This window comes from Puma concolor, chromosome C1, assembly GCF_028749965.1.
Source record: "Puma concolor isolate L17-30 chromosome C1, mPumCon1.1.hap2, whole genome shotgun sequence".
In the NCBI taxonomy this organism is placed as follows: domain Eukaryota; kingdom Metazoa; phylum Chordata; class Mammalia; order Carnivora; family Felidae; genus Puma; species Puma concolor.
In genome coordinates this window covers 214633781-214694838 of record NC_141674.1, presented here as the reverse complement: position 1 = coordinate 214694838, position 61058 = coordinate 214633781, and the positions used below count along the sequence as shown (strand labels likewise).

The window sequence follows — 61058 nt, the reverse complement described above, 5'->3', positions numbered from 1 at the left end:
GAGTTCTGGGATTTCACTTGCAAATTTACAAGGGGGAGTAGGGAGGGTTGGGGAAGGCTTCCTGGAAGAGGAAGTCCAGTCCCAAAAGATGAGATGGGATTGGTCAGGTGAAGAGGAGGATGGGAAAAATGGCTTTCATTTGAGGCAACTGCATTCAAGGCAACTGTAATGTGCACAAAAACTTAGGAGGCCAGAGCACGCTTGGCTCCGGGGAATTAAAAGTTGCTTCTGGAGAACGGAAGAGGGCGAAGAGACTGAGAACTCAGAATTTTCTAGGCACCAGCTCATTAAGCACAGAATATTTGGTTGTGTAAATTCCCTCCTCTGCCCCATGGGGCCACGTCAGTGAAGAAGCTGGCATCTACAATCACAATAATAACCCACCTCAGGACATTCCCCACGTCTTTCAGGATACTGTTTGCAGAGTTTCAAATTTAGCTGGCTAGCTCACAGATTCGAGAGAAAAGGGTTGCAGGCATGTGGGGGGAGGTTGGGGCAGCCTCTAAGGCTGAGCTGCACGGCCTTCACCCAGGCAGGCCAGGCTAGCTGGTAGGTCTGTGACATTTGTGCCATCAGAGGTCCCAGGTCTCCTTGCTGGAAAAGGCTCCCCTGCAAGCCTGGCATCTCCCAGTTTCTGGTTAACACACCAGTGCCCAGGGAAGCAGAACACAGTCTCTGTCTTCATTAACTCTTTAGCAAGAAGGGAAGGCTGGAGGGCTTGGGGGGCAGCAGATGCTGGAAAAGTGAGGGTGGCGAGGGATCTGGGAACGCAAAGGACAATCCTGCCACCTCTCAGCTTTGCCGGATCCAGCTACACTTAATGTCTGTACTTTAATCCTGAGATACAGAAAAGCTCTTGTTGGTGGAGTAGATTCTGACACTGCCCCCAGCGTCCTCACCCAGGCTGGGAAAAGCCCCTCACTCCCCTCCTCCCACTTCAGGAGAACGTAGAGAGAAACACAGCAGTGGGTGCGCACAGAGTGGGTAGCCAAGGAGGATTAGAAAATTCTGGGCCCCCAGTCCCTCACACCCTGTCCCCCTACCTCCAAGTCTTGGCGTCTATTCCTTTCCTTATTCCTATGATAAGCCCTTGGCGCTTCTGCACTGAGCCTCCCCGTCCCCGTCACATCTCCAGCTGCACAGCGTCCTAGAAGCTCCGCGCACAGCCAAGCCCTTAGTCCCGGGTCTGTTCCCCTCCCCACCTTTAAACTTGGGCATCCTGAGGCTTTCTCACCTCCTCCCCCTCCCCCCAGGTCCCAGCCCAATCCAGTCTTCTCTCCACCAACTTCCCCTGCCTTGAGCTTGCCCGCTCGGCTTTTCCAAGCCCTCCTGCATCTCTAAGGCTCTCTGGATCCTTCCGGAACAGACTGGACCCCGTGCCCAGGGCCCACTGCGCTAGCTGGAAGACCTAGTGCTAGGCACCTCCCCTCTCTCCCGGCCTCAGTTTACTGTGGTGCACCAGGAGGGAAGCCGGCCTAAAGAGTTCCAACTTGGGGGTCTTCCCCCGCCCCGACGCCCCCCGCCCGCCCGCTCCTGGGCCTCGTAGTCTCACCTGCTCGCGCGGGCCCCGCAGCTTGCAGCGCTCTGCAGGCGGCCGCCTGGACGGCCAAGCTGGAGGCCGGGTGGCCGGGGCGGTAGGCGGCCGCCTGCACCGGGCCCCCCGCCTGGCGGCCGAACACCGCGCGCAGGAGCGCCTCCAGGAGCCGCAGCCCCGGCGCCACCGCGTCCTCGGGCCCGGCCTCGGCCACCAGCACCCCGACCAGCGCCGCGCCGGCCCGCCGCCGGCCGCGCACGTCCCGCAGCATCTCCCGCAGGCGGCGCCGCGGCTCGCGGGCGGTCAGCGAGGACGCGCGGCACAGCACGAAGACTAGCGGCGAGCGGATGGCGCGCGCCCCCGCCGTCCCGGGCGGCCTCTGCGCCCCCGGCGCCCCGGCCCCCGGCGCCCCGGGCCCCGCGCCGCCGGGCTTGCCCGCGCCTGGCTCCGGCGGGAAGACGGCCCGGGCGAAGTCCCGCAGCAGTGCGCGGCTCTGCTCGCGCTCCCACAGCTCGCCCACCAGCAGCACCTGCCCGCGGCCGCCCGCCGCCTCCACCAGCGCCTGGAAGGGCGGCTCGGCCGGGCGCGGGAGCCGCGCCTCCAGCTCCTCCAGCTCGCGCTCCATGCTCGCCGCCGCGCGTCCTCTGCGGCCGCCGGGGCCGGGGCCAGGGCGCGCCAGAAGCGCCCCTCTCGAGGCGCCGGCGCCCGGGCCCAGTAGGACACGCCCCCGAGGGCCAAGCTCCGCCCGACCCCCGGCCCGCGGGCCGCGTTTTCCGTGCCGCAGCCGGCTGCTGGGGGGGGGGGGGGGGGGGGGGGGGGGAGGGGTGGCGCGGCTGGGGCTCTCCCCCCAGGGCTCTAAGGGCGGCTCCTCCCGCAGTGTCTGTGGCAACGCGGGGACACCGAGCCGGCCGGCCGTGTATCCAGGCACCGATTCATCCATCCATTCAACAAACACAAATTGAGCACATACTAGGAACAGGGCAGCCGAAGGAGAAGGAAGACGAAAATTATGTGAACAAATACACCTTCACAAGTTAGATCGGTTTGAGACCTGGAACAGATACTTCTTTTTTTCCCCCCTAATGTGTATTTTTATTTATTTTGACAGAGAGAGACAGAAAGAGAGAGAGAAAGAGGGAGAGAGAGAGAACGAGCAGGGGAGGGGTAGAGACAGAGGGAGAGAGAGAGAATCCCAAGAAGGTTCCACACTGTCAGTGTGGAGCTTGATTCCAGGCTCCGTCCCCTGGCCATGAGATCATCACCCGAGCCTGACAATTAACCTTCCTCTAACTGTGCCGCTTTAGAGTTGATGGAGGGGTGGGGTGGGGGGGGCACCAGAGACAGAAAGCAGACAATGGGGTAGAGAGGTGAGAAAAGAATGGAAAGGGGGATTTCTTCTCTTCTGTCACTTAACTCACCTTTTGGGTCTTAGCATTTAACAGAAGCTAATTGAGGGGTCATTATTGCAGCAAATACTTATCGTCCACAGGGCAGTGCCCCAGGTGCTGGGGGGGAAGGAGGTGAAAACTAAGAAGGCCGACAGCTTTACTCCCTGTGGAGCAGAAAGCTTAAGAAGGCAGATAGGGGCACCGGTGGTGCTGTGATCTGGGCAGGGGTAGTGGTGGTTTAGGGGGTGACAAGGGGATGTCAGTAGGCCAAGTTAGAAGCAGGGGTGCATTTACTTTCATTCTAAGGGTCTAGGTCAGCTTTGTCCAATGGAACATTCTTTGATGATGACAATATTTTATATGATCCGTACTGTCCAATGCAATAGTCACAAGCCACATGTGGCTGTTATTAGCAACTGAGGAGCTGAATTTTACATTTTATCTCATTTTAATGAAATGTAAATAGCTGCACGAGGTTAATGGCTGTGGCAGTGGACAGTGCTTTACTTCCGCTGACTCCCTTTCGGTCAATAGCATATTCATGCTCAGCTCTCTCCTTCACCATATAACCCCCAATGTGCTCTTCAGTTACCCTATTTCCTGCCCCCCCCATAATTATGCTGAAATATCTCCTCCTGGAGAAATTGTATGTCCATTCAATAAATCACACCTTTTTTGAGCACCTACTGTGTGCAAGCAGTGGGAATTTGAAGATGTGCAAGCAGCCCTGCCCTAAGTCGAAATTACTCAGCAGTTGTTTTAGCCAGTGCTTGGAGTAAGGAGCCCATATCTTTGTCGTGAGCCTAGTTCATAGAAAGCTCTTCTCATTGTGTACGGTCTTTGTTCAGGGCACAGATCCAGGGGCTTGGGTGGGAAAAGCCCAAGATTTGGAAGCCCTGGGCCAGAATCAGGGTTAGGTTCCAGCACCAGCTCAGTGATTCAGTCCCTCAACTTGTATGTACTGAGCATCTCTGCCGTGTATTGTGCCCGGTGTTGGGGAGACAGCTTACCCTACTGGATAGGCTGTTCTAGTGGGGACTTGTAGAGAGAGAGAGAGAGAGAGAGAAAACAATACACACATAAATAATAGCTTCAGATGGTGATCGGTGCTATGAGAAAAGTAATGCAGAGCTGACAAAAGGGTCACGTACTTGAGATGCTGGCCTCTTCCTGTGAATACAATCTTGAAGATGCCACAGAAACAAGAGGGGGGTTGATGAGGATTAAGAAAGCAACGCACAAACCATGAGAACTTCTCCCCCCCTCCCCCGCAATCCTACCTCCTTGGAGGCACCAGGTGGTTGGGTCATGGAGGGTGGGAAGGAAACAGCAATCCCTTGCAGGTAAGGGCTGGGGGCCCTAGAAGGGCGTAGGATGAGCGAATGTCTCACAACATGTACTTTTCTCTGCACGCATCGGCTTGGATGGATCATTGCCCAGCCCCAGCTCCACAGTTATCGCCATCACTGCCATGGCGCTCTGAGGCAGAAAATGGTTGTGCTAGCCAGGAATGGTAACATCAGGCTGGAGTTGGAAGCATAGCACAACCGGACCTGGCAGCCCCTCGAAGTCCAGGCCCTTCTTCCCCCTGCCTGGGTCAGGGCATTCCACTCACATGACCTAGCTCATGAAAAGAGGAGCGGCCAAGGGAGAGTGCCTAGAAGTCCCTTGAGCAAGGTGCCTGGTAAGGGTCAGAGGGGGGTCTGAGGGACCTGGAGGTAGCCAAGTCTACACTGTAATGCCAGAGGCAATTCCCTTGTCCTCACCACCACCCTCCCTTCTTTGAGCTCCCCAGGAGGGATACAAGGTAGGATTTAGGCTTTAGCCTCTTCCAGGGTAGCTGATATCCAGGTGAGTATCAATCACTGGGAAAACTAATCAGATTTAATTAAGACATGAATTATGATTCATTTCAGCTACTAATAACACAGACTCCAAATAACAGCTACTGATAATATAGACTCCAAACACAGTGAAAGTTTATTTTTCCCTTTTGTAGAAGTGTGGGGGTGGACCGCTCATGGCCGACATAGTAGCTTTGTATCACTAGTTCTTGAGGACTCAGGTTTCAATCCAGATCACTATTCCCCCATCTCATCTTCATAATCCAAGCTGGCAGCGTCCACGCCAGCCATCACATCTGTATTCCAGGCACCTGGATAGCAGAGGGCTGAGGAAGGAACAAACATCAGATTGACTTCAGATTTCTTCACAGCACCACTGCATTTAAGATGATAGTTGAATAATACTTTTAAAGTATCAAAGAGAAAGAACTTCGAACCTAGATTTTTGATTTCTAGCTAAATTATCAGGTATTTAAAGGGTCGGAAGTTTTCTCGCAAATAGCCACCCTTTGAAAACACTGTTAGAGGAAGCACTCCAACAAGAAAAGAAATAAATACAGGGGTGCTCAACAATACTGAGTAAGAGCGATTAAATCATTTGCTAAATCACTCTTGTCTAAGTAAATGGTACAATGCAGGGCCAGCAAAGCACAGCCTGGGTGCATAGAAGTGCAGAGGCGACAGCCTGTGGGAGTCCTACCTAGCGAATAGACAGGTAATGGACCCCAGCGAGGTCACTTCTTTGAGGAAGAGAGGAAGACACAGCAGCTGACTAGAGCATTGCTCTTATTTTTGGACTGTCTTGCCAGGCTTGTCTAAAACCAACACGCTCTGCCGCGAGCTATTTATTCTATTTATTCTTCGGCTTTAAACTTCCAGGTAACAATTCCAAGCCTTCCAGAGGTGGGATGGAGAATGAATCAGAGAAGGGGTGGGTGTTAAACAAAGGTCAGAGTCCAGGGCCAGTGAAGTTTATCTTTACCTGCGCTATTTACATGGCGAAGGTTCAGGGATTAAATTAACAGGAAACTACAAAGACCTTAAAAAAAAAAGAGGCAGGAAGCCAAGATTATTTTTCCCTCCTCTGTGTCCGTGCCCTCAACAATATCATGAAACAAATAGGCTTTTTCTGATTTCTCTGGTTTTCAATGAAGATGTAGAGTGAAACTGGGATTTCTGGAACAATTTGCTTCCTCATGGTCCCTCAAGCAGAACTTGGTAGGAAGAGTGACAGAAAAGTGTTGATTTGGAGAAAAAGGAGTGATTTTGGTCTGGTTTCCGGTACCTCCTTTCTCCTCTAGTCTCCCGATCTTTCAGGCTATCCTTCCTTCTTCATTCCCTCAACCCTTCCCTCCTTCCCCTCCCCATCCTTCTCTCCCCACTCTCCCCTACCCCTCAACCCTTCTCTCGTTTTGCCTCCCCATCCCGCTCCCCATCCTCCTCCCCCTTCCCCTCCCCCTCCTTCCCTTCTCCTTCTACCCACTCCTCCTTCCCCTCCTCTCCTCTCTTCCCCTGTCCCTAAGTCTTTTTTCCTTCCCCACTGGTCTTCCTTTACATCTTTCCTTCCTTTCTCTTCACCCACGAAACAGTTGTTTTCGGAGCTCCAAGGAAAGTGGGACCTGGGGAGAGTGTATGGCCTCCTGGGGATCCCAGTAGAGGGAGAAAGATCTTCAATGTGAGGAAGACCGTGAAGGGGAAAGAAGTTGGAGGAGACCCCGGGACTCAGAGAGCACCAAGGCTGGAGCCAGAAAGGTTTCAAGACTGCGTCTGATGGGGGCGCTGTGGGCCCGACAGTGGAGCAGCCCCTGTGCTGGGTCCCCGCTGCCGCATGACCACGAGGGCACCCCTGTGCTAGGACTTCATTTCCTTGTTGTCGAGGTGCAACGTTTGTTTTCCTTTCTTCCTTTCTGGGTTCTTTGGCTGGTCTAATGACGAAATTTACATAAGGCAGGTTAACGGGAGAAAAAGAAATTTAATTACATCCTTATGGGAGGCAATTGAGGCTCACTTGTTGTCCTGAGCTGAGGAAAGGGATAGGGGCCTGGGGGCTCCAAAGGGCAGGAGGGCAACTCACAGGACGATGAGAAGGCAAAAGTCTGGTAATCAGATGTTGGCCCTACCATGCAGGTGAGTCTCTCAGATAAAAAAAAATTAAAAAAAATATATATATATGTGTATATATATATCTATATCTATATCTATATATATATATCTATATATCTGGTAATGATTCTCTTTCTGGGCCAAGTCCCCAATCTAAATTCTTTTAGGCAGTTAAAGGAGAGGTAAAAATCTTTTCCTGAACATTTTGGGTCTTGATTGCCTTCAGCTCAAATAGTCCACATGCCAAAGTGGCATTTTTGGGTGAGGTATTCTGTTCCCTTTCATCGTCTACCTGACCAGGGCTGGTTCCTGCCAGGGCACTGGGGATGTAGATCTCTGTGACGGCTCATGCTCCTATGAGGGTCAAGCGTCTCAGTTTTACTTGAACTTTAGGTAAGTGAGGGTCTAGTGAAGGTCTGTTAAGAAGGCCGGGCAGAAAGACCCTAGCTCTAATCCTTACTGCACCCTTGCCAGGCCCAGGACGGGTCAGCGGTGTCAGCAGGAGGGGGGGCAGGCCCCCTGGGCACGTCTACACAGGCTGAGGGCGTGGGGGGCAGGAAGGCGATCCCCCATCCGCAGAAATGCGTACTCAGCTGGTGCCTGAGCATTCTACCCGCCCCCACCCATCCCCCTCCGAGGCATGCACTAGGAGACCTGGGAGTCACAGCTGAAGGAGCATCCATGCAAGAGCGGGGACACCCGCCAGCTCTGCCTGGCAGCCGGGAGCAGGTGACAAGCTTGCCTGAGCATCGCCAGCATGTCTGCAGCTTCAGCCTGGCAGAATGTTGGCAAAATGCAGCTTCAGCATGCAATCCCAGGGAGGCTGTCTGCACCTGCTGCCCTGGCCTTGGCCTCAAGGTGACTTCACGAGGATCCGCCTATGTCTGAGCCTCTGGCACAGCGCGGAGGGGAGCAGCAGCTGACCTGTCCTGCAGTGGCGTGGGGTGACCTCGAAGCCACTCAACTTGGTCCTCCTTTAAAATCCCCCTGGCCAGGTCAAGTTAGAGTTTGAGCAGGAGTCTCCCAAGAGCCAACCTCGCAGGAGAATGGTACTGGCCGGTAGTGGCCAGGAAGTGGCTGCGGTCTCCAAGAGCCGAATGGGGCCTTTATCTCCTCCAGGATATGAATGTACCAACCTCACTCCAGCTGGCACTTAGTTGTCAGGCCTCTGGAGGTTAGAGTGGAACTAGGGGGGGTTATCACAGGACACATTCCTCTTCCTCCGCCAGGGTTCAACACGCGCACCCGTTTATAGACAATCAAGTACAATGTCAGCTGTGTCCATGGGGTGGACCTGAGGGATAGCGCTCCCCATGCACTTCCTGCCCCTGTCTCATTCTGTGCCCCTTCTGCAGCTCCTTAGTGCCCTCGCTGATGAGCTATAGGAAGCGTGTGTATTTTGGGGACACGTGCAGTGGGTGACTTCATGACCACTCTTCACAGGGTGCCTGGCGTAGGACAAGAAAACCATTAAATATTAATCTCATGATAACTTTATTTGCTCAACCAGCTCCCGGCCAGCACCTCTCCTGCCCAGAGAGATGCATTGAGGATTCAGTCAGGACGGACTCCGTGAGTGCACGAAAACACGGGTTTCATTGCCAAATCTGTATGTTGAATGTGGCCCCACGGCTCAGAAAGCTTCTGCGATTTCTGGCTTGGAGACTGCTCAGCTCCCCAATTTCGGGTTGTGCTGGGCAAAGGTGATGGGGGTGTTGCCGATGACACGATAGTGGCATGACACTGGTGGGACAGTGAAACCCTCACCTCATAGCTTTAGAGAAGCCTCTTCTCACTTATCACTGGCAGCAGAAGCTGTGGTTGCCAATAGAACCTTCTGTGATGATGAAGATACTTTATGTCTTTACTGTCCAGTATGGTAGCCACTGGCCACAGTGGCTGGTGAACACTTGAAATATGGCTAGTGTGACTCGATTCAAATTTTTATTTAATTTCAATTATTTTTAGGTTAAATTTAAGTAGCCACAGGTAGTCAGGGGCTATCATATTGGGCAGATCTAGAGGTATGCTTTCGTTTTCTTCCAAGGATGATTTCTGTGACTTTATTGACAATTTAGTTTACATTGGTTTTCAACATTAGACAGTGACAGTGTGAGGTTACTGGCTGTGGCAAACATTGGTGGTTCCCTACTCGCTGCCACTCCATGCTCGCCGAGCTCTGACTTTGTTACAAAGGGCCAGGGATTGAATCACTGGTAGATTAAGCTACCTATGATACTCCTGCTCCTCTTTGCCAGTGATTGGTCTTGGGGTGGGTTTGCGACTCAGTTCTAGCCAGTCCAACACAAGAGGAAGTCCCCTGGAGAGACTTCTGGGAAAGATTTTCTTTCCCAACCAAGGAAGGTGAATAACCCCTTTGAGCCCATCATTTTCCATCTTGTTTGGGACACTGTTATGTGGATTTGATATTTGGACCTGGGACAGCCAACTTGTCATTGTGAGGGAAAGGCCAAGACAATCAATATCTTTCTTTGAACTGTTGATAATATTTGGGGAAACTCAGTGAACCCATGTCCTGTGAGAGCTTCTAAGGCTCACCTTAGTCTGAGCACAGTGTCATCAATGAGGTGGACCGACATGGTGTTCCATAGGGCAGTGAGATGGTCAAGGTCATTCCAGCACAAAGTCTAGAAGCAAGATGGAGGGGACTCACTGTTGTCCACTCCTGTCCCACACTTTCTTCGGCACTGGCCAAATGGGAGACTTGTGTAGGACTGAGAGAGTAATCATCCCCCTGTACACACACACACACACACACACACACACACACACACACACACTCACTCACAGTGATACTAATGGCTGTACTCCTTCTGGGCTTGGTCTTCCTTCAGATTTGCCGTTTGTTGGATGGCAGTGGGGGGACTCCAAGGGCTTCTCCTCTGCCCTTCCTGTCATAATAGCCCTTACTTTTGGGTCAGAGAACCAATGCGAGGGTTCTGCCTGAGGTTTAAGGCATCTGTTTCAATCCTACACCCAGGCTTTGGAGAAGTAATGGGCTCAGGGTTCCAGCAGCCCTACTATGAGCGGGAACTCAATCAAGTCTCCATTTATCACTCAACCCAGTGGTGTAGTGGCCCCTGGGATTACTGTTGGCTTGAGCTAGCATCCCAAATCCCCTGAAAGGGGGTATTCATTGTTTTCCTTGGGGCACAGATTCCCTGACACATGGTCAGATCCCCTGTAGGAAAAGCAGCAGTAAGATAGGCAGAATACATTTTTGATGTTATCCCATGTTTGTTTTCTTTTCCAAGGGGACCCAGTCTTCATTCAATTCAATGGACTGTGAACTGACACATCAGAGAAGCCACACTGCCACTCTGGGACCTTCTGCTGAAAATAGAGAGGCCATTTTGATGGCAGTGTCCTCTTAGTAACAGCCTGCCTGGGATGCTGGCCCTGACGTTATTGCTGTTGGCCTCTCAGGATTATGCTGTTAAACTCCCGACTCTGCTTCAGCCACTGTGAATATTATCTGATTGACCATAGGGCCTTTCCATCATTCCTTCACAATTCAATTAGACAGAAACACCTAACTGTCTAGTTTAGGTTACATGATGATGTACTAGTTATAAAGAAGCTGAATGAGAATATTTGATTCCCCTTTGGGTTCCATAAAGAGGAATAGATAAGAACCTTGCCTGCCACCTGTCCTAGAGGCTGGGCAGCCAAAATACTCGTGATTTTTATCTTCACTTATTCCTTTTCTTTCTTTCTCTCTTTCTTCCTTCCTTCTTTTCTTTTTTCTTTATTGAGGTATAGTTGGTATATAACATATTCGTTTCAGGCATTCTACAAATGATTCAATATTTGTATATATTTCAAAGTAATCGTAATAATTCTATTTAAGATCAGTTACCACACACAGTTACAGTTTTTTCTATAATGAGCATTTATTACATGCCTAATTTTTATTGTTCTTTTTAAAAAATATTTACTATTTTTAGGTAGACTCCTCACCCAATATGGGGCTCAAACCCATGACCCTAACATCAAGAGTCGCAATGCTCTACCAACTAAACCAGCTAGGTGCCCCTACATGCCTAATTTTTAAAAAGGAGTCTGTCGTTTTAAATATTTTTCAGTCAGCCAGTTCCAAAGCTATAATGACTATACATGCTTGAGGCAGGGAGGTGCGGGTGGGCAGGCATTAAAAATGGTTCTTGGGCTTGGAAAGGTCAGGAATACTAGCCTAAGAATTTGAGGTGTTGGTCATTTGTGTGTGAGGGTAAGACTGAAATGGCCCTGCCTGGGTCCTGCCGGCCACCCCCCCCCACTCCCGCCCCCTACAGTATGGGTATATCTGGTGACCTCTATTCAGGCTCCTTGACTTTCAGAAGAGGCTGTTAACCCTGCCCCAATCTCAGCTGTCTGTTTAAACATTCAGGTCTGCCCTTAACCAGCAATATAGAATATCAAGGGTCCTTGTCAGATCGGAGCCACAACCTAAAACTCACTCTTGTTTGATACTTAGCAAACATTTGGTTGAATTAAACAACATTTAGGAAGACTTGTCTGAATGGCAGTCACACAGTCATGCATAAGAACTCTAGTCTTTTTTATTTTTTAATTTTTTTTAACACTTATTCATTTTTGAGAGACAGAGACGGTGTGAGTGGGGGAGGGGCAGAGAGAAAGGGAGACACAGAATCTGAAACAGGATCCAGGCTCTGAGCTGACAGCACAGAACCCTATGTGGGGCTCGAACTCACAGACTGAGATCATGCCTTCAGCTGAAGTCAGACGCTTAACCTTAACCGACTAAGCCACCCAGGCGCCCTGAGCTCTAGTCCTTGTTAGCATTTATTTTAGGTTTGAACAATACACTTAGATGATCACGTGCTCTCTGCCCTGGTAGGATGTTTTTGGTTTGAACCCACATGGAGTCATGCCATTGACTTAAAGAAGGAAGACTGTCAACACCAACCCCACAGCACTCATTGTTTTATTTCCAGTAAGGATGTTTTTAGGGCCTTGTTCACTATATTACATAGGCCCTTTGACTGAAAGCATATGGAAGAAATTCCTTTCTGGTCTTGGAATTAAGCTCCTGATTTGTTTTTTTATCTAATGAACATTGTGAGTGATATGGCTGGCCTTGTTTCTTTCCTTGCATGGGCTGCTAGGAAGCTCAGAGTCAAATTGTGGCCCATATCTAGCAAGTGTAGAGGATTTTCACAGTAAGCATTTTGTGTATTAATTTTATCTCTGGCTTCACACTATTTCTCCTAACCTATTTTCCCTTCTTCCTAATGTTTCCTGTGACTTCTTATTTTTAGATGTTTATTTATTTTTGAGAGAGAGAGAGAGAGCACACACATGAGTGAGGGAGGGGCAGAAAGAGAAGGGGACAAGGGACCTGAAGTGGGCTCTGTGCTGACAGCAGTGAGCTGGATGTGGGGCTCGAACTCACGAACCGTGAGATCATGACCTGAGCAGAAGTCGGATGCTCAACCGACTGAGCCACCCAGGCGCCCCTCCTGTGACTTTTTAAAAAAGCATTTTATTGGTATATTTTGTAAGCAAGCTTAAATGTTTGTTCTTTATTTTTTAGTCAAAGAAAGATAAAAACAAAGATACACGCAAAATATTTAAAATTTTGTATTTTCACTTGGACCCTTATACTGAACTCTGAGCTATTCTCTAATCTGGGGAGCTCAGGGATCTTATTGGGTCTGAAGTTTTCATTTTAGTCTTTAAGAATAATCATTTTGTCACCACTCCTGCGATCACTGTGGTAGAAAGAATTTGCGTTCTTTCAAAACTCCTCTTCTGCCTTCTGATGTTTACTTAGTACCTGACGCCATCGTTATGAACGCATCTTTATTCTCTGGAGAGTGGAATGGGATTCAGAGACTCGTGTTCTCATTCAGTTTTCTAATCCTCTAACAAGAATTCCAAGCATTTTGCGTTTTTACACTTTTTTTTTTCCTCTTTGCTGTGGGTATGGGACAAATCAACATCAAAAAATCACTAGTTTGCTTTAGAGGCAATCTTGAGAGACCAATCTGTACTCAGTGAAGTTCAAGTTCCCTCAGCCACCAACACAAACAACGGAAACCTAAAAGCAGTGTTTGCGTACAGAGGAATTTATGTATTCATTCTGGGATAAATCTGAGACAGCAGTTACAATCCTCTACTCACCATGTTTTTTGTGGAAACAAAAACAGAACATAAGGACAATGAAAAAGAAAAAATATCACTCAGTTTCTTATTATTAGCAACTAGGGGATTAGCCTTCCAAGTTCATTTATTTATTTATTTATTTATTTATTTATTTATTTATTTATTTATTTTAATGTTCATTTATCTCTGAGAGAGACAGAGAGACAGGACATGGGCAGGGGGTGAGGTGGGTGGAGGGTAGAGAGAGAGGGAGACAGAGAATCCGAAGCCGGCTCCAGGCTCTGAGCTGTCAGCCCAGAGCCTGACACGGGGTTTGAACCCATGAACAGTGAGATCATGACCTGCACCGAAGTCGAACGCTTAACCACCTGAGCCACCCAGGCGCCCCAGCCTTCCAAGTTTTGAACAAAGTGCTTGTTATAGTCAGCAAATATTTATTGAGCACCTACGATGTGTTATGTCCTGGAATATAGCATTGTTCAAAACTAGACACAGTCCCTACTCTGTGCTTCCTATCATGCATCTCACAGCCCATAATACCTTTATGCGAGTGGTTATCCCACAGTACATAGTGTTATCATAGCTACTCTTCTCTCTGGACCATATAGTTTAGATACCTTTCCATATCAACACCTATGGACTGACATCATCATTTCAAAACGCCAAATAGTGTTATGTATCTGATTACCATACTTTATTTATTTTGAGAAAGAGAAAGTGAGCTTGAGCAGGGGAAGAGTAGAGAGGCAGAGAGAAAGAGTCCCAAGCTGGCTCCACGCTGCCAGCACAGAGCCTGATGCAGGGCTCAAACCCACAAACTGCGAGGTTGTGACCTGAGCCAAAGCCGGACACTTAACCGACGGAGCCACCCATGTGCTCCTAGCTGTACTCTGTTTTAGTCAGTGCCCTCATGTTGTAAACTTCCATGCGATTATAAAAAGCACTTCTGTCCACAACTTTACAGAAAACCTGTGCACTGATGCTTTCAAGATGCTTTTAAGTCATCCTCAGAAGCACCAATGTGGACAAGTGACCCCACATCACCCGTAATCTTTCTGACTTTTCTAGTTCAATGACTTTGGCTGTACTTTTGGCGCATGAAGCCTGACTTGCTCAGGCCTCGCTACCCAGAACTGTTTGGGAGATGATTGAAGAAAGTGTCTGGCTTCCTCCTTACAAGGACCTTCCTTTCTACAATGACAGCATCATCTCATGTTGGTCTCAATGATTGCATTGCCTCGTCATTTCTGGTAGCAGAAGGAGCCGACTCCCTTTCTATTCATGCCTTGCTTGAGAGCTGACACTCTCTGCCTGCATTATCCTGCTGCTCACTAAGTGTGTGCCTGCTAGATGAATGCACGAATAAATAGATTCCAGGAGCACAGAATTGGTGTGAGTGAGGGACAGACAGTCCACAGGGAGGAGGTGACATGTGGGGGTGATGGGCAGGCTTAAACTCAACACTATGGATGAGTTAAAGATACATGTTTCAGTTTCTAGAAAAAAAAAAAAACACACTAGAAACAACACCAAGAAGCTTACCTAAAGAGCTAATAAATGAGATAAGTGGCAGAGTAAATGATACTCAATTCACCTAAAGAGTGGCAGAGAAGGGGGCGCCTGGGTGGCGCAGTCGGTTGAGCGTCCGACTTCAGCCAGGTCACGATCTCGCGGTCCGGGAGTTCGAGCCCCACGTCTGGCTCTGGGCTGATGGCTCGGAGCCTGGAGCCTGTTTCCGATTCTGTGTCTCCCTCTCTCTCTGCCCCTCCCCCGTTCATGCTCTGTCTCTGTCTGTCCCATAAATAAATAAAAACGTTGAAAAAAAAAAAAAGCATTAAAAAAAAAAAAGAGTGGCAGAGAAGGATGAAGAGAGGAAAAACAAACTTGGGGGACAAATAGAAAACTAAACCAAGATGGCAGACTTAAACTTAACCATGTTAATAGTTATTTATTATCAACAAAGTAAATACTTTTTAAAAACGTTTATTTTAGACAGAGAGAGCATGAGCGGGGGAGGGGGAGGGCAGAGAGAGAGGGACACAGAAGATCCAAAGCAGGCTCTGTGCTGAGAGCAGAGAGCCCAATGTGGGGCTCAAACTCACAGACCGTGAGGTCATGACCCGAGCCGAAGTTGGACGCTTAACTGACTGAGCCACCTAGATGCCCCTAAATGCTTTTATGTAAAAACCAGTGATTATGAGATTGTGTGAAAAAGCATACGGAACATTCACCAAGATAAACCATACGCTGGGCCATGAAACAAGTCTCAATAAATTTCAAAGGATTGAAAACATGCAGAGTACTTTATCTGAGGTATTAAATTAGTCATCAATCATACAGGTATTAAAATTAATTATCAGGGGCGCCTGGTTGGCTCAGTCGGTTGAGCATCCGACTCTCAATTTCTGCTCAGGTCATGATCTCATGGTTTGTGGAATCGAGCCCCGTGTCGGGCACCATGCTGAGTGTGGAGCCTGCTTGGGATTCTCTCTCTCCTTCTCTCTCTGCCTCTGTCTCTCTCTCTCAGAATAAATAAGCATTGAAAAATGTAACAAAATTGTAAAAAAATATATATATATAACTAATAATCAATAATAATATGATATCCAGGAAGTCCTCAAATATATAGGAATTAACCAAACAATCCCAAATAACATCTTAATATTTTTAATTTTTTAATTTTTTAAAGTTTAATTATTGATTTGGGGGGAAACCGCGTGAGTGGGGGCAGGGGCGGAGAGAGAGAGGGACTCTCTCCCAAGCAGAGTCCTCCCTGCCAGCTGTGGAGCCTGACGCAGGGCTCGAACTCACGAACCATGAAATCATGACCTAAGCCAAAACCAACAGTTGGTCATTTCATGGACAGAGCTCCCCAGGGTCCCCCTCACATAAATCTTAAAACCCCACACGTGAAATGAGGAAATATTTTTACTTGAACAAAAGCAAAAATGAAACGCCAAAATTTGTGAGCTGCAATTAAATGAGCGCGTGGAAAGATTTTTGTGTTTATAGCTATGGGCTACTGATTATCATGCGCCTCCCTTCCCCCTCACCTTCTGAATGAGAGAATAAGCTATTATATTTTCCTGTCTCTGTCTCGCCAATATGTGTCAGGTGTGCGTTGGGGAAATAACATCGTTAGTCCTGGTTCACAGGGCTCTGCACCTAAGAAACCGAATCTGAGGAGTGCTTGAGGAACCAAACCAGGGGTGCATCATCCCCACCCGGATCTAATCTTGACGCTAAGATCCCGGACCTCAGACCCGAGGGTCGTGCTGGAATGGCGAGATAACTTGGGACGTTTTATCTTGCTTCGTTTTGTGGAGTGACTCCGTGTCACAAGTGGATACAAATGATTAGGAGCTGGAGGGCTGACCTGTGTAGATTGTCCCGCATCAGTTCCATAGCGACTCATTTAGCTGTATATCGACTCAGGGCTTGGCTATTGTGACGTTGGTAGGAATGATGCAAATAGAGGCTGGGTAAAGGCCTGCACCGTGGGGCTTTGTCCTCTTGGAATACCCCCTTGGAATTCAGCTGCCACGCGTAAAGAAGCCCCGTGTTAGGCTACAAGTGAGGAAGGCAAAGGGGAGCCGACCCTGCAGGATGAGAGGCGAGCTTGGGGGTTCCAGGTCCTGCCAAGCTGCAAGCTGAACGCAGCTGCAGGAGGGACCTCAGCTATACCATGAGCCACCTCGTTGAGCCCATTGACCCGTAGAAACATGAGACATAACAAGTCATTGCGCCACTGTTTGCTTTGGTAAGTTTTGGGGTGGGTTGTTATGTGGCAATACAAAACTGGAACACATAGGAAGCTTTGGAGCTGGGATGGTCTTTCAGAGTTGTCTCAAAACGAGACGCAAGCACAGGCCTTTTCATCCCCACATGGACCTGAAGGGGAGCAGAGTATGCCACCCCAAACTTGGGCATGTGGATTATTTTGAGCAGAAGGCGATCAAGTCCCAGCAGACTCAGGAAAAGCTTTTTTACCTCTCCCTTAAATGCCTAAAATAATTTACATCGGGGGCCCGGCCCAGAAAGGGAGATGTTATCATAGATAACTTCTTTTTATGTGAAATACATCTGCATGGCGGGTCATTTGATTACAGAACATCCGCTCTTCTCATCTTCCTGTGAATTTCCTTTCTCCCCTTTGAAGCCCCAGGCTCCCATCCCTTCCTTTCCTGAGCTCACGATGGCACATAAGCCTCAATTGCCTGAGTGCCTTTGAGTCTCATATTTTTATGGGGCTCCCTCCCATACGCCTGTAATTAAATTTGTTTTCTCCTGTTAATCCGTCTTATGTCAATTTAATTATCAGAGCAGCCAAAGGACCTAGAAGGTAAGAAGGGAAAAATTTTCTGCCTCTACAAACCTGTCATTAAATTCATCTTGCCTCTCAGGAGGTGGCATGATCTTGGGTGAAGCAACATTTTTTTTTTTTTAAACCAACGGCAGTTCCCAGAGATGGGCACCGCCGTGAGCACTCAGCAGCCAACACTTCTGGCATCTAAGGGAATGAGTGCTTGGATCCAGTAGAACGGTACAGCATTCACTACAGTCAGATTTCTATAGGCTTCCACTATTTTCCCATTGGTGGGATAAATGAAGGGGGCTACAGACACTTTATTTGATGTCAGATCAAACTTCTGGCATGATGTGCTTGGCTTAAAAGAAGAGTTTAATATAAAAACACATGGTAGGTTGACGTATGAGGGTATCTCTCCTGGATTTCTGGCCCTAGGGGAGTACTTTCCCACCATAGCTGGCTGCTATGCAGCGAGAATTGAACATCACATGTCCCAACCCTAGAAGGCCAGCCTGACTCATTTCTGTGTTCGTTACAGGCTGTGGAAGTAATGATAATGAAGTCTGACCTTGGAGCAGCAAATACACAGAGAGAGGGGGACAGGGCAAGTCTGAAGAGGGTATGGGGGGCTCTGGTGATCAGAGGAGCGTGGCATTGAGAAGGAATCTTCAGCAAAAATGTACGTATCTTTAGGGATGTTCATTGTAGCACTGTTTCTAAAAGCGAATGATTGGAGAAACTTCTTTATCCATCAGCAGGTGAACTGCCACAAGAGGAAAAACTCATAGTGAGAACCCACCTGTGTTCATCGTCTTCCCAGCATTATATGCTTCCTGAACTAAAATCACCTAATTTTCATTCATTTTTCTGCCTTTCCTCAGGCAGCCTACTCAGGGGAAGCTAACCTCAGTCAACCTGCGGCTGGGCCCGGGGTGGCCTAAGTCAATCAACACATGCCTTTGGTACCAATCATCGGTGGTCATGTGACCCAACGCCGGTCAATTAGAGTGAATCAAAGGACTCTCGCTTGGAATGCTGGGAAGGGCACCTGCTTGTGGGCACTCCTGCTGGATGGCTCTAGGCAATGCAACAATTTCTTTCTACCCTCTAAGAGTTTTTTTTTTTTTTTTTGGTTGAGACTGAGAATTAAACACCTAAGGCCCGTCAGCAGGAGAAAGGCACACAAATTTATATAAATTTTATGTGACCTGGGAACTCGTAAGGGAATGAAGACCCAAAGAAACGGTGAAAACGACTTACTCCTCCGTTAGGTTGAACAAGGCGAGACAACCGTGGAAAAATTACTAGGCTACGTGGGGAGGCTAAAGGAAGATGAGTATCTTGAAGAGGCCTGTTTGTGTAGAATTCCCCAGCTCTCAACTGCTTGTCCTTGATAAGAGTGTTGCTTCCCTTCTGGTACAGGGAGGGCATCTTTCTCATGGGACTTGTTAATCTCCGGCTTTCAGAAAGAAAGGGGGAGATTAGAATGCCCTTTCTAGATCTGCTGTTTTTGTTTTTTTTTTTAATTTTTTTTTCAACATTTATTTATTTTTGGGACAGAGAGAGACAGAGCATGAACAGGGGAGGGGCAGAGAGAGAGGGAGACACAGAATCGGAAACAGGCTCCAGGTTCTGAGCCATCAGCCCAGAGCCTGACGCGGGGCTCGAACTCACGGACCGCGAGATCATGACCTGGCTGAAAGTCGGACGCTTAACCGACTGCGCCACCCAGGCGCCCCAAGATCTGCTGTTTTTAAAGTGCTTTTAGCTCAACCCTTAGGCCAAAGTGGCATCTTGTGGGATGGCGTAACCGGCCACCCTTTGGGGTCTCATTTGAGCAATTCTGGAGCAGTCGTCTGATGGGACATCATGCAGCTGCTAAAACTGAGCGACTGGAAAGATTTCCATGAGAAATGAAAAGAACGGGTATCAAATCTATGGTACAAAATCCTGTATAATCGGGGGGGGGGGGAATGTCTATTTTAATCAAGTGGTCTCTTGTTTGGGGGGGGGTAGAAGAGGTCGCGGGAGGAGAGAGGAATCCTGTTTTCCTCAGTTGTCTCAGCTTGAATCCCGCCTGAGGCCTGAGGGAGGAGAGGGCACCCCTCCTCCAGGGAGAGCTGCTGCAGGAGGAGAGGCTCCCAGGGGACCTGGCAGGAGGTGAAGCCTGAGGCGCTGGAGAAGGGGCCTCATGTACAGATACAAAGACAAGACTTAAAATACCCAGTCTTACTGACCCAACAGCCATCCCTGTGGGGATCTGTCCCTCTGAGAAGGGGCCGAGACCACACACAATCTCAGGGTTCTACGGGCTGAAAGGAGCAGGAGGCCTCAGGGCCCCAGGAGAGGGGAAAGTCTGCTCCTCTGGAGGCTTGTCTAGCTCCCTGGATTCGAGCTTCTGGTGGGCAACAATTCTGTCTTGTTGTTGGGTCCCAGTCACCCGGGACTAACGTGGGTGTCGGCGGGCGCAAGACTGTACTGAATGGAGGAGGCAAGGCCAAGTGGGGGAGGGGCCCAGAAAGCAAAAGGAGGGGGCTTTCCACCTGCATGCCCCCAGGGAGGTGAGGCCCAGAGAAACTGGGCCCCCCTGGCCTTTTGTCGTCAAGCCTGACTTCAGCTGGGAGTTCTGCTTTCTGGTTGTTTCAGACATTTCTCCTTTCAGTGTAAATATTATTTTTAAGGAGCCTCCAGCCCAAGGCAGTCTTGGTCAGCTTAACCGCTCTCAGTGGGAATACGCAACTTTAAAGTGTTTGAAAAGAATCTGCTCTGAGGAATTTGCATTTCCAGAAAGCTTTCAATAGAGGGCCAAGCGATGGAGCCTGTGAATAAGGGCTTTCTGTGTTTGCTGCTCCATGTGAACAGTACAGGAGGGATAAGAGAAAGGAGGCACATTGCATTCCCCTCACCCCCCACCCCAGCAGCTGCGGCTGAGGGGGCGGGGGAAGGCTCTTTGCCAAGAGCCAGTGAGGATTCTGGGATGTCTGTGTTGAGTCATCTCTTCCCTGCAGGTTTCCAGGGAGCTGGTTTGCATGAGGTAAACTCGCGACCTGATTCCCAATTCCAAGGGCCACTGTTCCTTGCTCTGCAGCCTTCTCTTGCCTCAAGGAAGTGGCCTGGTGGGGAGGGGGAGGGTAGTCCTGAGTGGGGGAGGGGGAGTGTTGGGGCAGAGCCCGGCTGCTTGGGCGCCGACGTAGAATTCGGTCCCACACTCACATGGGCTCCTTTTCCAGCCCTTCTCCCTTCATTTGGGACCAGTGGCTGCTTGGGCAGTCAGAAGACCTCCCTGTGTGGTTTGCTAACGCTCCCTTTGGCCCCACCCCTTGTTCATCTTCGTTCTCTGAAGAAGCTGAGAAAGTGGTTTGTCTTCACTCTCCGGGGCTGAGAAAAAAAGTCTTGAGAAGGAAGGTCACTTTAAAGCCCCACCCACCAAGAGTCAGCCATAGGCTTCCTGCCCCCAGCTTGGGAGTCCCCCAGTTCTGGGTTCTGGGCTCACTCCGGGAAGCTCCCCCTAGAGGTCACAGTGACAAGGAAGGGGCGTTCACCAACACTCCTTCCCACTCCTACCCCTCCCTACAGGAGTCCCTCCCCTGTGGCCTGTGGTCAGTCTGTTGGGTGTGTGGGTCCTCTTGGACGGACACAGACTAGCAGAGTGCCAGAGGAGCCCCGTGGCACCGTGAGGAGCCCCGTGAGAATTGACCCAATTCTTAGCCTGGGGCCTGTGACTGTACTTGGCTCCAAAGAGCTGAGGGGTCCAGATGTGTAACTTTGAAGCCCTTTGAAGTCACTTGACGTGCATGGGACATCATTTCAGGAGAGCTTATTTTTTTTTTGAAAATTATTTTTCAAAGTTTTTTATTTATTTTTGAGAGAGAGAGAGAGAGGAGGGGAAGCGAGCCCGATTCGGGGCTCAAACTCACAAACCGTAAGATCATGACCTGAGCTGAAGTCGGATGCTCAGCCGACTGAGCCACCCAGGTGCCCTTTTTTTTTTTAAGTTTTTAATTTACCTTTTAAAGCAATCTCTACACCCAAAGTGGGGCTCGAACTCATGACCCCGAGATCTAGAGTTGTGTGCTCTTCTGACTGAGCCAGCCAGGGGCCCCTCAGTTGAGCTCATTCTAAGCCCAGCCTATACACTAGACCAAGAAAAGCCCCTGCTTTTATTTCTGACATTAACCAAACAGGGTAATAAAATGGACAACACACTAATCGAACAAAAGTGCCTCCATATGTGGCTTCCTTCCCCTAGAAAATGTTACCCTATACACTACTCTTTCTTCTTCTCTCCGCATTCCTTCTTTTTTTCTCTCCCTCTCTGCTTCACTCTCTCCCTTGCTTTCAATCCATACAAAATATTGACTCTTTCTGTATGCCAGCCACTGGCATTGCCAGGAACTGGCAGTATACTTGTGAACAATAAAGAGATCCTTGGCCGGTACATCTTCCAGGCTAGAGGCAGGACACAGGCAATAACAACACCATAAGCAATAAGTGAATTTTACAGTGTTTTATAGAGGACTGAGGGTCATGGGAATAGAATAAGTGGGGGTTTGCAGTTCTAAGCAGCTGGTCAGGGTGGACCTCATTGAGAACGTGACATTTGAGCAGAGACTCGAAGGCAAATGCAGAGAAAGAAAAACATCTTTCCCCCTACCCGTCCAAGTTCTTGGCTGGGGCTTCTGTAACAACAACAACAACAACAAAACCAGATTAATAAGAGAAAAGCATGCAGACTTATTTAAGTTTTATGTGATGTAGAAGATTTTATAAGGAAATGTAGACCTGAAGAAGTGGTTATACCTGAGCCTTTCAATGCCAGGTTGATGAAGAATGAAAAGTTGTAGGAAAATGCGATAGGACAGCTGTCTTAGAGATAAGGCTTATTATTTTTTTTTCTTGTAGGTATAGAGAAGCCATCTCTCACCTGAGGGTCTATGACCTACTTGAGGGGAAGGTCACAGAGTCCTTCCTGCACCTGCTGTTTTTCAAATTCCTTCGGCTCAGATAGCCATGCGCTATGGAGAAGAGCGTGCCAGGCACAGAAACCAGCCAGCACAAAGGCCTAGTGCAGGAGGGTGCCCGGCTCTGGGGAGACACAGCAGGGAGGTCTCCCTAGCTGGAACGCAGTAGGTGGGGCATAACAGGACATTCGGTCAGAGAGGGAGGGGCCTTGGAAAGACCTCAAGTGGAGGATTTTTAAAACACTTAAAATTTAAAGAATACATTTTTATAAAAATGTTTATTTTTGAGAGTGAGAGGGAAAGCGGGCATGAGCAGGGGAGGGGCGGGGGGGGGGGCGGAGACAGAATCTGAAGTAGGCTCTGTACTGTCAGCACAGAACCCAACATGGGGCTCGAAGCCACGAATCATGAGATCATGACCTGAGCCGAAATCAAGAGTCAGGCAGCCAGCTGGGCGCCCCAAAGTGTCTCTTCTTGACCTAATTGTAGCCAGGCTTATCTGGCCCAGACCTTGGCCTGCTTCATCTGGTTTTAGTGGGAATCCTGCTGGGTCAGTTTACAGAATCCTTGGTATCTAACTATCCTTGATATCTGATCAAAATCCTCACCCATCCCTCTCAATATCTTTCACCCTGGCTTGCCTACAGCAAGAATCCTGTCGAGTTGGTTAAGCCAGAATTGCCCCTTACCCTATGTTTCCTCTTAGTAATTTTCTATCCATTGACCCCACCCTGCTCCTTGACTATAAATCCCCCCTTGTCCCTATGTTCAGAACGGAGCTCAGTTCTACACTGAGGTCCCTCTTCCCCTATTGCAATGTTTCCAGAATAAAACGTGCCCTCACTGCTTTAACTTCTATCTGGCTCTGGTCCTCTTGCAACACAAAAGTAGAGTGAAGAAGATGATAAACTCAGTGTGAACCAATCACACGGGTTCCACAGTGATCACCTCACGGCCACCTTGTTTCATCCATATCTCCATTTCCCGTGTCCCACATCATTTCATCCCTAAGTATTTCTATGTGTATCTCTGAGGAGGACGTCTTTTAAGCTGAACATAAAGTCATTTTCACACCTACAAATTTACAACAATTCCTTACTGTAATTAAATATCCTGTCCTTAGGTCATTAGAGGGTGTTTTGCGGAGGGGTAATGTGCTCTAATTTACTTCCTTAAATGGTCAGATTGTGTGGTATACTCTGGTACAGGAGGGTCAGATGGCACAGCCACTTTGGGGGTGTGGCAGTTTCTTTTCAGGTTAACCATGGGCCTACCTTTGGACCCAGGAATTTCATTCCTAGGTATACACCAAAGAGAAAGGGAAACTTTAGCCCACCAAAAGAATCACACAAACATATTCATAGCAACTTTATTTTAAAATCCCCAAACTGGAGGGGTGCCTGGGTGACTCAGTCGGTTGAGTGTCCGACTTCAGCTCAGGTCATGATCTCGCAGTTTGTGAGTTTGAGCCCCGCTTCGGGCTTTGTGCTGACAGCTCAGAGCCTGGAGCCTGCTTCGGATTCTGTGTCTCCCTCTCTCTCTGCCCCTCCCCCGCTCATGCTCTCTCTCTCTCTCTCTCTCTCTCTCTCTCTCTCTCTCTGTCAAAAATAAATGAACACTAAAAAAAAATTTAAAAAAAAATCTCCAAACTGGAAACCATCTGAATCCCCATTAATGGGCAAGGAGATAAACACATTTTGGCATGGTCACACATGGAAATACCCAGAAAGAGAAAGGAATAGATTATTGATATATACAAGACTATGAATCAGGTTCAAAACATTGAGCAAAAGAAGCCCGATACAAGTGTGTGTGCTGGTTGGGTCGGCTTTAGCTCAAGCGGTTACTTCGCATGTGGTTACACAAGTGTGTGTGCTGGTTGATTCTACTTATATGAGTTTCCAGAACAGGCAAAACTATGTGTCTGTCTGTCGGTGGGTGTAGAAATCAAACCAGTGGTTGTCTTGGGTGAAGGGGACATGAATATTGACTAGAGAGGGGCTGGTAGATGGGGAGACTTGGGGGTAAAGTTTGAAGACAGAAGAGTATCAGGGAGATGTGAGGTGATTCAATCCCCGCCAGCACTGAAGCCTACTTGGAATTCGAGGTCATAAATTTAGAGTAATTCCAGGAGGCATGGTTGTATTTGACCAAGTCCCGCTGGACGTGCACCAGAGATGGAGAACTGGTTTTTGAACCAGGATGTGGTTTTGCTAAGTGAGTAAGAGAAAGAAAGTGGGCAAATCGGTTCCTAAGCCCACTAGAACAAGAAGACTTCCCTTTCGCTTCTTCCCACAGAGAAAGCAACACCCCCCCACCATATGCGCGAAACACAAATCCCCCCAAAGTGCAACGTAGACCCCAAAAGTTCCTCCAACCCACTTCTCCTGGTCAGCTCTGCCCAGCTCCAGGGGCTCGCCCAGGGGGCCTGCTGGGCTCTTTGAGCTACAGTAGCTGTGGGATTCTTCCACACCACTACCTCCTTCAAGATCCCTTATCAGCTCATCAAAACACCTCCTACCACATCTGCAGAATAGAGCACCAGAGGGTAAATCTAAATCCCAGTGGCATTCTGCAGCCGATTTCAATCCACACAGGCGTCCCGGGTATCCTCGGATTTCCCAGAACAAGGTACAAGCAGCTCACCCTTGACCACTGGAGGTGGGCAGGCAAGAGAAAGGCAGAAAAAGTGGAAGAGGGAGGAAGAGAAAGGTAAAAGAGAGAACACAATCCTAGGGGTTCAGCATCTTCATGGAGCTGGCCTACCCAGACCTTTCATCCTGAGTCTAATGCAAGACAAGCCGATTGTCCAATTCATCCATTTTATGTACTCCTTTTTTAAATGTTTATTTATTTTTGAGAGAGAGAGAGAGAGAGAGAGAGCGTGCACACAAGTGGGGGAGGGGCAGAGAGAGAGAGAGAGAGAGAGAGGGAGACACAGAATCCGAAGCAGGCTCCAGGCTCTGAGCTGTCAGCGCAGAGCCTGATGTGGGGCTCGAACCCGCGAACTGTGAGATGATGACCAGAGCCGAAGTCAGATGCTCAACTACTGATCCTCCCTGGTGCCCCTATTTTATGTTCTTCGTAAGTGGGATCAGTCGCCCCGGACTCGAACAGAACTCCTTAGCTCTCAACCTCCTGGAGGAGTTTGAGCCTGGATCCCTTGCTTCAGCCCTGCAGCTAAGACCAACTGGCCTTCTTCCTTGGATACTTCCCTCCTTGGCAGCTAACAATGCAACACTCCCAGTAAGGAGGTACCTTAAGACTTCTTAGCCCCAGTCCTTTTGCCAGCTCATGGCTCAGTTCCCTGACTTTGGCCAGGAACGTATCAGGAATCGTTCACCAGGCCACTTTGTCAACTCAAATTCCTGCTCTGAGTCTCCATGACTGGCTGTGTGAGGTGTCGTGAGAGTGTAGTATCTGCATGTTATTAATGTGTATGCTGTCGCTGCCTATACCGAGGAGCGCTGGCTGGGGAGAAACGGTCTTCCAGAATCTTCCAGTGAAGCCAGAACTTGCAGCAGCAGCGTGAAAAGCTCTCTTACCTCTATGGGCTACCAGCAGCCACAGGCCTGATTTACTGCCCTGCCAAACATGGCATTGAGCCTGGGACCTCAGAGGAGACGGAAGGGGCTGCCCTTGGGTGTTCCACCTCAGTTTTACGACTGGACTTGTCATTTTAGTTCCCTGCATCCTGCTTACTCATTCTACCTGTGGCCCACCAGGTTTCGTGGCCAGTGGGAGAGTGGTTGTCCTCTGGAGGGTAGGGTGGGAAGGAGAAGGACCAGAGTAGTATCTGAGAAGCTCGGGACCTTTCAGTTGGTCCTAGCACCTGGCGCCAGTTAGCTGGGTGGGCCAGATGGGCAGCTGCAGGGGGCTCGGGCAGCCTGGACTTGGCTCTTCACCTCTTGTAGCCTCTTCCGGTGTACCTCTTCCGCCTGCAGAAGGACTGCTGCAGCGGGACAAGGCCCGACTTTCTCAGGAATAGCCAGTCTGTGGTCTAGAGACCACAGTCAGAGCCAAGGTCTGAATCTAGCCTGGTGAAGATGCTAGACCCACAGGCCCAGCCTCAGACAGGCTGTCCCCAGACTCACAGCCACGGTAGCCTTAGTTCTCGCACTGTGGTCAGAAGTATACTTGGCCACGCTTCTTTCTAGCTCTCCTCTTCCTTCTCCAAAGCACCTGTTGGGGCTGTTGCTCGAAATTGGTGGTAATTAAAATAGTTCAATCCAACGATCACTGTAAGCCACTCTGAATGCAATGGCCTAACCCAAATCTCAGCTTATCAAAAAATGGTCCCAGTGGGGGCAGGCTTATTCATTCATGAGATTCTATTATGTGCCAGGAAGGATTCAAGAGAGGAAAAACAGCTGGTGTCTGCCTCCAGGACCTAACAAATAGAAGGAAGAGGGTATGTCCTACAGGAAATACCAACAGAACAGAACATACCAACATCCCCCCATTACTTGGGGGATGCTTGGCATGTGACCGTTTATCATGCATGGTTTCCGCTCTTCGAGAGTGATGCCTATGGTCCATGACCAGTACTGTGAGACCCAATGCAAGGGCAGTGTACTACCAGAGTATCCACGGGTGAGCCCCGGTGGCAGTGATTGCCAAAGAGAATGCTATTTGGGTGGGATAACTCTTTGTTGTGTGGGACTGTCCTGTGCTTTGCATTCTCAGCCTTCATCACTAACAGCCCATAGTATCCCCCAGTCATGGTGACAGCCAGTCAGATTTCCCGCAGGTGGGAGGGTGGGACTGCCCAGGTCACCACTGCCCTGAGGAATCCAAATGCCATGGGTCCGTGGCTCAAGGCAACTGTGAATTCTTGACTCCTAGCGACTCAGGCATTCATCCTGGTGAAATGGTGGGGGTGGAGGGGAAGGGGGCAGCAGTGGAGGGCAGCACTAGAGCTCTGGTCACAGGCCCAAAACCATCTGGAGTGGAAAGCTGTGGTTTTTAGCTGCCTGGCATGGGTTCCCACTTCTTTGGTTAACAGGTTACGAAAATTATCATTTGGCCTCTTCCCTGCCGTCAGTCCTCAGACTTTCCATGGGGTTGACCCTCAGTTCCACAGGTGGTTGTAGCCTGGCCAGTCAGAGCATTGCCTTCCCCTGGGCAGAGCATGGGTTCCAGGAGGGACACAGGACCTGATCAGAGGCTGATCAGAGCCCTTTTGCTGCTGGGAAACAGACCACCTTCCCTGCCAGACTTGACCTTCAGAGGCTGGGAGGCTGTTGCTGCTGCAGCCATCAGGCCCCCTGCCTGAAGATAGGTGACCCTGCAAAAGCAGAAACAGGTTTGGGGCTACGGTCTGCACCCCCGGAACCAGCCACATCTGCGCTGGAATTTCCCTCTTGACGGGAGCCAATACATCCCCGTTTTGTTCAGTTCAGGTTGGGTGAGGTTGTCCGACGGGAACAACGAAAAGGGACTGATTTAATATGCCGGGAAAAGGAGCTGAGTGTCTTCAGTCAGAGGAGCCAGGTTGACCAGGGGTCCCAGTCCTCGGCACCAGGTCTATGCCCCCTTCATGCTGACCCCCAGGACACGACTGTAGCGTGACCCTGCCCCAGCCTGGAAGTCTGCATTCTTCTTGGGGGGGGCTGCTTCCCAGAAGAGGTGACTCTCAGTCCAGGGGTAGGGACCCTCTCCCAGCCTGTCAGTCAGTGCCTGTTTAGGAAAGGAAATCCCGGGATGGGGAGGTGATGAGTGGGCTGCGGTGTTCCTCGGGACTGGCCCGGCCCACCTGGTCCAGTCCCGCCTTCCCTGTTACAGGTAGGCTGGCTCCCTGCCCCCTCACATCCCCTGGTTATTACTGAGGGCTTCAGTGCATTCTGGACTCCCAAGTGCAGCCATCTGCCTTCTTTGCCTGGGAGCTTCATCTCTGGAGCGGAGGAAAGTCCTGGGAGAAAGAACCATCTCCCTTCCAGCAGCCCTTAACTGAGGACCAATGGGACGGGTGTCTAAACATCCAGCTTTCCTGCCTCTGGTGGGATTACTCTGAGGTATATGGTCTGTTTCCCATCGTTGCCCCAGCAGAACTGGGTAGGCCTCAGTTGTCCTCAGGGGCCACCGCACCTGAATGGACTGTCATCTCTTCCCTGTTTCACACCCCTCTCCTGTACTCCCACTTTGAACTGAGACCTCTGCCTCAGCTGCTCAAGCCCCACCAGCCTCTGGCGGGTGTGGCTAAGTCCTCCGAGAGAGCACAAGACTGCAAGTGGTGACTGGCCCTGACCCCGCGCGTCCCCCATCACAGGTGAAGCTAAATGAAGCCATCTCCCAGAGACAGAGTGTCCCCGGGTACAGGGCCCCTGTTCCCCAAGGCGCAGGCCTGGAAGGGGGCCAGCACATTCCTCCTGTTCCCACTAACCGGGATTACCACTGGACGGAAGTGCAGTTGACTGTGTTAGGTATTGAATTAAGTTCTAGAATTCTTGTTTTTAGCTTGGGAAAATCAGAAACAGTTTGCTCTGAATGTGCAGAGAAAGTTGCCCTCCCCCCACCCCCCACCCCCCACCATCGGGTCTGTGGCCCCAACAGGAAACTGCAGGATCCCACCCTCATTGCCTGGGGCTCTCAAAGTCATCCCAAACCCATCTCCCAACGCACTTGCCAAGTTGAACTTTGTGTCTCTGGGTAAAACACACTCATGAAACAGAATTTTTTTTTTTTGTTCTATTTTGGTGACAAGAGAGATCCTTGATGGAAACTGGATCTGTAAGAAAAATGAGGATAGAGCCATTAGCTTAGACAATATTCCATGACCTTGGAATTTTGGTGGCTTCCCAGTTTTACCACCCCATGGGTGAAGGTTCAGCAGCTAAGATCCTCTTGTGGAAAAATAAATGATTTAGGATTCAAATTTCTGTCATTGTCTTGTCAACTAGTTTCATCTAAACACAGCCACTTAGAGCCTGGTGTTCCCTTTAGGCTATAACGCACTTATGCAAAGTTCTTGGAAGGTACTTGGCTCAGTCAACATTGGCGCCTTCTTTTCCTGTCCCTTCTCCCAGGGCTCCCAGCAGCTACGATAGAGCCTCACGGCCCCCAAGCTGGATTGTGGCAATGAATTTTACTATGCTCAGTGCCCAAAAGGAGAGGGGAAACAGCCCTTTGCTTGTAGTGTCTCATCATTCTTGGAGGGATGCTGAGAGAGGGGCTTCCCATGCTTTAAGAAGGAGGATTCTGGAAACGCCTTTTTCCAGAGAGGAGGCTTTGTCACTGTCATTAGATGGTTCTATAGTCTATGGACTAAGAAGGACACCAAACTCTCTATTTCCCTTCCACAGTGTCTAATTGCTGAGCCTATGGAACCCAGGATGACTCAGTGTACCCCCCATGCACGCGCACACACACACACACACACACACACACACATACACACACCGACTTTCATATAACCTCAGGGTCGCTTTCAGTGGCTAAAGCACTTGTCCAAGCCAACAGATCCGCATTGGGCGTTCATTCTGCACTTGGCTCCCATATCACCTTCTAAAAACATTCCTACCTATTGTAGTGGGTGCTTTCCCCTTAGGAAAGGGAAGCACATGTCTGTCTGTCCACACTCCGTGGACAAACAGAAAGGTAGCGGCAGGGTCCTTATGATCAGAGGTCCCAGCCCTGCTCGGCCCCTTCCACTGAGATTCTTGTCTCCTTGCTGCCTTTCCCTACCTGTGGACACCACTTGTTGACCTGAACCTATCTGTTCTTCTTATCTCTGAGAACTTACAGGGACCCTGCATACTTGCCTAGACCCAGAGCAGACCCACAGTAGGTGTCTTCTCCATAGGCACCTTCCTTCACTAGCAGACTTCTAAACGACCTCTTCCTGGCCTCAGTTCTTGGCTCTCTACTCTATTTATGCCTTCTCCCCGAGTCATCTTAGCCACTGCCTGTGGCTGTATATCTCAGCTATTTCTAATCACTCCTACGCTTAGAGCTAAGACCGGGCTTTTCCGCTGACTTCCATATATCCATCTGCCTATGTGACATGTCCTTTTGGTTGTCCAACATCTTAACGGTAACAACGAACAGAACTCTTGATTACTGCCCCCTCCTGTGCCTTGTGCCTCTGGCAATGGCACCTCAAGGACTCCTCCTTGAGGCTTCCTTTCCCTCATCGCTTCATTCAATCTATCAGCAAGACTTGCTGGTTCTATATCCGTAAGAGCCATCACCCTGTTCCAAGTGCCATCTTTGCCTGCCTAGAGCAGTGCAAACAATTCCCATCTCGTCCTCTTCCCCCTTTTCCATTCTCTACTTGACAGGACCTGCAATTATTTTGAAATCTAAATCAGCAGCTTGAGAGACTTCCCTCTGAGGGGAGAATGAATGAATGAATATATGTAAAGCACCCGGAACAGTGCCTGCACACAGGAAGTGCTATATAAGAATTTGCTCTTGCCCTGCTTCTGGGGCTTCCAACCCATCTGGAACACAAGAGAAATCTTCGAGGCCCTGCCTGACCTTGGTCCCTCCAGTGGCATCTTGGCTTCAGTCATACTGGCCTCTTGTCTGGCCCCCAAAACGTGTGAGGCTCCTTCGTGCCTCAGGGCTATTGAATTTGCTATTCTGTCTGCAAGAACACAGACATATTTGCATAGTCTGGCTCTTTCTGCCATGTGTGCCTCAGTTCAGAGAAGCCTTTACAGACCAGCTTGTTCCCAGGAGCACCCCCCTCCCCCCCCCCCCCCGATCATTCTGACCTTCTCTGTTCTTTATCAGATCAACTTTATGTCTCTATTTCCTTCATAACATTTGCCACACAATCAAGAGATCTTGTTTATTCGTTAACTTGTCAATTGTCTGTCTGTGCCCTCTAGAATGCAGGCTCCACCAGGGGAGGGCTTTTGTTCATCTTGGTTTACTCCTATCGCACAGGGTACATACCCCAGGAATATTTAATGAATGAATGCATTATTTAATTAATGAACACTCTTTCCCCCCATCTGCACTCTGCCTTCTAGCTTGGATGTCAGGTAAGCATTTGTGTCTCCCTGTGAATTATTATCCCCTGTTCCCCTCTCTTGGGGGCCTTGGCCAGCCTAGATGCACTGACTTTACCAGACCTCAAAGTCCCAAGCCTAGCCGTCGGCTGTTGGTGGACCTTGGTGTCATCAAGTCTCACCGTACCCAGTGTGGTGCTGGGCACATGGTCAGTACTGACATGTCACAGCCGTGCTGCCCCACTTGCCTGTTGACAGAGTTCGCAGGGGTTCTTGTGGGGGACAGTGGGAAGTCAGAGTGGGAGACACTGTGCTTGACTAGTGTCCAGGAACTGTCACTGCAACCTCTAGGCTTCTAGAAAGGCCTCTCCTGCCCCCTGCTGGTGGTGCCATAATCAGACCCTCAGACTCACAGTGTCTACTCAATGATGGGATATGACCCTGTAGCACAGGCTCGGACAGAAGCAGGTCTGGAAGAGGCTAGGCCTGCTGAGGTCGGTTAAAACGCATTTCAAGTACCCCAATGCCATCCCAGTGCTGGAACAGTAATTTGACAAAAGCAGTGGGTTACGTGGAGAAAGGCCACCTCATCAGGGCTGTGGAGTCTGGGAAGGACCCTGTCTCAGGCCACTCAGGGTGGGTGGCACAGCCTCCCTCTCCCTCAAGGGAAACCAGAGTGGTTGAGGGACAGCTCTGTGCAGAGAGAGGACTAGCATGTCCCTGGTCCCTGGTCGCTGGCCGGACCAGCTTGTCAGGTTGGAGACCTGTCCCTGGGCTGGTTTCGTCTGGCCCCGAGAAAGCTGCACCCTAGCCCTGCATCCAGGCACCGGGCCCACCCTGAGAGGACATAAGGAGTTACCCCTCGGAGCAGAAGAAAGCTGGGTGAAGTTCGTGCACTGCGTGCGTTTCTAAGTGACATCCTCGACATAGGGCCCACCAGCCACTTGAACCCCCACCCCCAACACACTCGGGGCTTCAGTCTCTGGGGTCTTGTTGACTCTGCCACTGATTCACTCTCAGGCCCTGGGAGAGTGACCTCCTCCAGACCCGGGGCGGGTTTCCATTCCTCTCCCGTCCTCTCCATTTCCCCGTCCCGGCCACCTTCTCTTCCCTCCTTGCCATCAACCATCTCCTTCCTCCCCTCTCTGCACCCTCCGCGCAGGGCTCAGCACTGTGTGAACTGCAGTATATTTGATGCTCCACATTAAGTAACTGGGGTCCCTGCCATTCCTGGGGTCTCTCAACTCCGGTTAAAATGGAAGACAGCATCTCAGTGTGGCGCTGCCTGTCTTAACATCCAACACCTGTCCTTGGAGCACACAGGGCACTGCCTTGAAAGCGGAGGCTTTCTCAGGTATCCTTATCGGCTAGAATTCCATGACATTTTGGATGTATATTTACTGTGTAGTCTTTTTATGGAAAGGGATAGGATTTCCCATTTATGGCCAGAACTAAATTTCCCTTGAAAATAAATGCATGGAAGTTAAAAAGAAAGCTAATTAAAAAAAAAAAAGAGTAAGTGATATTACAGATGTCAACCCAGTGAGAGGGATACTATCATTACCTCCATTTAACAAAAAGAAAAATGAGGTGTCAGGAGTTAAGGAACTTGTCCCAGGCTCCAGAGATCCTGGGTGTGGAATGGGATCTGACGGTAACCTTGCGTGCCTCGAGGGACAGAACCCAAGTTGACACCGTGGGCCCTGTTGTAAGGAGCCTCTAGAACAAAATGGCTCAAGGGCATTCTTCAGACTGCAGGTCACCATCTACCCATCCCCTGTGACCCGCCTGGCATGTCTGAACATCCCCTCAGTGCATCCTCAAAACCATCGCCCTTGGAGGTCGTCACTAGTCCCCCTACGTTAGCCATGGCGTGGCTCTCACAGAAGTTAAGTGATGCGTCCCCTAAGACCCAGCCACCAGGTAGCAGAGTCAGGCCTGGGACCTACTCCAAAGCCTGCATGTTTCCAACCACCCCCATGGTGGTAGGGGTAACAAGACCCGTCACCTGGCCACCTTATCTTATATTCCAATAATCTTGAGAAGAAGGCCCCACGGTCTTCCCTGATGGGGAAACGGAGCCTCTTGGTGGCTCTGGAATTTCATGAAACTTAAGGTGCGTCCACAACAGTCCCTCGATCAGGCAGCAGAGCCCCTGAGCAGGTGGTGAGTTTGCTGTCTGGGTCAGGCTTTTGAGATACTTTGAGCATCTGTTCCCACCTCGTGCCCTGCTGCGGCCACTCCCTGTCCATTCTGGGGCCGGTGGAGGTCTGGGGGTGGGTGGAAAAGCTGCCATTACCACCCGACCAGCATTAGCAGGCATTCACTGCAATGGGGACTTGGCACTGGGGACAACTGTGGGTGCTCCTGGTGCCCACCCAGATCCCCACCAGCTCTGTGGTGTAATTCACGCGCCAAAGCTCCCCTGGGGTCGAGCTGAAGCTGGACTCGCCGCTGAGACCTCCTCCTCGCTCTACTCCGTCCTCTGTCCTCTTACCTCCCTCACTCCCTTTTTCCTCCACAAATCCTGTGCACCCAAACCCCTGTCTCAGGCTCTGCCTCTAGGAGCCTGGCTAGGAACCTCTGCTCCACGTCTCCCATCTCCTCCCGTCTGGTATCCCAGGCCAGTGGGGGTTGGCGAACCTTGGTTTGACAATCCCAGTATGGGTCTGGCATTGTCCAAGAGCGTCGGGCTGCTTGGCAAAGCCAGGTGACCTTGAATCCAGGAAGAGTCCCTCGGTTCTTAAGCTTTCCCCGAGAGGCTGGGGGCTTGGTCCACCCATAAATTCCCCCTTTATTCAGAGAAGGAGAGACACTCCCTCAGCCCGGTCCTGCAGGGACGGTGGCTCGGTGGCTTGAGGACCAGCTCTGCAAGGGGGAGCGGGCACAGAGGGGGTCCACGTACCTGCCGGGCCGCGGGCCTGGGGTTTGTTCACAAGGATTCAGTGATGTAACAGGCAGCCCCCAGGGCTCCCAGAGCCACAGCGGCAGGCCCGAGAGCTTGGAGCACGTGAATTACGATGAGTGGAGTGTTTTCTTGCAGGTTCTCTGTAGAGCGAAACAGAAAGCCCACAGGTTGGGGGAAGCTGGGACTCTAGTGTCCGTCTACATGCAGGGAAAGCAGAAATCGTAGGGTGGCCTCGGGATTTCAGGAACGCCTTCTCCCCGTGACCGAGCCTCCTCTCAGGGGGACACAATTCCGCCCATCCCTTCCAATAAATCCCTGTCGCGAGAGTCCCTGTGTCTGAGGATGGGCTAGCCTGGGGTGCCAGCTCCCCGGACACCCAGGGAGCAGGGTACGAAGGCAGCGAAGGCCGCGGTGTGCCAGGCCCCGTGCCAAGCATCTCACACCCAGCGTCTTCCTCAAGCCTGACAACCACCATGTGAAGCGGGTTGTGTCATGTGACTCCATTTTGGAGGTGAGGAATCCGAGGAAACAACATATGACGCCCACCACACGGGTGAGGAAAACAGATGATCACGCTCCCGAGGAAGGCTTTGACAAAATGCAGTATCCGTGTTGACATCGATCCTACTGAAGTAGAGAACCTTATTCAACGTGACTGTGTGTTTCAGGCCAAGGTCTCACATTCCACTGCACCAAGAGGTGTCAAGATGATGGACCCTGGTGCTAAAATTTGAGCGGAATCAAGACTGACACGTCTTACCCCGGCCAGACTGGATCTCTGCCCCTTCCCCTCACTTGCCTAATTCTAAGTCTTTTACCTTTCCCTCTGCCACCTAGGATGCTCTGTCTTTTCATCTTAAGCCACAGAGGATCCCAAGACCCTTTTTGACTCAGCTCAGATACCAATGACACTGCAAAGTCTCCCTGGACCCTGATTTAGGAGCGAGCGCTCTTTTCCTGAAGCTCTTAGAACATCTCTAGGACAGACGTCACTTTCCGGCTTGCATCTGAGATCCTAAGGCCCATGTCTCAGCTTACCACGTAGACGGTACGGTTTTTAAGGGTAAAGTTCCTCACAGGGCTTAGTATTCTATCCAGAACAGGTTTCCCCGCTTGTTGGTTTTTAAGTGATACGAATCCGTGGCTCGGCTTAGCACCAGATGGATAGGAATACTAAGTGTGTGGGAGGAAAGTCAGTAAAGGCGAGTGGTGGGCAGATCATTCCTCGACGGGGACTTACCAGGTTGTATTTTTGGCTTTACGCATGTTCTCCCAACACACCTGGGTATCCGTTTGCTTCTCGTATGTCTGAGAGATGGTGCTTTTCAAGGATGGACAGGAGTGGGGATTTGGTGGTGGAGACACCAGCCAAGAGGAGGAGCAGGATGAGGGTGAGGGGGAGGTGGGCTCTGCTTCTGGGTTAGGGGTGTGAGATCCCCAAGTGCGAAGCCGCTTCATGGACATCGGGTGAGACCCTGAATACAGGTGCAACTACTCTGGGGCCCAGAACTGGGGGCAGATGATGAGGGCTCCCCTCCAACCAGCCCTTGCACAGAGCCCTGCACCACTGGGCAGGGGGACTGACATGTTCAGTCCAGTTTTCTGCACAGGGGTCTTCCCATGAGGGGTGGCTTTCTCCTGATGGCTCCGTGGAAGAGGAAAGGAAGGCCAGATACTGTGGAAGACTCTACGGGAGGCTGCCCAGCCTGGGGGCATGTCTCCTGCGGAGCTGCCGGAAGTAGCCGGAAACCGCCGAAGGAGTGGGGATCTTGCTATTACCAAGGGCACGTGTGAGTTGCAATCAGCATCTGTCACTAAAGTCTGGGGGGTAGTGCAGATGCGGGTCAAGAACCAGAAGCTCTCAGCTGTGGTATGGGCCAGAGAAGGCGGCCAATCGCCAAACACAGCATTTAATCACAAAGCTCTGGGTGACAGGGGATTTACTAAGGGCTGTGAGGGCATAGACTCTGAGGAAGCAGTGGGCCCATGGGGAAAAGAAAAACGTGCCTCCCAAAGAAGCCATTTTCAGTAAGGAAGAAAATTGGCACCCCTCCGTGCAGGTGGGGTACCCTGGGGGTGTGGGTCTGGTCAGAAAGGGCAGGGTGCCAAACCCCAGGAACTGGCCACCCCGGGAGAGGCTTCTTTTCTGCCTGGGCTTCCCAAGAAGAAGTTACCCATGGCTGCTACTATGGTCCGGGGCAGAGCCTGACCCCAGGAATTGTGCCCTGAGGGTCCAGCCCCCCACGCGCTCCAGAACCTGTAGAAAGTGAGGAGGCTTGGAAATCCTCTTCCTGGCATGGTCGGCCAGGGTAGAGGAAGAAGGACATCAAAGATGCGGCTGTGACACAGGCCCAGACGACGCCAGCAAGCAGAGCTTCCGGGGCAAGCGGAACAGGAACAGAAGGCCCGTGGCCCCGCACGAGTCAGAGACCCTGGATGGACAGAGAAGGAGACAGATGAGGGACCCCCGGCCTCCAGGAGGCCGGCGGGAGCCAGGGAGACACAGGAAAGAGAGCAGGGGAAGCTGGTTGTTTTAGGGACCGGAGCTCCCTGGGGATTGCAAAATCATGCCGTTAACAGCTCACACCGGAGCAATGCTTCCTCCCTCCCCTCGTCATTATCCTCTCATCTGTCAGGACAACCCTGCCGAGTGGAATATCGCCATTCTCAGTTTGCAAATAGGGAAACAGAGGCTCAGAGAATATATGGGCTGTGCCCTTATAACAAGTAGATTCAAGAAGTGGGCTTCGGCTCAGGGGTGCTAACTCATTCGGCGCTCCTTCGACAGACTTCACGGGAACGGACGGCAGCAGGGGACCGTCCGCTCGGCGAGAGGGGGCATCTGACATTGGTCCAAGGTCCATTTGCCCGGGGTTCACTGACTTATCCAGAAGCCAGCTGCTGCTCTGATTTACGGTCCTTGAGACGCCTCCCCAAACTTGTCTCCCATGTGTCCCCTGCCAAGGATCCCAGCGGAACTCGGAGATGTTGTGCTGTTACCCAAGGGGATTTCCGGGCGGATAACTCCCTCCTCGTGCAGTGACTTCAGTCCTGGCTTCCTGACCGAGCTACAGGTTCTTCCGACCAAAGCTCGGCCAGCGGTCCACCGGGCAGACTCAGCACCCTTCCTGCTTAGACCCGCCCACGACAGATACTTTTTCTGGAATGGGGAAGGAAGGGACTCCAAAGGCAACACTGGTCTTTTTCCTCTGTTAAAACAATTTTTTAATAGCCTTTTAATTCCTGTACGTGACATTTACCCCTAAAAGTTTTCAGTGGTTTCGGTCAATCAACAGAGGTGTACAACCATCATTACTAATTCCAGAACATTTTCATCTGTCCCCCAAGGAAGCCCCATAACCATTGAGCAGGCACTGCCTTTCCCCACTGCCCCCGGTTCCTGGCAAGAAATTTGCCTATTCTGTACCTTTCATAAATGGAATCACTCATGTGGGCTTTTGGGGGAGTAGCTTCTCTCACTTAGCCTAATGTCTTTGAGGTTTACCCGTGTGGGAGCACGTGTCAATATGTCAGATAGTATTTCATTGTATGGATACCCTTCACGTTGTTTATCCATTCATCAGGTGGTTGATATTGAGTTTCTTCCCCCCACTTCTCGACTATTATTACTGAAGCTGCTGTGAACATTCACGTACAAGTTTTTGTACGGATGTTGTGTTTTTAATTCTCCTGGGTATGTACCTGGGAGTGGAATTGCTGGGTCACATGGTAACTTCACTTTTTTTTTTTTTTTTTTAAGTTTACTGATTTGAGAGACAGAGAGCATGAGCTGGGGAGACAGGCAGAGAGGGAGGGAGAGAGAAAGAGAGAATCCCAAGCAGGCTCCATGCTGTCAGTGCAGAGCCCAACGCAGGGCTCGACCTCATGACCATGAGATCGTGACCTGACCTGAAATCAAGAGTCGGTTGCTCAACTGACTGAGCCCCCCGGGTGCCCCTGTCCATCTTTCGATTGTAGCCATTTTAGTGGAAGACTTGTACTTTCCTGAACTACGATGTTTTCTGCATACAAAGAGATTTGGATTTTAGAAACTGGCACCCTTTATTTAAATAAAGGCCTTTGTCCCTTATCGCCAACATTGTTTCCCACTCCGGTTCAAAGGGAGAAAATTCCTCTGGCAGAAGAAGTGTAGGGGGTCCACTGTAACCGCTGACAGGTCATCACTGTTTCCCGCTCGGCCACCTCAATAAGCAGAATCCTTTCCCCAGGAGTGAGCCACATGCATTCATCACAAGATTTGGGGCTGGAAAATTTTGCTTTCTACAGATACCAGTTCTGAAGGCCATAATCCAGAAATGTTTACGTCCGTGGTTGATGATCACAATACACATGATATATCACACTGATAACTATTTCTACATGTTAAAAATGAATTGATTCTTAGCCATGGAAATAGGATTGTTGTCACAGTGGTATGTTGGATCTGGCTCTCTCACTAAATCTCACATTTTTTTTTTTTTTTTTTTTTTTTTTGTAGCCACACCGTCGCAGAGGAATAAGCTGCAGCCCAGAGAGCGTGGCCTGCTCAGGACCATAGAGCCACCGGCACTGGCTCACGGTGAATTCAACAGAATCCCAGAGAAGGGTGTTCTTCCTCCTGGGGAAACCACCGGACTCTTGGGACCAGAAGGTCAATCAATGTCACAGTGAAGAGCAAGGGTAGTGGAATCAGAGTAGATGGAGGCTGCCCTCTCCCTGCTACTACTGCTTGCTTGAGAGTGTGTGGTTTGATTTCTTTGAGCCTCAGTTTCCACATCTATAAAAGGGAGACGATGATAACAGTAGCTCCTTTACAGGACCGTCAAACGGGAAGGTTAATGTAGACAGTTGAGCCGAATGCTGGGTACATCGTTGATACCCAGTGGCGAGAGTTAGTTAGTTATTACCACTATTAGCAAAAGTATGAACCAGCCCGTCTCCTGAACGCCACTCGAATTCCCTCTACACAATCCAAGGTTCATTCGGACCGTGGCTACCCAGGAAGACGGGGGACCACTTTTCCTAGACAGCCATTCCATTTTCAGAGAGAACTAATCGTCGGAAATGTCTTCTTCGTGTTGAGCAGAAATCTGCCTGTCTACGGTGTTTTCCACAGGGAAGGCCGCCAGATTTAGCAAATAAAACTGCAGAATGCCCATGCCATGTTAGGACACACACTAAAAAATTATTTGTCTGTCCGAAACTCAAATTTTACTGGGTGTCCTGTATTGTATTCAGCAACCCTACTCCTGGGCGCTTCGTCAGACGTCGGAGGGCAACACGGAGCAAGTGTACTCCCGACATTCACTTGACAGATTTCCTCCGATGCCTTCAACCAAACCTCATACGTCAAATGGTTCTTGCTTCCCTGCCCTCTCATCCCCCATTAACCTGCACTATCTCTTTTGGACTGGATTGTGAAGCATCTTTTACAGCACACAAGGACAGTCCGACGAGGGCGGAGTATGACCACCTCCCTCGTCCTAAACTGTATATTTCTGTTAACACATCCTTGGTTTTTATTTTTGAGCAGCCGCACGGCACTCCTGACTCCTGTTGAGCTAGTATGGTCGCAGAGCCAAGGCAAATGTCGACATGTACACGTGGCTGCCTTCTTCATTGAGACTCAGGATGGTAGGGAATGGCGAGATCCAGGAATCCTAGTCTCTTGGGTAAACGCGAAACCCCCAAACCCGCACACCCCACAAGCACAGGTCCAGGATACGTGTCAACCAACGCCATGACCCGAAATGAGCCAGCCTCTGGGGGACCCTGTGCCCACCTGATTTCCTGGATCGAGAGGGTGCTTTTGTGGTAGGGTCTGGAGGCAACCGGCCCAGGGCCGGTGCAGGGGCCCGGGCTGAGGGTCTGCTTTCTGGAGCTGGGAGAGCCTGGGGTGCAGGCTGCTGGGGGACGGATCCAGAGCTGGGCTGCGGGGTGGATCCAGGGCTGGGCCGAGGGGTGGACTCCGAGCTGGCGTGCTGGGGTGTGGACGACTCCGAGCTGGCATGCTGGGGTGTGGAGCCGCGGCGTCTGGACTCTGGCTTCTTCTTTTTGCCCTTCCTCATGGTGGGTTCTGTTCACCTACATGTGGACCTACATGGAGCTGCCTAATCTTCCAGCTCCCTCCTGGAAGGGGGCCGTTTGCCCCTGCCCTGGGGGAAGGCTCTGCGGACCTCAGCCCCGCAGAGAACAGTCACCTACAGCCCTCCTGTGAGGTCACAAAAGCCGGGGGGGGGGGGGGGGGGGGCTCCTGTGGCAGGGCTCTGCGGACAGCGTCCTCTGCCCACACTAGCCTGCTGCCCTCCCTCCTCCCCAGTTACGGGGATGGGCAGAAGGCACCTGCTGGGCCCTCCAGCACCTAGTTCCGCCTGGCCACAGGGCCTGTGACAACCTGGGCCCCCACGGTTCTGCTACCTGAGCGCCTCCTTCAGGCACCTCCCCGCTGGTGTGTTCCTGGGTCCCTGTGCGCTTTCTGTTTCGCTCGGAGGCACCCTGGCTGTGAAGCTCATGTGACGCTCAGCTCTGTCACCGGTTTCCACATACCAAAACCAAACGATTTCACCACGTGCTCTGGGAGTTTTAGGTAACTTTACCGAAGACTGGGGAGTCCGTGGATCAGCTGTTCCCCCTCCCCCCACTCAGGTTCTCTTAAAATAGCTTCTCCTTTCTTCCCAAACCTGCTCTCCCTCCTGTGGGAAGGGGCAGGGGATCCCCAGCTGTAATAAGAGCCCTTAGTTATGGTGAAAGAAGTTCCCCTGAAAACATACCAGCTTTGTTCGAACTCATTACGCTGGCAACAACTGACTACCTCTTAAACCCCAAAGTCATCGGGTCGATCAGGGGACTCTGAATCTTTCCTGAAGGTAAAAATATGATTTTCCTTTTAGGATGGACGCGGATAAAGCATTTTTTAAAGACAACCTGAAACGTCACAGTGACTGCAACACAGGATGTGTTCAGATTAGAAGACCCTATCTCCACTACTGATGCATCACCAGGTGGGTGAATATTCAGCTGTTAACTGCATGTTCCTAGGGGGTGATGCCCTTGCTCCAGGACAAGGTTAAGGGCAGACATAGCCAGAAGGCACCTCCACGCAAGGCCAGAGCCAATATGAAATATGAAATGACAGAAAGTAGTTTAGGGATCCTAGAGCCTGAAAAGAACTTAAAGAAGAGAAACTGAGGTTTAGGGAAGTTCAATCACCTTCCAAGGTGACACAGCTGGTTGGAAGCATCGACAAGGCCAAATTCCCATTCAGAGCTCTTTCATGATTTCAGAAGGCAATAGGGAATCGGATCATTATATAGGCCTTAACGTTACTGAACTAAAAAAGGTCTTGAGAAGATTGAAGAAGAAAAAAAAAAAAAAAAAGGCACCAGGGATTAGAAGTGGAAGATGGCTCAGATCGATAAAGTTGCATCGAACTTGGTTGACCCTTAGCATGAGGAGGTTCAGGGAGCAGGTGAGTAATCCCCTGAAGTCAAGAGCGATGGATCCCTCTGGGGGATTCAACTTAGAATCAGAGACTGGAAACCCGGGTCAGGGACCCCGTCCAGATAAAGCAGACAGGTCAAGAACTCCTAAAGCATTCATCTCTGCAGTATTCAATTTTCAGACACCAGTGGGCTTTTGCCTGGGGTTTCCACCTGACTTAACCCGGGGTTTCTCAACCTCAGCTCTACTGATATTTTGGCTCAGATAATTCTCCTGTGTGTTGGAGAAGTTTAGCAGCATCCTTGGCCTCTGCCAAGAGATGCCAGTAGCATGTCCCCCTGCCCTCCCCGCCCCAAGTTGTGGCCACCAAAAATGTCTACAGACAATGCTAAATGTCTCCGGTGTGTGCGTGTGTGTGTGAAAATTGCCCCTGGTTGAGAACCACTGGTTTAAATGAATTAGATAAGGCAAACTCACGTGGGTAGTATTTCCTGGTAGATGGAAGAAACGTGCCATGTCATACCGAGGGGCCAAGTGGCACAGAAAAGAAGTCCCTGTTCCCAGGGAGAGTGATGGAGGAAACACAGAGGAGTGAGAGGTTTACGGCAATGGAGAAAATACGGGTGCGTTCTTTAAGCAAGAAGCAGGGAGACAGTGCCTGTAGAGTGAGGCTGGCCCAGAGGGACGAGGAAGATTGGCATTGTAGGACTTTGCTAGAAGGTCTTCCGTGGCCCCCTCTGCCTTCTGGCTGGAGCACAAGGTCCTGGCAGGAGTCTGACTCCTCTAGAACACAGTCACAGACCAGTGTCCCAGGCTCATTGACCTTGTCCAGGCCTTGGCAGCCGCGAGCACGGAGGCCTGCTTCCCTGCATGTATGAAAGCCCTTCCCCTCCATCAGACCTCTCTCCCTTTCTGTCCCATCTTCCAGATCCATCCCAAGTGGACTCCTCTCCTCCTACAGCCTTTCTCGAGATCCCTGCCTGGAAGTGACCCCTCCCTTTCCAAGCCCCAGATCATTCATATACTGCGTGGAGTTAGGATGATGGTTCTCCTGTCTTTTCACGTGGTCCCTGCTCACAGGCAGTGAATGCCCTGGAGGGCCAAAGACCAGAGAAGAAACTCAACACAAGCCGCTTGAAGGCGACGGTAGGAGGAAGAAGAAAGCAGGAAATCATTGCAAGCAGGGTGGGCATGGACGATGGGGGACAAGGCACTCACAGACTGCATCACCATGGGGTTCTTTTCAAGGATGGACTGGGGCTTTCTGGCCTTGGCTGAGGACCACCCAACAGTCTGAGCTCTCCTCCCGGACATGGCAGCCATGGGGCAACCTCATGGACTATTCAGGAAAGTGAGAAAGATGGAGTCTATGGGGGATGCGAGGTCAGGTAGTCAGGATACAGTTCCGAGGGTGTTAAAATCCACACCCAGTGATCCTGGCCCTCTGGCCAGGTGTGTCCAGGGCACGAGAGCAAGCGTGTCAATATTTGTCCTGAAGCTAGTGTCGTAGAGTTGGATGAGACCTCAGACACCAACTGACCCTTGGCCCCCACATGTCAGGAGGGCAACTCGTCCTCAGAGGAGACAGCTTGCTCTGGTCACCAAGTGGGAAGGTGGCAGAGCCTTGAGCAACTGGACATTGGACCACCCTGCCCAGAGCACTTCTTTCTTCCCTGCTGCTGCCTCTGGAGGGGACTTCAGAGACAGAAGGCACTTGGTGCTCGTTTCTGAGCCCCCTGTCCAGGGCCCTAGACCCACAGATTGACCCTCTGGGCCCACAGGCCTGGATTCCCTGATAGGAAAGCTCTCAAGGGCTGAATAAGAATCGCGCAGTCGGCCAGCTACTCTGACATAGCACCTTTTCCGGAACACAATTGTGAGGCTAAGACCCAAAAAGCCCTTAGTACAGTGCCTGGTTCACAGTAGGCAGTTTTTACTGTAAATTGTGATTTCTTTGGAGGAGAAGCCCACAGAACCAAGCAAAAAATAAGTGGATGTGAAGAGGGAGGTGTGGGCCCAGGTCCTACAAACTCCCAAACCTGTACCTTGCAAAAAAGTGTGATTTGGAGTACGGGGCAAGGGGGCAAGGGGTCGGGTGGGTGGGTGCAAGTGTAACTCTACGAATTAAATAAATTCGAACATTTTTGACCGGAGATCGCCCCGTGAGCACACCTGGGGTGAGAAATCTAATTAATCTGCACCCAGAGTGGTGCAGGTAGGGCCACGAGGAGAGGGACGGTGACATCGGGGATTTGTCCACCACACTGGACCAGCACAGCACTCCCTCCGTCCTTGCAGTTTCCCACACCCCCGCTTTCGGGCCCCTCACCATCCGTCTGGGTCTCCGGATGCGCTAGGGGGACGCAGCCCCGCGCTCGGCTGGGCTGCCGACGCGCGGGACGTCCAGGCTGCCCTCGGGGCGGCTCGGGCTGAACACCGCCGTGCGCACCTCCACGGTGGGGCGGTGCGGCGCGAAGGCACTGCAAAGCAGGGTCTCCACGGGGCGGCGCGCCTCTTCCTCCTCTTCGGGCCGCGGCTGCACGACGATTCCGACGAGCGCGGCGAGCGGCTGGCGATCCCGCGCGTGCACCTGCTGCAGGAGCAGCCGCAGCCGCCGCAGGTTGGAGAGCAGCGGCAGACGCGCAGCACAGCGCCAGGAGCAGCCGCGCGCCCGGCTCCGGCGCCTTCGGCGGCTGGCAAGGCTCCCGGCATCCCGGCGCCGGCTCCTCCACCGCCTCGGAACCACAGGTCCCGGCCAGAGCCGGAGCCGTCACGGGCTCTCACGGGTCTGCAGTCTTGCACCTGTGGCGTGGCCTCTCCTGGGTGGGGCGCTTGCACTTGGCGGCGGGGCAGTCGGCGGGCTTCCACAAGCTGTCGCCGGAGCGCTTGGGCCGCCGCGCGGCGCAGTTGCTGGAGCTGCTGTGCCCGCTCGTGGCTCGGGTGGACGAGGGCCGGGAGGACTGATGGGCAGGGGCCTTCTCCGGAATGTCCTGCAGGGTCAGGCAGCACTGGTCGCTCTTCCAAAGCTCGCCCAACAGCAGTATCAGGCGGTGGCCCTCGATGCACTGGGCCGCAGCCGGCTGCTGTGACTCATCCGTCCCGTCGTGCGGGGCCCTGGAGGGCCCGTCCCTAGGCTCCATGTCCAGTCCGGCTCTCTTGCCCCTCTGGGCCCGGGCCTCTGTTGGTCACGGGACAAGCTGCCCTTCCCTGGAGCAGGTCACAATACCCCGGCGTCCTGCCTCTCCCTGCCCTGACCAAGGGCCTGCGCTCTCTACTTTTTGGAAATCTTTCAACACAGGGAAATTGCTGTTGCTGGCTGCTCTAACGCCAGCTGTGTTTAGTTTCTCTGTCACTTCGTATGACTTCGGTGTCAAAAGGGCAAAAGCCTTTTACCTCGCGTATGCACCATTATGCCCCAGCCTCCAAGTAAAACAGCTTTTTGTGCACCTGGTGGACATTTAAAAAGCAGTGGACCTGGGTGCTCACTGCATCTGCGATATTTGAAAAACAGTGAGGAACAAAGAGGCTGGTTCTAGATGGCTGAGCCTGGGAGGCGCGCCCTAAGGTGGCTGGGCCCAGCTGCTCTCTGGATGAACTGGGAGCCAGGGTCCCGGTCCAAGACTGAACTACTGGGGCTACAGGAGATGGTTTGGGGTCCGCTTCCATCCAGTCTTCTATGTGTATGTATTAGAAAAATCTAGCCTTTTCCCCCTGTATTTCTCCTTTGCTACTCACACCAAACCGCGTTCTGACACTTCTGGTCACCAAATACATGTTTTTGTTTTTGCTTTTTTGTTTTCCCTACACTGAGCAATTCTGTGACACCAGCTGGGAGTCCTACAATTTAACTCAGTTCTTTTTTTATTTTTTCAATGTTTACTTCTTTTGAAAGAGAGAGAGGGAGCGTGAGCGCATGAGTTGGGGAGGGGCAGAGAGGGAGGGAGACAGAAGATCCAAAGCAGACTTTATGCTGACAGCAGTGAACCCCATGTGGGGCTGGAACTTACCAACCGTGAGATCGTGACCTGAGCTGAGCCACCCAGGCGCCCCAATTTAAGTAAATTCTGACGCTATCTTCCTGGAGATGGTATCAGATCCCATAGATTAATTCCACGAGACTGCCCCCACCTCTAGCTGCCAGTCGTTACCTGTGCTTCTGACCAGTTGGCTGTAAATCTGAGTTTCCCACTGTCCCCTCCTCTGGTGTGATTGATTTGTTAGAATGGCTCAGAGAACTCGGGAAAACAGTTTACTCAATGTTTACCAGTTTATTATAAAAGGACTTGATAAAAGACACAGATGAGTAATCAGAGGGAAGGGATGTGAAGGGCAAGGGGCGTGGGAAGTGGCACGGAGCCTCCCTGCCACTTCGGGGCACACCGCTCTCCCTGAACTCCCACGTGTTTCTCAACCTGAAAGTTCTCTAAACCCCAACCCTATTGGGATTTCATGTAGGCACGATCAATGATGAACTCCATCCCTAGCCCTTTTCCCTCTCTGGAGGTGAAAAATCTGGAAATCCCAAGCTTTTAATCATGACTTGGTCTTTCCGGTGGCCTGCCTCCTTCCAGGAGCCTACCCAGAGTCACTCCATTACAACAAAAGCCACTCCTATTACCTAGGAAATTCCAAGGGATTTAGGAGCTCAGTGTCAGGGACAGGGTCAATGACCAAATGTTAGAACAAAAAAATGCTCTTAGTGCCCTTATGACTTAAGACATCGCAAGGGTTTCAGGAACTGGAGGCAGAGACCAATATGTATCTCACAGGGCATCAGAGGCTTGTCAAAGTGCCAGAAAAATCTTTAGCAAAACCAAAACAAAAAGCATAAAACCTCCTTCCCTGCCCTGGGGAGGTGGGACAAAGGCAGTCAAGATGGCCACAGTGACTAGAGTTCAATGGTGGGGAAGATTTTTCCCTTTGTTGATTTTTTTTTTTTTTTAATGAGCTTTGGGTGGCTCAGTCAGTTGAGCATCCGACTCTTTAAAATTTTTTGTTTTAAAGTGTTTTATTTATTTTTGAGAGAGAGAGAGAGAGAGAGAGAGAGAGAGAAAGAATGATTGGGGGAAGGGCAGAGAGAGAGAGAGGGAGACACAGAATCTGAAACAGGTTCCAGGCTCCGAGCTGTCAGCACAGAGCCCGACATGGGGCTCGAACCCATAGACCACGAAGATCATGACCTGAGCTGAAGGCGCCCCTGAGTGTCCAACTCTTGATTTCGGCTCAGGTCACAATCCCAGGGTCGTGGGATCAAGCTCCATTTCAGGCTCTGTGCTGAGCGTGGAGCCTACTTGAGATTCTTTCTTTCTCTCTCTCTGCCCCTCTCCCCTGCTGGCGTGCACGATCTCTCTCTCTCTAAAATGAATTAGACGAGGGGCACCTGGGTGGCTCAGTCGCTTGAGCGTCCGACTTCGGCTCAGGTCATGACCTCGCAGCTTGTGAGTTCGAGCCCCACGTCGGGCTCTGTGCTGACGGCTGGGAGCCTGGAGCCTCCTTCGGATCCTGTGTCCCTCTCTCGCTCTGCTCCTCCCCTGCTCATGCTCTGTCTCTCTCTCTCACAAGAATGAATAAAACATTAAAAAAAAATTAAATGAAAAAAAATGTTTAAATGAGCTTTTTTAGGTTGTTTAGAATTATTTTTAAATATATGTAAGTTGAAGACTCTGAAAAGCAACCTGTCAACCAGAAAACCCCAGCTGGAATCCTGCCGAAAGCTGCAGGACCCCTCAGGCCTGGGAACTGGGGAAGACCAGGTAATGGCAGAAGACCCCTGCAGCTTTGCAGAAGCAGGATGGACATTGGTGGGGTCCTGGTTTTTCAGCCTTGGACCAGACACTCAGCTCACCTTCCATCTGGACAGTGTTGGTAAGAACATCTCCAGCCCCCTCCCTTCCCCTCAGCAAATGGAAAAGGTCAGAATTGGGGACTCATGGGTGACCCTTCCCTAGGGTGCTGGGCCGCTGTATTATAAATCGATGCGAGTTTCTTCCAGGATGCATCATACCTGTGGCCGTGCCACCCAGGTGTCTGCTATTGCACAGGTTAACCTGAGTGCGTGAATCTTAAAAAAAAAATTTTTAATGTTTATTTTTGAGATTGAGAAGACAGTAAGAGTGGGTGATGGTCAGAGAGAGAGAGAGACAGACAGACAGACAGACAGACAGAATCTGAAGCAGGATCCCAGCTCTGGGCTGAGCATGGGAGTCTTAGGATTTGGATCACGCTGCGAGGGAGGAGGCCCTTACCTGGGCCAGGACTTGACTCGCCCTTTCTAAACCCGCTTTTATCAAGTTCCGAACTGGGGAGTACCAGTTAGGAAGGGCTAGAGTTGAACTGAACTGTCAGGAGGGTAGGGTGCTTTGCTCTCCTGCTCTGTCCCCCATGCCTAGGGGCAAAGGCAGCCCCGGGCTGCAGGGGTGGGGGGTGGGGCCCAATGTTGTGTTCCCCGACATCAGTTCAAAGAGTCGGACAGAGGTGTCAGAGGACCTTTGCATTCACCTGTCTGACACGGAGTACTGCCCTTCAGCGCAAGGTTAAGACTCAAGGGCCACTGCCAAAGGGTCCCACCTAGGCCACATCCCTGGGCAGAGTGAAGACACAGCATGGAGAGAGGAGCAGGGAGGTGGCAGGACTCTGTGTGACCTTAGAGAGTAGGAGGATGAGGCCGGAGCCCAGCCATCCCTAACAGCCCTTCTTGGGGCCTTTTTTCTTCCCCCTGGGAGGGAGAGATCTGGCAGGAAGTGGCACTAAAAGCAGGTGCTGTATGTGCTAGTGTTAAAAAGTGGATTCTAAGACTCCTGAGCATACGCTCTGAAGGGAGGCAGAATGTACGACCCAAAATGCATTACTTGGGCATGTGGATTATTTTGAGCTGAAGGCAGTCAAGACTCAAAGACTCAGGAAAAGCTTTTTACCTCTCTTAATTGCCTAAAAGAATTTACATGGGGGTCCGGCCCAGAAAGAGAGATATTACCAGAGATAATTTATCTGATAGACTTACCCACATGGTGAGCTCAACATCTGATTACTAAACGTCTGCTCTTCTCATCGTCCTGTGAAGTGTCTTCCTCCCCTTTGGAGACCCAGGGCCCCTGTCCCTTTTCTTAGCTCATGATGGCACTTAAGCCTCAATTGCCCGACTGCCTTTGAGTCTCATGTTTTTATGGGGCTCCCGTGTGTACAGAATTAAATGTTTTTCTCCTGTTAATCTGTTGCATGTCAGTTTAATTCCTAGACCACCTAAAGAACCCAGAAGGGAAGAAGGGAAAAAGTTTCCTCCTCCACAACTTTGAACTCCTTCATGACTCATCTAGAAGTTGATGTAACAAATAGATCCAAGGATATATTGGCTTAGAAATGACATTTATTTCTACTGAGCTCAGTGATCTAGAGGTGGTGGAGAGGCTCTCTGTCCCTTCAAGAGGCGGCTTCCTTTCCTGCCTCTAGGACAGCTGGCCCGGGACTCTTCATCTCCCGGACAGTGAGACATACAAAGACAGGAGGGAGAGGAAGGAAGCGTCCTTTCTAGGGCATGATTAGAAAGTTGGGTGAATCATTTCTACTCATATGCCATTGGCCAGAATTAGCTGTGTGACCATGTTGGTGGCAGGAAAGGCTGGGAGATGTGGCCTCTGCTTGAGTGGCCAGGCACCCAGTTAACCCTTCTATTACAAAAAGGAAGAAAGGGTGAGAAGATATTGAGGGACATTTAACAGACTCTCCTTTGCGTCTGGTAATAATTGCCCCCATTGACCGAGGTCCTTCCATGTGCTGGGTATAAACATATGTCATCTTTACTGCGAATTGGCAATGGATAGGGCACTGTCTCCAAGTTATAGATGCAGAAACCAAGGTTCAGAGGGATTAAGTAACTTGGAGAAATTCAACTAGCTAGTGAGTTAGGTCTGGAATCTAAACCCAGACTGGACGGGCTGCAAATTGTAGGTACCTTCCAGGACCTAGTGAGTCCCATGGCATCCTGAGGCTGAGGTGGGGCTAACCGTCTGTCCTACTGGCTTCTGGAGGCTAATCTTGACTGATATAGGGTGGGGAGATAGGGAGGGAAGGGGAAGGCTGGTTGAGGAAGGGGGAGAGGAGATTACCCGGAAAAAAACCCTTCCTCTACTTACTTTAGGCTCTCAGGTTATAAAGCCTCCTGGGTACACAGTTTTAAGGGCACAGTGAAAAAAGGTTGGAAATTTCTGTTCCAACCAAATGATTAACCCTTCCTTCCTTCCTTTGAAGGTGGCAGTTTTCTTTCCTTTTTTTTTTTTCTTTAAGACGTTTTCCTTTTTTTTTTTTTTTTTTTTTAATTTTTTTTTTTCAACGTTTATTTATTTTTGGGACAGAGAGAGACAGAGCATGAATGGAGGAGGGGCAGAGTGAGAGGGAGACACAGAATCGGAAACAGGCTCCAGGCTCTGAGCCATCAGCCCAGAGCCTGACGCGGGGCTCGAACTCACAGACCGTGAGATCGTGACCTGGCTGAAGTCGGACGCTTAACCGACTGCGCCACCCAGGCGCCCCAAGACGTTTTCCTTTTTAAAGAATTTTTATTTGAGAGAGAGAGGGAGATAGAGCATGTGAGCAGGGGAGGGGCAAAGAGAGAGGGAGAGAGAGAGAATCTCAAGCAGGCTCCTCACGGCCAGCGCAGAGCACAATGTGGGGCTTGAACCCACAAACCGTGAGATCGTAACCTGAGCCGAAGTCAAGGGGCGGATGCTTAACCGACTGAGCCACTCAGGCTCCCCTAAGGTGGGGGGTTTTCTGACTAAAATATTTATAAAATACAATATTTTCATAATAAGATATTGAGAAGAAAGGATTGACTATTTCAAATCTCATAAAAGCTCTCATTTCTAACTTTGAAAAGTCAGGAAGTTCCTGCCCAGATAAAAGGTTGAATCCAGAGGTTTGTAAACTGAAGTGTGAGAGGTGTGTAGACGGTCCCACGCCTTGCACTCATTGGGGTCCCTTGCCTTTATGGCCGGTTGCCAAATTGAGATGCCCTATGACATTTCATTTGAGGAAGGATTCTGCTGATAATGCTTAGAGACCCCTGAAATAGATCAAATAGAGTGATGTGGGTGATTCTTATTTATTTTGAAAAATCATTTAATTATTTTAAATAGGTAAAAAGACATTGTGGCTTCTGTTTGGCTCTCCCGGATTGCTTTTTCTAGGGGAGCCAGCTGCCACCTTGTGAGGACACTCAAACAGCCTGTGGAGGGGTCCACGGGTGAGGCACTGAGGTGTCCTGCTAACAGCCACACGGGGAGCCATCTTGGAAGCTTTCGGCCCTAGGCAACCTTTCAGATGAGTGGACCCTTGGCGGATACCTTGACTGCAGCCTTGTGAAAGACCCACACTAGACTACCCAGCTAACCTCCTCACTGATAGCTGACCCTCAGAAGGGGGCGAGATAACATTGTTTTATGCCGCTAAGTTTTGTGGTAGCTTGTTACACAGCGATAAATGACTCATGTAATCACCACCCTTAATCCCTGCTCCAGCCACCTTTATGAACTTTAGGAACTTTATGACGAAGTGAACTCTTGGAGGTTATGTAATTACTCTAGGTCTGTGGTAGGCAGCATAATGGTCCCCCAAAGTTGCCCGTGTCCTAATCCCTACAACCGGTGACTTTGTTAGGTTACCTGGTAAAGGTGAATTAAAGTTTCAGATGGAATTGTGGTTGCTAGTCCCTCACTTTAAAATAGGGAGGTTATTTTGGATTACCCAGGTAGGCCTGATATAATTAAAAGGTCCTAAAAGGGAAGGAGAAGGGATGAGTCAGAGGAAGATGTGACTGTAGAAGAATGCCAGAGCGTTGGCTTTAAGGATGGAGGAGAGGGGCCATGTGCCAAGGAATGTGGGCAGCATGCGGAAGCTGGAAAAGGCAAGAGAACAGTCTTAGTCATCTTCGGCTGCTATAACAAAAATATCATAGTCCAGGGGTGCTTATAAACAACAGAAATGTATTTCTCCTACTTTTGGAGGCTGGAAAGTCCAAGATCGAGCCGCCAGCGCATTCCGTGTCTGGTGAGAACCCATTTCCTGGTTCATAGACAGTCGTCATCTTGCTGTGTGGAAGGGGTGGGCCAGACGGCTCCACCCTCAAGACCTAATCAGGTCACCTCCAAAGACCCCCCCACCCCCAATACCATCACATCAGTGGTTGGGATTTCAACATGTGAATTTGGGGGGAACACAAGCGTTCGGTGTATGGCAGAAATGGATTTTCCTTTGAGCTTCCAGGAAGGAACACAGCACTGCCAACATCTGCATTTTAGTCCAGTGAGACCCGTGTTGGGACTTCCAACCCACAGAACTGTAAGACAGCAAATGTGTGTTGTTCTAAGCTGCTAAGGTGTGGTCATTTGCAGCCGTAAGAAACTACTACAAAATCACATAGCCAGGGGGCACCTGGGTGGCTCAGTCAGCATCTGACTTGGGCTCAGGTCATGATCTCACAGTTTGTGGGTTCAAGCCCCTCGTCGGGCTCTGTGCTGACAGCTCAGAGCCTGGAGCTTGCTTCTGATTCTGTGTCTCCGGCTCTCTCTGCCCCTCCCCTGCTCATGAGCTCACTCTGCGTCTCTCAAAAATAAATAAACATTAAAAAAACAAAGCCACATAGCCAGAAAGTGGCAGAGCCAGGATTCAAGTCCGGTCTGTCTAACCTGAAGCCCACCCATATACTAGACAGACTTACCTTTTCTGCCGCAGAAGGAGCTCACAAACCTGATGACTGAATTACTTGAGCCGGAAGTGTGGCAGCTGTCTTATTGTGGGAAGAGGCCACACAGGCTAATCTGGCTGTTCAGGAACCTGTAGCTACAACACAGGTCAGATCTGTTAAATTAATTCAACAAGGAAGCCATTAGACTCATGTGTCTCTAATGCTGTGGCGGCCTGTGGAGGCAAACCAAAATCTAAGCCTGTAAATGCCTCGGGATTAAGAAATCAAAATGCTAAGAACAACCAATCACAGACAGCCAACGAAGCTTTAAGCTACACTCAAAGAATTTCCTTTCTTTGCTTCTACACTTTCTCTATTTGTCTTTCCCATGGCTCTGACCAGCGAAGTGCTCCCAACCAGTTCCAGTTTGGTGCTTCCCAATCTGAGTTGAGTTTTGCTCAAATAAACTCAAAAATCTTAAAAGGCCTCAGTTTATCTTATAACAGATCCTAATAGCATTGTACTATCTCCCTCAAAGTGGACGGTCACACTTTTTCCTCCTGTGGAAAGCATCTGAAATTTGCTCATTTGGTATATACATATATATACGTGTGTGTGTGTGCGCGCGTGCGTGTATTTTAAGTAGGCCTCACGCCCATTGTGGAGCCCAGTGCAGGGCTTGAACTCACAACCCTGAGATCATGATCTGAGCTGAGCTCAAGAGTTGGATACTCAACTGACTGAGCCACGCAGGTACCCCGGTCAGCATACATTTCCTGAGTGCCCGTGATGTGCAAGCATTAAGTATATTCTATGAGAATATAATGGTGGCCATGATGGGCATGAAAGTTTCTTGCCCACGTGGAGGTTGCCATCTGGTGAGGAAGTGGAAAGCTAATCTTCCCAGTAACCCTACCATGATCACCAGCCCCACTTTGCAATCAAGGAGGCTGTTGCCAAGAGGTTACGGGCCATGTCCAAGGCCTTGGTGCTGTTGAGTGAGGAGTGGCAGGGAGGGTTTTGACCCCACAGTCTAATTCCTGAGCCCGGGCCTCAGTGGTTCTCTGAGGAAAGGCCCACTTGTTGCTTTCTTGGGTTGCAGAATTCCGGCTGGTACCTGCAGCAAGGGCGGAGGAAAGCGAGCCTGGTAGTGGAGTACCGGAAACCAGAGAAGGCCCAGGGCAGTCGGGCCCTTGAAAACAAGAAGAAGGTCAGGAAAGTATAATTATGTCCAGATGTCAGAGTCTTATATTATGCCAGCACGGAAAACTAGGCTATAAGAGAAACTTTGATGCTATTAAAAAAACGTTCATGGGATATTGTGAAGTGGAAAAATGAGGTTGCAAAACAGTCTACCTTATGAGCCTCTTTCTGCTTTTCTGGGTAAAAAAATGTACATATACGGATTTTAAAAAGCTGTATAAATATACTTCAATGTGTTGACTAGAGTGTAACTAGGTTATGAATATAGAGGTGCCAGGTTTAGCAAATAAAAAAAAGGACATCCAGCTAAATTTGCATTTCAGATAAATTGAAAATTTTTAGAACAAGCAAGGCCCACGCAATTATTCATTGTTTATCCGAAATCCAAATTTAACGGGATGTCCTTTTTTTTTTTTTTAATCTGGCAACCCTATGGGTGGGATTTTGTTTGTTTACTAGTGTGTTTCATATTAAATATACATTACTTTTGAAATAAAAAGGGGAATCAATCGGAGTCCTGCCTTGGTAAGGATTAGAGGCGCGCGGGGATTCCTGCATTCCCAAGGGGCAAGTCACCTGCGGTAGAAACTGCCCTCCCACACCGGGTCCCCGGCGTGAGCGGAGACTCCCAGCGCGGGGGGGGGGGGGGGGGGGGGGGGGGAGCGACTCCGCCCACCAGGTGGCGCTGCCGGGCCGCGGTCCCGGCGGCCTGGGCTCGCAGAGTCCCGGGAGGGGGAAAGCTCAATGTGCTTCCTCTGATCCAGGTGCCTTTCGCATCCAGGTGGCCCTGAGGCGTCCCCAGGGGCAGGGCCAGGAGGGGTTTCAGGAAGAGCTGGGTGCAAAGTTGGAGCTCTGCCTTCGAAGCACACCCCTCGCCTCTTTCGCCCCGGAACTGACTGTGTGGACGGATCCGCGGGCGGAACAGAGCTAGCCGCCACCTGCCTCCTCTTGTGTGCCCTGCTCCCTTTCCTCCAACTTGACCCCACGCATCTCTCACTGACTCAGCTCCTATGCTTCTGGGGACGCAGTCCTTGCCCTGGGACGCTCAACTGGGGGCGGACTCCAGGAGAGAGGCGGGGAGGCGAATCCACGGCTCAGAGAAGGCAGGGTCTAGTTCCCAGGCAGAGAGAAAGGAAGGCTATTTGGCACGTGTGTGGAGATGCTCAGAGATCGTAAATTGCTGACTAGCGGAGCTTAAGTCCACACTTAAGCATAGCATATGTTGAACAAAAAAGTTTAGTAAATGTTTTTCATTCAATCAACAAATACTCTGATGCGCTCTTTGTGCCCGTTGCTGGGCTGGGCTCTGGGGATGAGATCTCCGCCTGCCCGGAGCTTATATTTTCGTAGGAGAGAGACAAACAACAAACAGGTAGAACAATACTATTGTTTCACATGGTGTTAAAACTCTAGAAGAAAAGTAAGCAAGGTAATTGATCCCAATTAATCCTAATCTTGTTTCCTGCTGGTCCGGGCTGGCAGTGATGCAGTGGGGAGGGAGGAGCAGGAAGGGGGGGGGGGCGGAGAGCCACCTGCACAGCCAACAACCCTTGATTCCATCTAGAGGTCTTCAGGAGAATAGAATTCTGGGAGCTGCCAAAGTATTGGGAACCGCCTGGCTGGAAAAAGAAAGGTCCAGGAAAGAGGAGTTTAAGTGCCTGGACCTCTTTGGGTAGAACAGGGCAAGGGAGAGCTTCAGGGTCAGCCCAGCCTGAAAGGGAGAGGCAGAGAGAATGAGAGGGAGAACCAGAATCCTCAGCGATCCCCAGAAGGCCTTGGTGGGACAGGTGTTGGGGAGTGTGATGGTTAATTAATTTTATGTGTCAACTTGGCTGGGCCATAGCACCCGTATGTTTGGTCAAATATTCTAGATGTTTCTGTGAATGTATTTTATTTTTTATTTTTTTTAACATTTATTCATTTTTGAGAGACAGAGACAGAGCACGAGTAGGGAAGGGGCAGAGAGAGGGAGACACAGAATCCGAAGCAGGCTCCAGGCTCTGAGTTGTCAGCAGAGAGCCCAACGTGGGGCTCGAACTCACGAACTGTGAGATCATGACCTGAGCCGAAGTCGGACGCTCAATCAACTGAGCCACCCAGGTGCCCCTCTGTGAATGTATTTTAAAGATTGGCTTAACATTTAAATCAGTGGACTCGAGTAAAGCAGACTGTTCTCCATAATGTGGGTGGGCCTCATCCAATCATTTGAAGGCCTTACGACTGACCTCCCTCAAGAGAGGGGGAATTCGCCAGGAGAATGCCTTCGGACTCCAACTGCAGCATCAGGTCTTCCCTGGGTCTCCAGCCCACCCAGCAGATTTTGGATTTGCCAGCCTCCAGAATCATGTGAGCTAATCCCTTAAAACAAATCTCTTTCTTTCTTTGCGTCCTGTTGGTTCTGTTTCTCTGGAGAATGCTGACTGATACAGGGAGCCCCAGGGCCCTGGCTGAGATTGGCAGACCGAGAATCTCTGAGACAGTCAACATTTGTTAAGCCTCCACTATGTGCTGAGCTCTGTCTCAGGCACCGGGCACAGTGGCTCTCTTTCATGGCTGCCGCCTATAACTCCAGAGCTGGCTGGGTGGGCCTTTGTCTGTCCTTGTCGTGGCTTTGGATGGGTATTTGGCCCCGAGGAAAGGCACTGAACCTGGGGATTGAGGTGAGAAAGCCATCTATTAAGAGCTCACCCCAGAATTCCTCTTGATGGGAACAATCTCCGTTTGGGAAAATATCTGAGAGCCACTTGGATTAGTGAGACCCACAGGATGCTCACATCCTCCTCCTTCCTCCCTACGTTGCCTCAGTGACTTTATCTGGCACCTGCTCTGTCCAGCCTTGTACGGGCTGCTCTTTGGCCCATTCCAGGGGGAGATGAAGTGGTTTCCTTCTGCTCTCAGGGAGCTTGGGTCAGCGTGGCTCATCCATGAGAAGAATAACACACAGTGAATTGCCACCAACATGCCCATAATTTAGGAAAGCCAACTGTGAAATCTGGAAATGAAAAAATAAAAGAGAAAAATCCCTTTACCCTCTTCCCACCTCCGTTTTCAAAACTAGATCTGCCCCAAGGTAAGGAATAGCTTACCTACCGAGCAAGGGAACAAATTTTTGCTTTAGAACTTCAGGGTCTGGTTCTTGGTGGTTTAAAGGTGGTCTCCGAGAGTGATTTTGGCTAAAGGAATTTTAGCGTCTCGTACTGACCTTTGAACCTCTTGCTAACCCTCCCCTCCCCCTCGAGGAAATCTGGGACTTCACAGTACGGGTCCAAGGCTAGTACGCCACAGCCATTAGCAGGGTTAATTGCCAAATGGGTTTTCTCAGAAGCCTGGGTCCGGCATAAAGTGGGCAGCTAGCAAATGCTTGTCCAGGGGTTCAACAAGATCGAAGCCCAGAGTCATAGAGTCCACTGGAAGATGAGATAGCAAGGTCCTGGGGTGGCCAGCAAAGGGGGGGGGGGCTTGGAAATAGGCCCATAAGAGGAGGTATCATTTGCATAGCTGGGAAGGGCTTTGGGGCCTATCAGCATTTCCCAGAATGCCTTCTGTTTTCTTCTTGAGAAGTGGTGAGAGCCCAAGGGAGTGATGGGTTTCTCAGTGCAGTTCTAGTATGAGTGGCCCTGCCCACAAGCTGCTAGTACCACGCTAGAAAGAGAGAGATCTTAACCGCTGCCTCCTAACCCCCATGTTCTGTGAGAGCCTCATCCTGTAGTGGGTTGAATGGTGGCCCCCAAAATATACGTCCACGTAGTAATTCATGGGACCTGTGAATGTGACCTTATTTGGAAAAAGGGTCTTTGTAGACATAGTTGAGGATCTTGAAATGAAGAGATCTATGGGATCATTATCTGGATGGGCCCTGTATCCCATGACAAGTGTCCTTACAAGAGACGCACAGGGAAGAGACACATAGACAGAAGAGAACGCCATGTGAGCATGGAAACAGAGATTGGAGTGATGTAGTCACAAGCCAGGAAACGCCCAGAGCCACCAGAAACTGGGAGACGCAGGAACAGAATCTTCCCTAGAGCCTCCGGAGGGAGTGTGGCCCCGCTGACACCTTGATTTTGGACTTGCAGCCATCGGAGCGGCAAGACAATAAGTTTCTGTTGTTTCCAGCCAACAAGTTTATGCTAATTTGTTGCAGGAGCCCCAGGAAATGAATGCACATCCCAACCCACATTTTCTACTCATCCCTGGGGGTTTGCACCCCTATGACTCTTTCTTCTTCCACACGTGCCCTATTTTGCCCCATTTTGCTCTAGGTCCACCCAGAAGTGAGACAGTCCCCTGGGCTTGTTGCGTGTGAGACGTGCTCACCCCGAGTTTCTTGTTCTTGGGAAACCATGGGGCAGGAGTGTGGCAGAGAGGGGCTCCATTCTCTAGTGCTGATACTGACTTTTCCCTCAACGGAATTTGGGCAAATAAAATGATGCCCAACTTTTGCATAGTTAATCAGACACGTGCGGGATAGCAAATCCTGAGAAACAGAAGTGTGTGTGTGTGTGTGTGTGTGTGTGTGTGTGTGTGTGACAGAGAGGGTGTTTGTGCGTATGTCCCCAAGCGGTTCCCCTCCTCCACATCCCGGCCACCCTTGCTGTCAGGGGCGGAAGGGAAGGCATCCTTCCAGCCAGCCAGCCAGAGCCACCTTGCCCTGCTCCGGCCACACGTAGCCCCTGTAATGACTCACAGGTCCCCAGCGCAGCCCATGCTTCTCCGTGTGCCTTTCTGCCGTGCAGTGGCCTGCGTGGATGTCTGTCACTCCCCTTCACTGCAGGCCTTTTCCAGGATGTCCTTTTGAGGCCACCATCATCATCTAGGCAGTTATACAGGTCAGAACCCTGGGAGTGTCCCTCCACACCCTCCTCCTTATCGTCACCCAAATCCATCCCAGCCCCAGAGCCCCAGATTGTATTTCCTGCTTGTCACTGAAATGTCACCTCAGCAGTTTTTCCCCTTACCAGCTCTGCTGGCACCTTGTTCCTCCCCTTCGTGGCTCTTTTCACGGTTGCGATTTGCTTTGAGAACAGAAACCACGGCTACCTGTTCTTCAGGGCATCCCTCCTGCCCCAAACAGTGCCTGATGCTCAAGAAATACTTGTCAAATGGTTGAATAAATGAGCGAGTGAGTGGACAAATGCTATATTTGAGCCAGGGTGGTGCTGGAAAGAAATAGAAAGGCTTCCCCAGCAGAGTCCGAGGTCCACTTAGGAATAGCCCCAGGTGTCCTAGAAGATAAGGGGGGGAGACTTGGCAGGTAGACCCCCCTCCCCCCATCTGAGCACAGGGCTGCAACCAGCCAGAAGCCTCACAGGTCCTGGAACGTGGAGTCCTCATCCCGGGACTCTGGAAGACTCCTCTCTCCCCCTGTATGTGTTTGCCAGGTGCGTTTGCCATTCACTAAACTCTCCCAAAGGGCGTTGCGTTCAGAGCATCTGCAAATGGTGGGAGTTTTGCCAGGTGCTGAGCGCGGGAAGGGGGTTCAAGGAAAGTGAAATATACACCCTTCCTGCTGCCTTCAGGAAGACTTAAAAGGAGGGTTAGTCTAGGGGCGCCTGGGTGGCTCAGTCGGTTAAGCGTCCGACTTCGGCTCAGGTCACGATCTCGCGGTTCGTGAGTTCAAGCCGCGCGTCAGGCTCTGTGCTGATGGCTCAGAGCCTGGAGCCTGCTTCCGATTCTGTGTCTCCCTCTCTCTCTGATCCTCCCCCGTTCATGCTCTGTCTCTCTCTGTCTCAAAAATAAATAAACGTTAAAAAAAATTAAAAAAAAAAAAAAAAAAAGGAAGGTTAGTCTAGTGCAATTCAGGGAGCTGTTCTGAGCTTCCCGCGTGGGTGGCAGCCGGCCTTGGCCTGGCAGCAGGCCTGTTAGCACGCTCTGCTCACCGTGCAGTTGCCCCCACCCCAACATTTTAGTCTGACATTGTGAAACCCACAGAAAAGTTGAAAAAAGGGGTACATCAAATGCCCCTCCACCTTCCCCTAGATTCTCCAACTGTTAACGTTTTGTCATGTTTGCTTTCTCTTTCTCTCCCCCTTTCTGTGTTACTTTTATTTTGCTGAACAATTAGTTGCTGACAGCTTGATGCTTCACTTCTAAATATCTCACCATCTCCTACCAAGGATGTTCTGCCACAAAACCACAACGCTATTTTCACAACCATAATAGCATCCAGGACACCATCTGTATTCAAATCTCTCCAATTGTCCCCCACCTGTCTCTTAAAGCTGGAGGTTTTTCCTGCTCTCCAGAATCCAGTCGAGGTTCGCCCATGAGACTTGGTTATGTCTCTTTAGTCTCTTGGGATCTAACACAGTCTGTCACCTTTTGGTTGTTGCTATTGCTGTTTGTTTGGTTTTTTTGGTGACATAGGCTTTTTTGAAGAGTCCCGGCCACTTGGGTTTGTAGGACATCCCACCTGCTGGATTCGTCTGGTTATTTACTCATGGCTAGATTCAGGCTTAATGTGTTTGGCGAGAGTACTCCCTAGGTGATGTCATTATTGCCACTTGTATCACGTGACGTCAGGTGGTGCCTTCGTGGTGACGCTGAGTGACGTTCTCCATTCTCTCCTTTGCGATTAATCAGTAATTCATGGGATCCTCACACGGTCCCGACATCAAGGGAGTATCCCGTTCACCCAATAGTTCCTGGCAATCACGGATGAGGCTCGCCCAAAGCAAGTACCACAACGGAGGTTGCAAAGTGGGGGTTTTTCCTTCCACATTTAGTAGCTGGAATTTACTCCATCTCCCTCCCCCCCCCTTAAAAATCACAGTGGATTCATGGATTTTTAAAAATGTGTTCTATGGGGCGGTTGGCTGGCTCAGTCGGTAGAGCACACACGTGACTTTTAATCTCAGGGTCGTGAGTTCGAGCCCGACGTTGGGCATGGAGCCTACTAAAAAAATGTGTTATGACCTGCTACTATCGTTATCCATTTTGGCATTAACATAATCCCACACTGAGCAGTGGGGGGTCGCGTAGGTCATCCCTTTGACACGATCGCATTTATCTTTGGCACCACAGGATATTCTGGGCTCACGCTGTACGTGTTTAGCCCTAGACCTAGAGCTAACTGTTTCTTCAAGGAAGTGAATGACAGCTAGCTAGATCACAAGAGCGCAGGGCTCTATTGAATATATAATGTGTTCATTGCTACAGCAGTGTCTGTCAGGGAACAGAACCTGGAAATTCATTTTTAAAACAATCATGAGTTCAAACTGATATTTCCACCTCAAATTTGACATTGTAGGGTTTTTCTTTAACTTCTTTTACTTATTACTAGTATTTTTTTCTCTTACAGTCAAATATGTATTTTCTTGATACGATATTATGCATAAAAGAGTTTCAGAATTACAAGACCAATGTCATTACTAACAGAACGCCTACTAAGTAAAGCATACGATTTTTTTTTTTTTTTTTGCAGTTGATTTTGTTCTTAGAACAGATCCCATTAGGGATGTACCGAGTACTCGACTTCAGTCCTTGCTCTGTGCGGTTATCAGTCTGACATAGTATCACTTTGTTCTGTTCCCGTTCACACTCTGCGGTAGGGTTTGCCTTATCCCATCCTTGCAAACTTTAATTTT

At 50.4% G+C, this 61058-nt stretch overlaps 2 protein-coding genes, 2 long non-coding RNA genes and 1 pseudogene across 10 annotated transcripts in view; 1 reads left to right on the top strand and 4 right to left on the bottom strand.

Annotated features, from left to right (window-relative positions):
- CC1H2orf72 (chromosome C1 C2orf72 homolog) overlaps positions 1-2274 on the bottom strand; it is a 10307-nt gene extending 8033 nt beyond the window's left edge. The window contains exon 1 of one of the 3 annotated variants that reach the window (XM_086719909.1): positions 1553-2274. In XM_086719909.1, the coding sequence (XP_086576035.1) occupies positions 1553-2159 (607 nt within the window). In that variant the 5' untranslated portion in view covers positions 2160-2274. The remainder of the gene's footprint in view (positions 1-1552) is intronic. The other 2 variants (XM_086719908.1, XM_086719907.1) reach the window with 2 other exon arrangements.
- A 2605-nt stretch (positions 2275-4879) lies between these two features.
- On the bottom strand, positions 4880-8222 carry LOC112871994 (uncharacterized). Its single transcript, XR_003224637.2, has 2 exons — positions 7794-8222; positions 4880-5092 (listed from the first exon to the last, which is right to left on the bottom strand). It is a non-coding gene; the product is annotated as an uncharacterized LOC112871994 (long non-coding RNA).
- Positions 8223-28958: 20736 nt separating this feature from the next.
- On the bottom strand, positions 28959-40364 carry SPATA3 (spermatogenesis associated 3). 5 transcript variants are annotated; one of them, XM_086719905.1, is made up of 5 exons: positions 39934-40363; positions 36326-36583; positions 35392-35472; positions 34149-34291; positions 28959-29013 (listed from the first exon to the last, which is right to left on the bottom strand). In XM_086719905.1, the coding sequence occupies exons 1-4, from the start codon at positions 40217-40219 to the stop codon at positions 34176-34178; spliced, it is 741 nt and encodes a 246-aa protein (XP_086576031.1). In that variant the 5' UTR covers positions 40220-40363; the 3' UTR covers positions 28959-29013; positions 34149-34175. The 5 variants fall into 5 exon arrangements, with proteins under 5 accessions (XP_086576031.1, XP_086576032.1, XP_025791026.1 ...); XM_086719906.1 differs by lacking the exon at positions 35392-35472; XM_025935241.2 differs by lacking the exon at positions 35392-35472 and having other exon boundaries at positions 36409-36583; positions 39934-40361.
- Positions 40365-40414: 50 nt separating this feature from the next.
- Positions 40415-43670, top strand: LOC147578730 (uncharacterized). Its single transcript, XR_015255616.1, has 3 exons — positions 40415-40737; positions 41042-41152; positions 42520-43670. It is a non-coding gene; the product is annotated as an uncharacterized LOC147578730 (long non-coding RNA).
- A 76-nt stretch (positions 43671-43746) lies between these two features.
- LOC147578729 (uncharacterized) lies at positions 43747-44731 on the bottom strand (annotated as a pseudogene).
- Positions 44732-61058: the final 16327 nt, after the last annotated feature.

Excerpts from the sequence above, each read along its gene's own strand:
- SPATA3 (XM_086719903.1), bottom strand. The coding sequence starts at position 40,219 with ATGAGGAAGGGCAAAAAGAAGAAGCCAGAGTCCAGACGCCGCGGCTCC. Across the intron at positions 36,584-39,933 it reads CTCTCGATCCAGGAAATCAG|GGTCTCTGACTCGTGCGGGG; the intron begins GTGGGCACAGGG and ends CTGTCCATCCAG. Across the intron at positions 34,779-35,391 it reads AAAGCCAAAAATACAACCTG|TAGGATCGATGTCAACACGG; the intron begins GTAAGTCCCCGT and ends TCTCTACTTCAG.